This window comes from Cricetulus griseus, assembly GCF_003668045.3.
Source record: "Cricetulus griseus strain 17A/GY chromosome 1 unlocalized genomic scaffold, alternate assembly CriGri-PICRH-1.0 chr1_1, whole genome shotgun sequence".
NCBI classification, from domain to species: domain Eukaryota; kingdom Metazoa; phylum Chordata; class Mammalia; order Rodentia; family Cricetidae; genus Cricetulus; species Cricetulus griseus.
The window spans coordinates 18,082,098-18,154,186 of NW_023276807.1; the positions used below are offsets into that span (position 1 = coordinate 18,082,098).

The following is a 72,089-nucleotide window of genomic DNA, read 5'->3' on the forward strand; positions in this document are numbered from 1 at the left end:
TGCTTGGTTTCATAACAAACAGAAGAGAAATCCTGAGATTCAGAAATCCTGAGATTTCACAGCCTGAAAGTAAAGTGTTCTGTGAAGAATACCCAAAATGATGTGACACTTATTTACAGGTAAACTTGGTCTTCAAGTAACTTCTTCCTTTCCCTCAATCTAAATATGCATTGGCACTATCTTTACTAAAGGAATTGTAAAGTGATGACTGATTACTAGCCATGCTCAGGGTGTTGGGATTATGTAAACAGGATGGGACCAACCCTCCCTTCCTCTTCCATTTTTAATGAAAGTTTTCTTTAGGTTCCTCAATTGAATTATAAAGAAACAGACAGACCAACAGAAGTATTTTACCTAATGCTACCGGCAAACTTTTCAGCTCACAACCAGCATACATTATGTGAATAAGCAAACTCCAGATGATTCAAGAATGCAGCACTCATTGTGTCCCAGTGTCAATGCACTGAGAAAAATCAGAATGGAACTGCTGATTCACAAACAGAAATAAATATGATGCTCTTTTTTATGCTTTTAAGTTTCGTGTTGTTTCATTGCCAAACAAGACTAGTATATCCTCTGAAAGCATTTGATGGGACATTATCGTAATTATTGAAAGTGCTGGAATGTTTGAACTGAGTGGTGGACAGAGCAATGGTTTGTAAGAATGATTGAAATTGGAGAATGCAGAGTGGGCTATATTTTGATTGAAGAAGATAAGATTCTGCCTAGAATGTACAAGGAGAATGTGGACTTTTGATGTTATACTATAAATGTAAAAGTTCAAACCATTGATTAAAGCCTATTGCTCATGGTGACTAAATTATTTTGTCACCATTCAAGATATGCTTACTGATTTAATTTTCATTTCTGTTTTGCAAGAAGTAATGCCTGGTACATTGACAGCAGACACAGGTAAGTTTTCCTAGTCACAAAGCCATGAATTTAAGTATGCATGTAATTCAATTCTAAATTAAAACTTCAAAATCAGCAAGAATTATTAATTACCATGACCTTTTGGTTCTAGAAACCAGACAGGGTGATGTGGCTTCATAACAAAACTCTTTCATGGCATGCATGAGGCCTTGAACTGATGCCTTGCAATTTCACAATAAATTGATAGAACATAAATATAAAAGAGAGTTGGAAAACATCTTAATGGGCAAAATGAATATAGAACAAGCTTGAAGTCCTAAATTCAGATACCCAGTACCCATAGAAATACCTGGAGTCACAGCCTGTTTCTATAACGCTAGAAATGAGGAGTTAAGAGTAAGTTAGAAAGAGACACATCCCCATGTCCTATTAGCCAAACAGTGTAACAGAAACAGCAAGATACACATTTAGTGAGAGACTACATCTCTCAGCAAGTCAAGTAGGACAGATGAAGGAGAAAGGTGTCCCAAATCATTCAGCTTCTGTCCTCCATACATGCAAGAATAGGCAAGTGCACTATCACCCATTCACACAAACACCACACACACTAGTCTAGATATCAATCTACAGATAGATGATGAAGAACAAGTGGAACCTATCTCTAATAGACTTTTATTCAGTTTCATAGAAAAATAAAGCAAAGGATGACATTCACAGGAAGATAGAAAGAATTGGAAATCATTCAGTTATAGGAAATAATTCATGTTCAGGAAACAGTGCACCATTTTTTCTAATATAGATAATCTAATTTTAGACAGGATTAAAGAAAGAAACAAGATAGAGAGACAAGGTTATATGAAATGTGTGTTATATGAAATGTGTGTATTATCTAATCATATGTGAGAACCATTTTGGAGAAGAAAGAAGTAAGAGAGAGAGAGGTGGGTGAGAGCAATGGGTATGGAAAGAAAAACAAAGCATAATGGTACATGAGTATGAAAACACCATATTGAAACTTGTCATTATAATCTAATATTAATACATTAAATACCTATAAGGCTGAAGTAATCACCACTAAAGCCACTAAACATATTAGAGCAGAGATTATAGGAAGTCAATATACAGACAAAGGCCCTGTATTAAATTAAAGTGTCTATGCAGTAAATGATACGATGAAATAAAATGATAAGCTACAGGAAAGAAATACAATAGTTTTGAGGATGGCAAAGGATATAACTATTGAATGCTGGTGGTCAGAACATAATTTACTGTTTTGATTTTGTAAAATAAAATGGAGTTTCCAGAAAACATAAATCTGCAATATGTGTCCCAAATGCCACTGAGCAAGACAAATGTCAAAGAGAAATATACATTCCAATATTCTCTGTAGAAATGATCACAATATCAAACAAATTGAGTCAAGTTGTGTCCATCAAATATTAAAAGGCTAAAAAGAATATAGGACATATCCATGCACACACAATACACATATGTGTGTGTATGTATATGTTTGTGTAGAAATATATATGTTGTATATATGACATAAACAATATTATGAAAAGGAGAAATTCTATCATTTACAACAACTTGGGTGGAACTAGAGATTATTATATGAAGTGATAGTAAACCCTGTGCTAGTATTCTCAAACATTTGTACAATCAAAAAGTTGTTGATATCAAAGTGGAAGATAATAGATTGCTGTATATTAAAAGCAGGTAAATGTGGAGAAGAAAGATTTATCCAAATGAATTAACTGGCTATCAGAGGCAAGAATCTCTGAGATGATCTCATACATTAGTGTGATTATGGACAATAAGAATGTACTTTATACTTTAGGATTTTGTGCCACAATTAAATGAATGGTGTTTGAACAGAGATATATTTCTGTGTTGATTTTAAAAATAAATTAAATTTAAAACCCAACCTCCATACATTATTCCATTTTTATCAGTTACTTTTCTATGGTGAATAACACCATGAACAAGGCAATTTATGGAAGGAATGGTAATTTAGATTATGATTTCACAGAGATAAGAATGTATCCTGGTGGGAAAGCATGGTACCAAGAAGAAGGCAAGAAGGAACTAGAGCAGGAAGCTGGGGTTCACATCCTGAAATCTAACCACAAAGCAGAGGGACAAGCAATGATACAAGTCATTAAACTTCCAAGGCCCACCTCCAACAACATATGTCCTCCAGTTTAGACAACAACACCTAAATTACTACAGAGGAGTGGCACCGATTGAAGAACAAGTATTCAAGTGTCTGAAGATAAGTCGATCGTTACTTATTCAAAACACCTCATCCATCTTAAATGTACTTTCTCATAGTTTTATGTGTCACTTAATTTAAATTTCAAAATTAAATTTGAAGTGAAAGTAAACATTGCTGGAATGAGTGATAAGTGAAGTGGTAGCTTCTATTTTGAAAAAATAATATCTAATTGAAGATTGCCATAGTCCTGAATACATAATTTTATAAAGATATGTCCATGCTATAATGCCCACAGCATCAGGTAGAAATTTTCACTAGGCAACTATAAAGCCTTCTAAGGTAATTAAGAGACTGAGAAGAACAAAAGTTGAAGACTACTATCATATTGGAGTTACTTTTGTAAATTGCAAGCATGAGGGCATGATGGGAACAGGGAGACCATTTGCACACATACATGTGCTAAAATGAAAGTTGGCATAAAAAACAACAGCATCTCAGCTCACTTTCTGTTTGCAGGGCATCTGTTTAAGAAAATGGAACTATCATAGATGCTCCAAGATTCCATTCCCTGGGTCAACCTTGTTATCAGCACTCTTGTACCAGATGAACAATAAGGTGTGAGTAGATTTAAATAGAAGGTATAAGTGAGAAAATGGAATCCTTAATCTCTTATCTTTACATAAATGTCTTAATTCATATGCAATGTCTATGTCTTATTATACATAGTTATGTTTATATTTAAAGAAAAAATTAAACTATGGCACAATTTGAGTTCAAATGGATTAGCTATTTGCTAATTTTTACACTTTATTTTTACTTTTAATGTGAAAATGCTTCACTTAGTAAGGGTTTGTAAAACTGCTGTTGAACCTATGCAATATAGAGCTGATTAGGTCATTCAGGTGGGCTGGCCATCAGTAGGAGGGCTGCAAACATTTTGGAATCTGATCATGATGCTCAAATAAATAAGTTATGATGTCAAATATCACCTTAGCTATATAAAGAGGTTTCTGTTCAAAGTCCATTGTGTTTCATGGACCATATTTAAAATGATGAGCATGTCTACAGTACAATAGAATAATATAGTTTCCTACAAATAAAGGTAAAACTTTTTGCAAGTTCAGTTTTCTATATTTTTACTTTCAAGTTTTTATAGTAAATAAAATTTGAAGCCATATGTTCAAAGATGTTCATGCTTCTGAAAAATAGGTTTATGACATTTTCCCATAAAACACATTTCAAATTCCCAAGATGGAATAATTAGGGAAATGTTCCATCGTGGAGTTCGGTAAATTGTCACACCTGTGTAGTCGAGCAAAGAATGGAAAATATGCAGACTTCAACAGAATTCAAAAACTCATTAAAAGGCTTTACACTTTGCCACCAGAAAATACATAATATAAGGCAAAAATCAGTCATTTTCCCAAGCAATTTGCAAGTGATTTTTAAATCACTCAAACTTACAAGCCAGAAGTGGGAAATTATCACAATTATATAAGTAGTATTTCTGTGATGTATAGAACATCTGTCAGCATTGATGACCCATTCAACTGCCACAAATGAAGGCATCAGAGTCTCCAGTGTTGAAGGCTAAAAATAGTGACTATATTTCTTAACTTTGAAAACAAAGACAGAAGTCGTATAATTTTCAATGTAATAAAACTAAACGTAATCTGAGTAAAAATAAAATAAGGTTTTCAAAGTTCCTTGTAGTCATTTGTAGCAAGACTGTGGTTTTGGTACTTATGTATATAAGAGATGACATAATTCTTTCACTTTCCTAAATTTCCAGTAAAACACAGGGTGTTGAGATTCTTTTCTTTTGCATGTCGTATTAACAATACAGTGATTCACTAATATAACCCTGTGATGAAATATTGTACTATTGAAGTACTGCTACTTTCTTTTTTTAATTGTATGAGTCAGAATAGAATAGAAACATTTAGATTTTTTTTTAATATAGACTATTCCATTGCCTCTTTTCCACTTAGTTGTCACATATTTATTCTATTTCTTGTATAAGGTACCTACTGTACTATAAGTTTTAGTTGATGATACTTCTAGTTAGTACTTGGGAATTAGTAGGAGTAACAATAAATGGATTTTGGAGAAGACACTGAATGAGTTTATAACCTAGAAAATATAGAAAAGGAAAAGGTAGAAATTGTGAATGTTTATATCTTTGAATGATATAGTCATGAGAAATGATTGGTTAGAGAAAGTGAATAGTTTAAGAAAATATGTTGGTATGTTATAATTGTATATAGAAGACTGTTACAGAAACATAGTATTATAAAGAGAAAAGGCTTCTAGATTTGATAATACCAGCTTTATTAAAGAAACCATCATTTTAAAAAGAGATATTATACAAAAAGAGCAGAAATATAAATAACTAAAAATAGCCAAAACAACTCTTTACAATAAAAGATCCTCTGGAGGCATCACCATCCCTGACTTCTCAAGGTCTACTATAGAGCCATAGTTCTGAAAACAGCTTGGTATTGGCACAAGAATAGACAGATAGACCAATGGAATCGAATTGAAGACCCAGATATTAACCCACGCACCTACGAACACCTTATTTTTGACAAAGGTGCTAAATCCATACAATGGAAAAAAGATAGCATCTTCAACAAATGGTGCTGGCACAATTGGATTCGAACATGCAGAAAATTGCAGATAGATCCATACTTGTCACCATGCACGAAACTTAAGTGCAAATGGATCAAAGATCTCTCCATAAACCCAGCCACACTGAATCTTTTAGAAGAGAAAGTGGGAACAACCCTTGAACAAATTGGCACAGGAGAACGATTCCTGAACATCACGCCAGAAGCACAGACACTGAGGTCTGCAATTAATAAATGGGACCTCTTGAAACTGAGAAGCTTCTGTAAGGCAAAGGACACAGTCAGTAAGACAAAACGACCACCCACAGAATGGGAAAAAATCTTCACCAGCCCCACATCTGACAGAGGTCTGATTTCCAAAATATACAAGGAGCTCAAGAAGCTAGCCACCAAAACACCATACAATGAAATTAAAAAGTGGGGTGCAGAACTAAACAGAGATTTTTCAACAGAGGAATCTGAAATGGCTGAAAGACACTTAAGAAAGTGTTCAAAATCCTTGGCCATCAGAGAAATGCAACTCAAAACAACTCTGAGATACCACCTCACACCTGTCAGAATGGCTAAAATCAAAAATACCAATGACAACCTATGCTGGAGAGGTTGTGGAGAAGAAGGAACACTCCTCCATTGCTGGTGGGAGTGTGAACTTGTAAGACCACTTTGGAAATCAGTATGGCGGTTGCTCAGAAAAATGGGAATCAATCTACCTCAAGATCCAGCCATTCCTCTCTTGGGTATATACCCAAATACTGCTTGTCCATACAACAAGGACATATGTTCAACCATGTTCATAGCAGCATTGTTTGTAATAGCCAGAACCTGGAAACAACCTAGATGCCCCTCAACTGAAGAATGGAAAGAGAAAATGTGGTACATTTATACAATGGAGTACTACTCAGCAGAAAAAAGCAATGGAATCTTGAAATTCGCAGGCAAATGGATGGAACTAGAAGAAACCATCCTGAGTGAGGTAACCCAATCACAAAAAGACAAACATGGTATGTACTCACTCATATATGATTTTTAGACATAGAGCAAAGGTTTACCAGCCTATAATCCTCTACCCCAAGGAAACTAGAAATCATGAATGACTCTAAGGGATAAATGGACCCCAGGAATGGGAAATGGCATGAACTCCCGAGCTAATTGAGAGCATGAGGGTAGGGAAGTGGGTGCTGCCACAATAAGAGCACAAGATGAAGAGTAGAGGAGAAGAAATGGAGGAGCAGATATATTGAGTTGGGGGAAGAATAGAGGAGAGAGAGCAGGATGAGAGATACCGTATCAGAGGGAGCCACTATAGGTCCGAGAAGAGATCTGGAACTAGGAAGATCTCCAGAGACCTATAAGGATGACACGATCTGACAGTCTGGGCAGTGGAGGAGAAGTTGGCCTAGAAACCCTTCCCCTAGAATGAGATTGATGAATACTCTCTATGCTATTCTAGAGTCCTCATCCAGTGGCTGATGAGAGCAGAGACAGACATCCACAGAAATACACTGAGCTGAAATCTGGAACTCAGTTGAAGAGAGGGAGGAATGAAGAACGAAGGGGTCTGTACCTGGTTGGAGAAACCCACAGAAACAGTTGGCCTGAAAAAGGGAAAGCATATCGACCCCAGATGCTCTTTGGGAGGACAGTACAGGACTAATCCAGCCCCCTGATCATGGATGCCAATGGGGAGGCCCCTGCACTCCTGGGATTTTTAGACATAGAGCAAAGGTTTACCAGCCTATAATCCTCTACCCCAAGGAAACTAGAAATCATGAATGACTCCAGAGGGAGGTGGACTGGCGTTTTGCCCTGGTGGGTGGGAGGGACTTCGAGAGCCCATCCCACTTGAAGGGATTCGCTCTGTCTCTGAACACATGGGGAGGGGCCTAGGCCCAGCACAGGAAGATTTGGTGGACTTGGTGGAACCCTGGTTGGGGGCCCTACCCTGCCTGGGGAGTGGCGGGTGGATGGGGTGGGGGGTAGGTTGGAGGTGGGGAGAAGGAATGGGGGGGGGGGGAGGGAGAGGGAGAGGGAAAGTATATGTGAAAATATTAATAATTTAATAAAAAAAGAAAAAAAATAGTTTTTCACAACATATCTGCAATTATTCCTAGGACTCTACAAAGACTATTTCAATTAAAAAATTAAAGAATGAGGATAATGGAGAGATGCCTCAGAGATTATACATTTGATTCCCAACACCTACATGTTAGTTAGTAACATCCGTAACTTGATGGGATCTAACATCCTCTTTTACCCTTCTGGAAAATGTGTACATATGGTACATAGCTATACATGCAGGCAACACACACATATATATATAAAATAAAATGAAGAAATCTTTAAAAGAATGATTGACACGTTAGCACTGAACTATTTCCAAATTAGTATATTGAAATTTAGAAACTTTGAATAAAACTCAAGGGAGTTGAAAAGGTAATATGATCCTGTATTAATTGACTACTTCCAGTGACATCACTTTGGGCCTTTTTATGTTTTTCTCCTTTTTTTGAGACAGGGTTTCTTTGTAGCTTTGGAGCCTGTCCTGGAACTAGCTGTTGTAGACCAAGCTGGTCTTGAACTTACAGAGATCTGTCTTCCTCTGCCTCTCTGGTGCTGGGATTAAAGGCGTGCACTACCACTGTCTGGCATTGGGCCATTTTTATGCAGCATTTATTGCATCATTCATTTCATATACTGCTTTTTCTCTTAAATTGGTATGGAACTGATTGGAGACTACAATATTTCTCAGAAGAATAACAATATGAGTATTTTGGGATATTAAATAACTTTTGAAAAGACTTACTTGGAAAATCAAGCTGGCCATATTGTGTAAAGTTGTTTGAATCAATAAAGCATGTTTATCATAACAACTCAATTAGACTTTTCTCCAACTCCTTTGTAGGCATCAGTTCACTTACTGTAGCTGCCTCAGAGATATCTTGTGTTTTATTTTTGCATAATTAACAAGAAGACAGTCAGAGCCACTTTTGAATGATTTTTATACCTAATTGCATATACTTTATTTTAGTTTGCCAAAATTTTTATCTTTGTACTTGAGCTGTTCTATTTAGAGTCACTGACAGATTACTTTTTAAAGTGAAGGCAAAGAAAATTCTGGAAATTGAGCAAGGAGAGAAACAAAGAAATTAGGAGAGGGTGGTGGTATAGTATAAAACTACATGAGAGCACATTAAATAAACATACTATTCAAAGTTCTTGTAAAGTTAGTAATGTCTTGTGGGACTATACAGCATAGGTGAACTAAATAAAAATGATCAATAATTATTAAGAAAGAATAGGGAATGATAAGATGAGGACCAATATGAAATGAATAAATCTTCAGTGACTGGTAGAAGCCTACTATATATGAATCTACTATGTATGCAGTCAGGTACAGCAAGGGAAGCAATATTTTGGCAGCCAAATTCCTTCAACACTAATGGGTTAAAATTTCCTGATTATGATGAAAAGGCTTGTATTACAAATACAAGAAGGTTGGTTATCCATGTAAAATAAAGAAAATAATGACAGACTGAAAATATTCACAATACAAAAAATGAATATTAAATCAACAATCATAAAATATGTATCCATTGAAATAAAAATAATAAATGACTGTGAAAATCAATAAAGGCAAATATAATGTAATAAGTCAATGAATCAATCTCCATGTTGCAACAACAATAAATTAACCTGTAGAGTAGAAATAAGACAAATAATAAATAAGTGGGATTGAATCAATAGAGAAAATTAACTGTGACAACATTTGGTTAATTAAAATGTTCAATTATTCTTATTAAATACTAAAATATTACTCAGAAGAAAATGTGGTAAAATATAAATTATAAATATTGCAAATAAAATACATATTATTTCTCATGTTTTTAAGACTCAGTAGAAATTTTGAACATATTGCACCTCAAACATCAACATCCTATGGAAGGCCTCATCATCCAGGGGGGGCAGAAAGGATATGTGATAGGTAGGATTTTAGTTGTGGTGGTGGTGGTGGTAGGGGAGGATGGGTTGGAGAAGGGAACTGGGATTGTCATGTAAATCAATCCTGTTTCTAATTTAAAAAAAAGTTAAAAAAAACATCAACACCAAATACATAGTTAGAAAATTTCCTTTCAAATCACTACTCCCAAATATGGAAGGAACTGAAAATTATACTAACTATAACACATAAATGTAATTCACTTCATCAAAAACATTCCAATAAATACACTTCAGTTATTTTTAATTTAACAATGAATAAAATTAAATTATTTCACAAACAAACATTGATTAATAGTCCAGGTGAATATAAAGGAAAAGTCTGGCCCAACTTTTCTCAAATCCAGCATACTGTGACATTGTCAATTAACATGGTATATGAATCCTCAGAATCTTGTAAATATTTGTTATATCTGATAAAATGCAGTGTGTGTTGCATATACAAGTGGACTGTATTTTGGTACCTCAGTGCAGGAAAACCAGCTAATGAATTGTACCTGATACTGAGATTTTCCAGAAATTATGCACAAAGATTATCTTTATTTGAAAAATCCATGTAAAATATATGATCAGTACAATTTTGAACCAGTGACTTCTTCTAACTTAACATTAAAAAAAACCTTAATGTTCCTTTGTTATTAAATGTTATATGGACAGTTTTTTCCAGGGAAATAGATAAAATATCATAATTATGATTTAGCAAATAGCATCTAAAAAACTAAACTTCAAAGGAAGTACATAGTTCAGATTAGAGTTATCAAAGATGCTTATGATAATCTCAGCATAGGAATAAAATGTATTTAGTAATATTTTACATGTAATAGAAAATTATTAGAAAGACTTCAAAATCACAAAACATTATAAAACCTATATCATGTATAAATAATCAATAAAATATTTTTAATTTTACATCCCAGAAACTTCTATATCACTAAGAAACTTTACATCATTACGTAGATATTATGCATAATTTTAAGTAAACATAAAACAATTATACCCTATGTTTTATAAAACCTTCTTGGTGGTACTTGTCTCTTCCACACCCTGAGCTGTTCTGTCTCTCTCTCCTCAGTTAAAAAATTGTCTCTGTAGATTTTAAGCATTTTCCCCTTCATAGCTCTTGTGTCCTACTATTCCTTTTTCTAGAGCCATATCTCCATGCAGGGCATGGTCTATTTTTAATTTCTTTATAAAGGTATATGAGCTTATAATAATAATCAGGTCTCAAAATTTAAAAATTTACAACAAGGATCTCCAAATAAAAGAGAAAATGTGGCATTTGGTTTTCTCGGTATGAGTTAATTCACTATGTATAATTTTAAATTCATAGTTTAATTTCATTTACCTACACACTTAATGATGTCATTTCAGCTGCATAATACTCCACTGTGTGTTCCACATTTTTATTGCCAGTCAGTTGAAAGACATTTCAGTTGTTTCGGTTCCCCAGATTCTATGAATACAGTGGCTAAGTACATGGCTGAAGCCGGGCATGGTGGCACACGCCTTTAATCCTAGCACTGGGGAGGCAGAGGCAGGCGGAGCTCTGTGAGTTCGAGGCCAGCCTGGTCTCCAGATCGAGTGCAAGGATAGGCTCCAAAGCTACACAAAGAAACCCTGTCTGGAAAAACAAACAAACAAACAAACAAAAAAAGAAGATGGCTAAACACGTACCTGTGGAGGAAAATATTGAGTACAGTGAAATAATTATATTAAGAAATGGCCATGAGCAATTTAACATTATGGAAAAGATGCCTCTAAAATTAGGATAGAGACACCTTCCAATTTCAGAATTAATTATATTCATCTCAAAATGCTCTCAAAGGTATCTTGCTGGAGAAAGCCTGGCCCCATGGCTCTGTGAAAAAAAAAATGCTAAATATGTTACAGGCATTTTGACCTGGAGACCAGATGAAAAGTAAACTCTCCGCAACCTAAGTTAATATTATTTAAAGGATACATTTTTAGTTAAATTTATTTATTTTTCATCCTGACCAGAGTTTTCCCTCCCTCCTCCCCCCCCATTCCCTGCCTACCACCATACCACCACCCCAATTCACTCCTCCTCTGTTTCTGTTCAGAAACAGTCAGACCTCCCATGGGTATGAACCAAATATGGCATATCAATTTGCAGTAACAATAAGCACCTCCCCTTGTATTAAGCCTGGGCATGGGTACCCAATATGAGGAATAGGATCCCAAAAACCAGGCAAACTTTTAGGGACAGCTCCTGCTCCCACTATTAGGAGTCCAACAAGTAGGCCAAGCTACACAACTGTCACATATGTGTAGAGGCCCTAGTGTGGTCATATATAGGATCCATGGTTGTAGCTTGAGGCTCTGTGAGTTCCCATGAGGCCAGCTTATTATTAATCTATTCCTTCCTTTTTGTGCCCTGCCTACATGTCTCTTCTTTATCTCCTTGAAATTCATGGTTTATTTTCATTAACTTTTATTACCCATCAAAGTCCAGTCTATACCAAGTCCCAGCATGGCAAGGGGAATAGAAACACAATCACACTCCTATTAAAGGAGAAATTGGTACTTGTTGGCTACTGGGCAATGAACTGTTAGTTATTGCAAAGAGCAAGGCACTTGGAAAATCAGCAATGCTCCAGTGGCAGATCATACTTTGAAGAATATTTTGGGAAGCAGAAAGGTCCAATGTTTCAGTGATATTTCTGTTAGGATGAACCCAAGGGTTGCTGCTTACTCCATGAGGTCATCACAGAGTAGCCTGGCGACTAGTTTTCCCCCGGGGAATCTGGTTCAGTCGCAAAACAAACCACACAAAGGCCTCAGTGACTGCCATCATCCTCATGCTTCTGATACTGGAGTACATCTGAGGAAGTTGACTGGCAACAATAGGATGTCAAAAGACTCACAGTCTGACACTGGGGTTCTGGAATCATTGTTAAAGTGGTGACTTTTAAGTTCTGTTTTCTATGTAGCCAGTCAAAGGTATTGGGCTCTGTACATAAGAGATGAAAAAGCAAGTCACTTTTCATTCCACAGTATCCTGTTATAAACCAAATAATTCAAAAAATTGGACAATTCTATGCCAAGCAAACTCACAGCATGGTGCAAAATTCACTACCCCACTTTTGATGGCCAATGTGACACTGAAATTATTTCTTGTGCCTAAATACTTTGCTAAACATATTAGCCTATGTCGAACCCATTGGCAACTTCTTCCACTGAATTACACACAGATGATTCAGCCCTGCACAGATCCTCCTTCATTGGCACCTGGATCTATATACAAAGAAAAAAAATCAAAACATATATTTGATAATTCATTTTTTCTTAATTTTTTATTAGTTCAAATTAGGAACAAGCTTGCTTCACATGTCAATCCCTTCTCCCTCTCCCTCCCCTCCCCCCAAACCCCCACCTGACCCCCACCCCATTCACCCTCCACTCCATAGGCAGGGTAGGGCTCTTGACAGGGGCTCCCCAGAGTTCACCACATCATCCTGGGCCGGACCTAGGCCCTCCCCCCTGTGTCCAGGCCGAGAGTGCATCCCTTCACGAGGGAAAAATATTATTCCACTGCCAGAAACCCTCTAGAGTGTGGAGGCCTCCTAATTGACATCCATGTTCAGAGGTCAGGATCAGACCTGTGCTGGCCTCCCAGACAGCAGTCTGGGGTCCATTGCTCCCCCTTGTTCAGGTCAGCTGTTTCTGTCGGTTTCACCAGCCTGGTGCCGAACCCTTTGATCTTCATTCCTCCTCTCTGCAACTACGTTCCAGAGTTCAGTTCAGTGTCTATCTGTGGATGTTTGCCCCTGCTTCCATCAGCCGCTGGATGAGGGCTCTAGGATAGCATAAAAGTAATCATCAGTCTCATTATAGGGGAAGGGCATTTAGGCTATCCTTTCCACCATTGCCTAGATTGTCAGTACGTGTCATCCTTGTAGATGTCTGGAAATCTCCCTAGTGCCAGATCTCTCCATAGACTAAAGTCATCTATCATGGAAAAGACTAACAGGAGCAATTCTTTGCCCTTTCCTAAAATGAAGGTGTTTTCTGATGAAGGCACAACACCAGTAACAGCAGCAAACAAAACATATGCTATCAAAATTCCAACTTTGTCTAAAATTAGATGGATTAAAAGCAAAAAGATAAAAAAAGGGTAGAGTCTAACAAATACTACAAAGATATCAAAAAATGGTGTCTGCATAAAGCCTTTGCAAATCAGTATTTAGAAGGGAATTCAGAAATTGCAAATTGAGTTAGTTGTCTGGGTCTTAGAGCCTGCGATGTTATGTGGACATGAAAATATGCTCCTGACCATGCCTTCTTGTCAACTGTTTAATTGATTTTTCCATGAACAAACTAAAGTAAAGGCACCATATGCTTCCTCATGAGGAATAGCAAAAAAATCAAATAAACTGCTATAGTCCTATTTATGGCACATCATCAAGTGATAAAATATTGAAGAGATTCACTTTTTCGCAGACTCATTTTCTGTTTAAAAATATATATATACATGTAGTCATATATAATATGGTAGGGCAATATGCAGTGTGGTGAAGAACATTTGGAAGTGTTGAGCATTGTTTGACCATTCAGCTTCTAGAGAATTACAAACAGTAGAAGAAATATGGGAAGCAGAGAGAAAGCCTCACTTCCTTATCTGGCTGGAATAGGCTAATGAAAAGAGTCATTTTTCTTAGTAGTTCGATTTAAACTCTTGATTTTCAATACTCTATTGTTATAGATGTACTTTACTTGGAATGAAGATGACTACAATATTGTTGATGATTTTTGACCAGATAATCAAAATGGAAATTGAGGTGTATTAATGCAATAATGATAATAATAGTCATAGTACATTAAATCTCTTTAGCTCTTGGCTTCTGTTGATTTGTCTTGTCTAACTTTAATATGGTAGTTTTTTTACTTTGCTAAATTTCATTTTGTTATATGAAAATATTGAATGGATGAAGGAATAAATGCATGAATGAATGATATCCTAGCCACTAAGATAAATGTTAACAACTGAATTGTCACTTATAACTTCTGGGAGAGAGAAAATCAGTTTTCTCCAATAAAGTGAAACTGAGTGCCAGGAAAGGCCTCATGTTAAGGTGTCATTGACAAAAATATAATGGTTTACACAGTCTTTTGTATTATTTTATTTTGTTACAGTTTGATATTTTATTAAATTTTTCTGTTGGGGGTGGTTTTATTTTATTTTGTTGGTTTTGTTGCCATAATATGTGCTTATTTTCTTGAGTAAGAACATAAATTCAGGTTCATAGGAAGGGAGAAGAGGATCTGGAAGGTCTTAAAGGTGAAGAATATGGTCGTATATTTAAATTTTATAAGAATTTTAAAAGAATATATTTAAAATTAAAATTTGTTTGAAATAATAAAATAATACATAGACAAATCTCTTTATCCAATGCTGAGGACAGCTCTGTGATTTTTTAAGGTGAATTTGGTTAATTTTTATAAATACTTGCTAGAGTTCAGTTCCTCATTTTTTAACATCAAAGCCTTGAGTTTAATATACTCATGCATTCTTATCAGTATGTGTAACTAATATGTGTTAGTTTCACTTACAGAGAAAAGACTAGTTTAATTCCTCACATGGCAGGGGCTGAAGCTAATGCTGAATTGAGTGAGATTAATTTTCAAACCTCTTTTTTAAAATGACTCTCAAAATAGGATTAAAGTTCAATTACTGAAAGAAAAAAAAAAGATAATATCTGATTTAGCCCCTGCCAGCTTCCATTCCAGGGACAATATTCTATTCTCCATAAATTCTGCCCATGGTGGGGATTATGCAAATAGAATACTCTACTTTGTATTGGCAATTCTTCAGCCACTCTTGGATTTAAACTAGTAACTAAGTGCTACTGTTTCCACTAGTCATGATGAAGCTCTGATTTCCTGTCCAAAAGCATACTGAAAGCCACTGTACTCTGAAAAATAAGCCACTTTCTCATTGCCAAGTCAAATTTTTCTCTAAGTAACACAAGTTGGGTGTAGAGATTCTAGCATGTCAAACAAACATACCATGCTTTTAATCATGAAAGCAAATGATGAGGATGCCCTTCTGCATGCTGCTAGTATATATTTCTCTTTTTGTTGATGATCAAAGCTGTTTTGACCAATGGCAGGCAAGATTTAGCCAAGCAGGAAATCAAAACAGGGATAGAGAGAGGGGCAGTAGGTGGAGTAAGGGAGATGCCAGGTAGTTACTGAGGAAACAAGTAGTCCGGGCATCAACTGTAAACTAAGATCATGTGGAGATACCCGATTAATAGAAATGTGTTAATAATTAAGAGAGAGATAGCCAATAAGAAGCCTGAGTAATAAGCCAAACAGTTTATAATTAATATAAGCCTCTGTGTGTTTATTTGGGACTAAATGGCCATGGAACTGGGCAGGACAGAAACCTGTATACACATGAAAGGTTTGTACTTTGTAGCTTCATTATAGACCGTAAATTTTAATTTGACTGTCAAGTTCTTTTCAACCAAATCAAAACTAAATGTTAAAAATTGGCAAAATGTAACAGCATTTAACATTTTCATGAATTGCTCAAAAAATTTAAATTACTTTGTTTTAAAATTATGCTAAATTACTTTTTAGTGGACATATTAATGCCTATATCTCAGTAAGTTTATATGTGCCATGAACTTGTTGATTCAGTGGGACTTGTTTTCTTGGTGTCCTACAATACCTCTGGCTCTTTTTCTTCTTTCTTTCACCTATACTGTAGGGTTCCCTAAGCTCTATGGAGAAAGATTTGATGTATGTAATACCCTGCACTGGACTTTGGAAAGACTCTCAAGAGCTGTAGAAAAAACAAAAGACAACAGCAAAACCTGACTTTTTCTAACTCAGAAGCCAATAACTGCCAATCGCTTCTCAGCTAGTACTTATGAGCTCTTCTGCTATCCATACTGGGATTCTGGTTGGCTTGATCTTGTGGTGGTCTTGTGTACATAGTCATAGTTGTTGTGAGTTCCTGAGTACATAGGTCTTATTATATCTAGAAAATCTGTCTCACTGCAGATGTCAATGTCCTTTTTCGCTCTTATAATTTTTCTGCTCTCTCTCCTGCAGGAATCCCTGAGTCTTGGGAAACGAGGTGTAATATAAGTATCCCATTTAAAGATGAAGACTGCAATGTCACATTGAATTTAGAAAAAATATGATGCAGAAAATATGATTAGAATTTATTTTAAGATAGATTTAATTCATCTTGTGATAACAACATAATTCAAACAAAAACTATATTTAAAACTTTCAAATAATATAAGATATTTAGAAATATAATGATGTAGGTTTGTGTTAAACCCACAGCTGGAGATGGTAAGCACTTGAGTGAGCTTTTTACTTCTGCTTTCTACTAGCATATGATTGTCAGAATTATTTTTCTTCTCAAGAACAAATATTTTGATTCTTAAGATATCCGTGTGATTATGACATTCAGTAAAAAAATCCAATATTTGGTTGCCCTTTGCAAAAAATGTTTCAAGCAAAATTATACAACTTAGCAAATCAAGAACCATAAAAATATGAATTTTTAAAAAAATTATTGTATTACTTTTTAATGGAGTTACCAACATTAATATAGAAAGTTCAAAATGAATAGAAATCTGTAATATTTTAAGCTTTATCGTCATCTTGGAATAAATGTGATTGTTTTAGGTGCTCTTATATTTCATAGGCAAAATTATGTAGAAAACACAGTGATAATATATTGCAGAGGCCTACATCATCTAAGTTTCACCAATACTCAAGGGAATCAGGAATGGCTCTATTTTAAGGATTAGAAAATTATTCTGAATATTAGAGTTATTAATGGGATAAAAATGAGGATTTAAAACTTATATTTAATAAACATAAGTTTATTAAATAAAAAGATTTTCTTTTGTGATTATCATGAGCTTACGTGTGTTCCATCAAAATGTCAATTGTATATGGTGTAATAAAGAAAAGTTTTAAGAATCTATATTAATAAACTCCAAGATGTAAATCTCAAATGTCACCTTGAAGAAATTTTCAAATATTTTATTAAATGTTATGAAAGAATTCATTGAAAAATATTCACTCCAGAAAAATAAAACATGTCAATATTAGATATAAACATGACTGAATGAAGTTATTGTTTCTTTTGTATTTTTCTACTAATCAAGTATTTTCAAATATTCTCCTTTGCAATTGAGTATTACCAAATATAATTACTTAATTTATAAAATTAAATCCTCCTCAGTGATTAAAGAACTCTGCAGAGGAGTGGATAGGAAGATGATAAGGGTCATTGAAGAAGTAGAAGACCATGAAACAAGACCCCAAAATCAAGATGGAAAAAGATCAGATGAACTCACATTAAGTAAAACAGAATGCACAATGTCCATACAGTTCTGCAGCAGATACACTGTGTATATATTGCAGCTTTCATTTTATTGCTTAAATGGAATTCTTGAGGGAGCAAACTAGTATAGCTCAGATACTTGTGCGATTTATTGGTGTCTTTTCATTCTGTTGGTTTGTGTTGTCCATCTCTGAAGTGTTTTATTCTTTTATTTTGTCACATATTATTTTAAAATATATGAACATATGTATGTATATATGAATGAATGAATGAATGAATGAATGAACAAATGAATATCTCACCATTAGCTTAACAACTGAACTATAACTTATACCTACCGAGAGAGGGAAGATCAGTTTTCTACAATAGAGTGAGACTGGGTATATCAACCATTCCAGGACAAGCTTCACGTTCAAGAATAGCTGACCAACTGATAAAGGGCTTCATAATATGATGTGTGTGCTTTGAACTGAAGAACAGAAAATATGATGCAAATATAAATTGCTGCTGGAATTATCTTTATGGGAAGAGTTATAAATATAATTATTGAAGTTAATCAATTATCTAAATTAACATGCTCACAATTATGTTAAGACCAGAAACTAACTTACAAAATTGAACTTTTGAAACTATTGTGGTTGGTTGCTGACAAGCCTGATGAGAATCAGAGTTTGATTCTTCAGCGAAAGAAATACTTCTTTAAGTTATTCTATTTCTACCACAGGAGCATCATGGCACACATGCACCCACAGCATACATGCACATCATAAACATGCAGTTATGAGAATAAATGATAAAATAAATATTTTTATCATCAGAGTAACATTTATGATAAAAACAACTTTAAAGAATGACCCAATTTTTTTTATATCCATGACATTTGCAATTGAATTTCTCCACAGTGCTATTTTTGTAGTTCAGATAGAAACAGATATGCATTTGACACTAGTCAATTATTTCTGAACAATTTCTGCATATAAAAATGACAATACTAATTTCAAGTAAAATCAAAGACAATTATGTTTTATCTAAAGAGGTGACATTGGAGATCACATTTCTCTCTAATGTTTTATAGTTAATTTTACAATTTTTGATAATGTCTAAATTCAACTACCGAACAATGTTACATCATGATGTACAAGTTGAGACATGTTAATTTTTATATATGATATCAGCTATTGGAATTTCAAACCTGTACTACACTATTAATCATTGTCTGTTTTGATGACAGATTTTATTACTTTATGCATTAACATATACTGCTAACAAGACAGTATTAATCTACAGAGTGACATGTTTTGATATGTACTGTTTTGTGATCATACTTCAACAGAAAGGAGAAATGATTGCCTGAATTTTCAGTAGCTTGGTAAAACTCATCAATTCTAAACTTCTTCCCATGATATTATAATAAAATTTCCAAATCTACTTGCACATATTATTCTGATTCTTTTCTATCACATACTGTAACATACACTATTTATTTTTAAGCATTTAATCACCGTATAATAATCCTCAGTAGATGAATATGGCTGGGAAATCATGAGGAAGGTCAAGTGGACAAATATTGCAATAAAATTGTTGCATATAATTTGGTAATATGATTGTCTTTTTCATGTTATTGAGCTCTTAATTCAATTCATAAGCTGGCTGACTTTCAAATTTCTTATATCCTGACATTTCTGCTTTGTCACCATAATATTTTTCTTCATTCACCTACAAATAGCCCTCAATACAATAAAATATAATTAGTTATTCCCTAGATAATATTTAAACATGAAACTAAATTTTTAGGAGAATATTCAAAAGTTTTTAGTCTTTTCTTAAGTTTTATGGCCTATATTTATTCTTCAAAATCTGTATGTTGAAGCCCTAATCCCTGCTATCCAGTGAATTAATTTTATATTTTGGTAAAAGTATGTTTAGAAAAGTTATAGTGACCCAATTATGAAATTATGATAGATCTTCATTTCATCTGGTGAATATTCTTACACAAAGAGGGTATTTGGACACAACTATCTGTCCAGGAGCTATAAAGGCATAGGGAGAAAATAAGTAATGCTTAAACCATAGAAAGACCTCATAAAAAGATTGTCTGGCCAATACCTTGATGATTGAGTTTCAAGATTCCCGCATTGAAAATATAATTTTCTGTTGTTGAAGCTATTTACCCAATGGTAGGTTTGTATGGCAACTCTCTCAAACTGATAGAGTGAGTCTTGTCAGGTTCTATGCAAATAGCATATTATAAACATCATCTGAGATTTTCCAATATATTATTTAAATGGTATGTTATAGTATTTCTTCATAAATATAGTTTTGTGTGCATACATGTATTACACAGCAAAATGTAAGTCACAGGATAGCTTTAGGGGGATTCGGTTCTCTGCTACTTCTACTACATGTGTCCTACGAACTGAGTTAAAATATTTAGGCTTTTTGACAAATAACTTTTCTTGTTGTGTCACCTTACCAGTCTATATAGTATAGTATTCTTAACATAAAAATAAGTAATATTAAGATATTCTAACAGTGTTCATAATGTGATGACATAAATCACTTGTTGTTTGTAAGATGTGTTATTTAAAAATGTCGACAAATAAACAAATCAATGCAATGAAACTCATGATATTTATTGGGTGACATGAACTATGATGAAAGCAAACTATTACTCTGATACAAATAAGATATTTAATTGTCAAGTATTCTTTAAACCTCTTTAGATAAGACAACAATGTGTGCTTTAGAAATTCTTAATTAAAATGACCTATCACATATGAAAATCAACAAGTTGAGTGCTTTCTATCTTTTCTCTTTATCACCGTTAGTTTTAGTTATTTGAATTACCTCAGCATCACCAATGGCAGTGGAGTTAAATGAGACCATGATCTTAAGTATGGCAATATGTTGAGTGAACATTGCTAGGATTAACTTCTGTAATGACCTTGGTACTTGACAGCTTTAGAGTCTAAAATTACTCCTTGAAATTGGCTTAAGTGAATTGGAGATCCTGAATGGCTTATTGAAGACATCCGTCCATCCTTTCAAAAACTCTCAAGTAAAACAGCCCTTCAACTCTCTATTAAGCCTGGTCTAGCATAATTTGTGTTGTGTTTTAGTTTCCCTTTCCTCTAGCTTCTCCATCTAAATTACCATCTCCCTTGTTTCCCATCAGGATTATCTACACGTTGTCCTCTTGGCATACTTTCCACAAGTATCCATATCATACTGATAACCACTTGGGCACTTCTCTTGGATTACAGTCATCTTTGTCTTTCCAACTTGGTCAGGAAACTCTAGGGTTTTCCTCAAAACCTATTAGTTCATTAAGTTGCTCTCCTTGGGTATATATTCTATGTCCAAGTTATTTCTGAATACTAATTGTCCAAGTATTACAGGCAATCTTACATGACTATATGTGTTTATATTATTTTATAAGACATTAAGAGTAGAATTTGTGAACAAATGTGAAAATAGGAATTTCAAGGTAAAAGAATATATTTATACATACCTATTTTTCTAAGAAACATGTAATAGCATGCCTAAGAGGACTCTTATATATCTAAAACCCAAGTTTAGCTCATACCAGGAACAAACAAATATTTGTTAAACTTACCTGATGTGGAACAGTTTGTTAATTCAATCTGTTTATCTCTTCTAGTAAATTTATAGGAGCTTTGAGAAACTACATTACTTATAAATAGTGGGTAACAGTTACATTTGTACACTTGCCTATTCAATTTTAATTTCTTAAGCAGTTGCGATCCCAGTTCTTTTTATTTGCTTTATACAAGGAGACATCAAGTTCTTGGCAGTACTTTCCAGAAAATTAAGACTAACAATAGCAGATTTAAGTGAATTTCAAAATTTCACTGATTTACCATGCTGAAGTATAATTCCTGACAGAATTGTTATTTCACAGTCATATCCAATTGCAGTCTAGTTGACAAAGTGATGGGACACTTGCCATTTTAGTGATAAAATAATGTATCCTAGCACCTCATAACAGAAGATTAAATGGTGCTTCCCTTTCACACTTCAAGCAAAAGGAGCTCATCATCAGCTATGGGGATGTTTTTAGACAGTCAATAAGAGGTGCTTCAGAAACAGTCATTTACATCTCTGAAAACTGAAGAGAATTTTCACAAGAAACTCCAAAGTTGCTTCCTAATTTAATCTGGTAAGGGAAAATAGGGGGAACAGCATGATTACTTGCAGCATCCATTTTAGTGTTTATTCTCCAAAATACATCAATCTCCATATAATTCCATTGAATTTATCTCTGTTAGTGTCCACTTAGCCACAGACAGTGAGGGTTTGTGTGTCATTCATTTACCAATTACAAATTGTTCTTTCATTTGTGAAAAATCTCATCCTATGGGCTTGCTCAGTCTGGTGTGCTCCACTGGTGTGCTCCAACTCACTGGCCTCATCCTCAGTCACCAAGACTAACCCTTGCCTCTTAACCTATGTGCCAGGAAATCCTCACTTAATCCTGATATGCCAAATCCCCTGACCTTACCTTGCTAAAACATGGAATGTATTCTAACCTAGCATGATGAACAGCAAAGACTTTGACTTGTCCAAACCACCATTAGACCCCCAAGCATTGTTCAGGTGCTATAGTTTGCATACTGATCCAACAGACCCCACCTGTTTGCAACATTGCCAGGCTTTCTTGCTCACCAGTGATCAAGTGAGACATTAACCAAGAAGACACTGGAATTATAAACATACACCCATCCTGCTTTATATCAAGACACCAATTCAGTAAAGTAAGATATTTTAATATCCCATGATCACAAACACACAGGGAATATAGACAAATAATGAACAGAGAAGTATCACAATTAAATAGCACCATACATCAAATGGACATAATATTCACCTCAAAAACAATGCATATATATATATATATATATATATATATATATATATATATCAGAAAAACGATGTCTTGAAACTCTGTGAACTCCTGAGAATTAGATATCACATTAAGGTATGATGAATGTGTCAAAGAAATAATAAAAAAGAAATAAAATTCCCTGAATCTAAATGAAAGCAAACCACAATAAAAAGCTCTTGGAACAAATTAAAAAAGACATATAAAGGAATATCATATCTATAAGTCACTACATTAAGAAGAGAGAAAGCACAAATAAATGACTTAATTACAGAACTCAAAAATTTGGATTAAAAAACAAACTATAACAAGTTGCAATTGGAAAGTCGAAGTAATAAAGATCAGAGTAGAAGTCAATGACATAGAATCAAAGAAAGTAATTGCGGGAGTTGAAGAAACTTAGGATAGTTCTTTATAATGGTGAACAAAATGTATGGACTGTTATACAACTCACTAAAATAAGTTATTTTAAATTAAAAAATAAGAGAAGAACATTGAAACATTACTACAGACATCATAGAAAACTAGAATTCTATATAAAAATGAACTTTAAAACAATCTACACTAAATGGAAACTTTAAAAGCAACGGACAAATTCTAGATTCATCTAAACCAAAGAAGCATAGCAGATTGGAATTGCAGTCTGAGGTTTGGTGGAGCCACAATTTCCTTTCACTCTGAGGTAGAAGTAAGAGCCAGTAGCCAACTGTTTTGCTTTTCTGATATTTAGCTTGAAGCTTGAACCTCAAGATCAATTTCTGAGTTTTTTATTTTTCAGGTTACACCCAACTGCAACTGCTATATAGGCAATGTAAAACTCACACTTAAGGATGAGTGAAAAATGCAGAAGAGAGCAAAGATTTTAAGAGACTAAAGACTGACACCTATTGATATGGAAAGAGATTCTGTAGTTATGCACTAAATGAGTTATGAACCCACATGTAGGGGCCAAATAGATTGAACATGATTCAGAATGATTCAGACAGTGAAACTAAACGCTTGGATTGATCACTATATATATATATATATATATATTATATATATATATATATATATATTTGCAAATATATATATTTGCAACAGTAATTGTTTTTGCAATACAATATGAGGCTTGAGTTTCTCAGGGTCAGCAAGGCAGATAAGATTTACAGACAGAGCAATAAACTAAAACTGCTAGGAGAGACTTTTAGCATCAATTTCTTAGGGCTGTAGGTCAAAGAGAGGTTCTAAGTTTAATTTGCACAAGAAAAAAACGTGGCACTTTGCAGTGCTCTAGCCTCAGAGACAGCACAGGAAAATTTTCCTTTGTCTTTATCTCTCAGGGGAAACAGGAGGGAGCAGTAAATCTCTGAGCTAAAATCTTGAGTTAATAAAACAAGAAGTTTGAGCATATTTTAGTGCAGGGTTAGTTTACGTTATCACTTCTGTATCTGCCAGTTAGGCAAAAACCAGGGCATGCTTTTTTTTTTCTATCCATCTAGGCAGCTATGAATCAACAAATTTGGGCACGTCCTTGGATATTTCAGAATGTCTTAGATGGGATGCTTTTGCATGGGCCCTAAACACTTACCAAATGCCTGTCAAAAGGGATAATTTAAGGAAGACAGATTCATGCAATTGCAATGGAGAGGGGAACAAGGACCTGGTAGTGGGACACAGGTCTCACATCTAGCTAAGGAATGTAATCAGTAAACTAGTACCAATTAATGGAGAAGAGGTTTTACACATAGCTAAGAAGTGTAATCAGCAAACTCCAAATGCCTGGGAGAAATTTGTCCAGTAAATGATCAGAAAGTACTAAACAGTGGAAATTGAATCCTAATTTTGTTACAGAAAGGAAAAAGCTACAGGAAGAATCTACAGCAAGAAACAACCAATTCATTCACACGTTTTTAACACCAATTACAGCTTTTGAACTGACTTTGTCCATCAGAAGAATCCTTAATTCATCTGAGTTGTCTCATGATGCAATAGCAGTATAATTACTGTGTGATCTTGTGGCTTGTAGCAGCAGAGGAGAGGAAATCTAACACACCAAGAGACATTCCTGCCACTGGGTTAAAATGACTTTACTCCATTTTATAAGAGGAATTTTCTAGTGACCACATGGGAATATTTCAATATCCATTTTGTCTTTTGTGTGCTGATTGTGTGAGTGTGTGGGTGAATGTGTGTGTACACATGCGCATATATTCTTTTTTTTCTTTTGTCTTTCTGTCTGTCTTTTGTTTTTGTTAGAGTAATTGTAACACATAAACTTGACAGGTTGATCCCAGCAGTTCCTTTAGGGTCAGAGATGAAGTAATATATTTTATATCTCCATGCAATTTACACCTGCCACTGCAATTACTACAGTCCCTACTTATCCTAATGTAGAAAACTGCAGGACAGGCTCCAAGGACATAAAGGGGCTGCTACTTCTCCTCACTGATCACACCACAGCGTGGTTTCTCCCTGTTGCCTCCTAAGTATACTCTTAGTAGACAAAGGGCTGAGAAAAACTACAATTGCTACCTCTTAACTCTCCTGGTAAGAGGAGTGATCCCTGTATCTGGGCCAGAACCTGCACCCCTAGAGGTGTTTTTCTGACTAGATTCTATGAAGGGAGTGTGTTCAGGGTATAAATACTAAAATGAAAATGGGAGCCCCAGGTACCCATCTCCAGCTACAACTCAACCTTAGAATCCTAAAGACTTGGTGAGTTTGACAGGTGTTGGGGAAGTGTGCAGGAAGCAATAATAGGCAGGCAGGGTGTTGTTGCAGAAGGAGTTGGCCTGATTGCCTTCACTTCTTCACCTTGCCCTGAGCGGCCACAGCTTCTATGGTTTATGTGGGGTTTATTTCCCAGGAACTGTACAGGTTTGATCATCAAATTCATAAATAATAGGAATGCCAATTGGTGGGTTTGCCTCCAGGATGGCCTCTTCTGAGAGCCCCTCCAGATATTTGATGACTTCTTCAAGGCTGTTGCCATCACTGCAACCAGGAACCTCTTCCACTCTGATCTGTGGGAAAATTTCTTTATCAAAGCAAGGCAGCGGTCTGGCAATAGTACCCTTCATGCTCTTATAGGAGGGTAGCTGATCCTCGGTAAAGTCTGCATATGTGCACTCCTTAATGATGTTGCTGTAGAGAGGATGAGGCTTGATCAGGGGCAGTGACACATCGTAAGGTGGATTCGAGATCTTAACCTGCACCTCATGATCCCCAGCAACAGTTTTTGCTTTGTTGAGAGCAGTCAGAACATCATAATGTTGCCCTCTGAAGAGTCAGGTCCTCACCTCAGGCAACCACATCTAGTTAATGGCATCTAGGACTTTCCATAGGGTCTGGATTGCCAGTATCTTGAAACACCTGCCTGTCTCCTCGTGTCCTGTCAGGGTCAGCTCTATGTCAAATAATTTGGGGAAGTATATCATAATGTACATTACAGCTACTCTGCCTTTGAACATGCTACGTCCCATTAGATCTTGAAAACTACTTAACAAAAGGAATATGTACTTTAAGAAAACAGTCACCAATTGTTTTACATGTACAAATACTATGAAGAAACAATATTAGTATCAACGTAGCATCAGGTCTGTGTAACTAGTCCAAACTGACAGGAGATAGGAGCTTGAATTACCTCCAGACTTCTTATGTGACTCTCTGATCCCCTGATTTTGTTACATTTACATTTCTAAAGAGAAACTGACTTAAGACACTGAATTTGTGAAATTGTAAAAAATCAGAAATAGCAGGAAAAAACAAAATGATATAGGATTATACATATTAAATATACATTGTACCTATTGTGTTCTAATAGGTCTTAATAATAAAAACCCAGAGTCAGATATTGGGGTAAGAGCTGAAAGGATCATCCATTGTATTGTTTATATAGCATACCTGCTGGTTACCATAAAAATATTGTTCCATTAAAACAATGACATTTCATCACAGTACAATGCACATAATATGATAGTGCCCAGTTTTTTTTAAGTGAATATAGTAAAATAATGACCTTTCATTGACATTTAGACAGCTAAAATAAATGAAAACAAAAGACTGTATGGGAATCGTAATACATATATTTGAACCTGAAAATGAGCTTTTCCATTTCACATATCTACTCTTGGCTGTTTAAAATGTTAAGTTTTAAATATTACAGTAATGGTATACTTTCCAATGTATTTTATCATCTATAAGAGATAAAACTATCCTTCAGAGAGTAGTTGAGTTCTCATGAAACTTGAACTTTAGTGCAACTAAAGGGAGGCAGAATCTTCATGTTCATTATCTCCTCCCTGCACAGTGCCAAAGACAAACTTTCTGTCAGAATTTTTTATGCAAAATTATGATGCAGATTCCTAAATTGGAAAAATAGTTCTAGTCAATAGACATTATAAGACATTATGTTATAAGAAAATATTGTTATTGGAGAGGAAATCAGGAAAACATGTGATTCTTAGTATGTTAAAGTTACTAAATGGAAGTTAAAATTGGCTCAAATGTTCGGAAAAGTTGGAAAAACTGATAAAATATAAAATTGGGTGAAAAATTATTTCATGAATGATAATGAAGATATTGAAGCACACAGGAAAAAAAAGAACAAAACACAAAACCACATAGGGAACAAATGTGAGTTACAATGGCATAATACAAAATAAGACTCCATTTATTCAAATAACAAAAATTTAATATGCAATGTTGTTAGACACCTTCAAAGTTACTAATATTTTTGAATTACAATAAAAATAAATATTCTTTGAAATCATCAGTTTCAAGAGGTAATTATGAAGTATTAAAACCCCATTTTCAATGAACCCACAGAGACTATGGAAGTTGCATAGGAACTGAACAGGCTCAAGACAGAGCAGTTCCCAGTGCTGTGACACAGGCTCCTAGTCCTAAGGACACAGGCTCCTAGTCCTAAGGAAGAAGTCACAGTTTCCATCTCAAATCAGAGTTAGATACTTCTTCCTTAGGAAAAGTAGTTTCCTTTTTAAGTCAGATTCAAAGTTTTCTACAATGGATTTATTAGCCATGCTTACCTCTATGCTCCATTTCCAGCACAAAACAATCTCAATGGTGTTTCTACGGACCTTTTGTCTCATATTGCTTTGTTTGGATTTTTGTTCCTTAGTGATTTTTTGGTTGTATATTACGGTTTTCAAATTTATGTTTACAAAGTTTTCTTGGGCATGTGTGTCTGTGTGTTTCTTGTTTTATTTCTTATTTTTAATAATATTGGATTTATTCTTGTTTGACTGTTATTGAGAGAGAGAGAGAGAGAGAGAGAGAGAGAGAGAGAGAGAGAGAGAGAGAGAGAGAGACTTGGTGATGGCTGAATAGAGAGATGGAGAGGTGGGGAGAATCTGAGAGTCTTTGGGGAAACTGTGATCAGAAGACATTGTATGTAAACACTTTTTTCAATAAATAAAATTATAAAATGAGTCCTTACTAATGCCTCACAAATTCTGAGAAATATGTTCATCTCCGTGTTTTGCTCTAAGAAATGGCTTCCATGTTGTCACGTTGTAATCCGAACGACTTATAGTCACTTGTTTTTGAACACGTTTAGGTACACTGCATTTCTTATGTTCTCATGACTTATACCATGAAATTATTTCAATGCTACTTCATAATTGTAATTTGATTACTGTTTTGAATCAAAATGTAAGTATCTGATATGCAACCCCTGGAGAACCACTGATTTATAGGCTCATCTACAAAACATTCAAGTTCTTTTTAAGCATTAAAAGTTAGAAATAAGAAGAGTATATGTAATGATATGGAATCTTATAAACCTGAATATTTCTCTTACCATAAAATTGATTAATTTGTATCACTCATCAAAATAGAGTTGGATATCTAAATGTATTATTCACAACATATCTATATGGAGGTGATTGATGAAATGGCATTAAAATTGTCATGTTTATTAACTTTGGAAGAGTTTGAGATTTTCAGGGAATACAGAATGCTCTTGCATAGAGCACATAACTCTTTATTATATTAGTAGGATGCATGGATAACAGAGTGAACCAATAGTGTTTTAACCACTTGGTTTTATTTGACTCATTGCTTAATATGTTGTTTATATTGTATCACATATCTTTATTTTTTTCCAGGATTGTGTCTAGCTTCCAGAGTAATATGATAACCATATATCCTTAGATTCATATCAACTATATTTCATTGACTTACATGGTTTTGATGACATTGATATTTTTACAAAGACCAAATTTTGAACTGGATATAATGCTCAATAATTGTGAATTGACAGACATTTTTTTTCTCATGATTAGACCAAACTAACCCTGTTTTGGGGGAGGGGATGAAAACCCACAACTGAAAATAATTTTCATTAAAGATAAAAAAATAAGTTGCTACTCCATCTGATGGCTTTGATGATAACCAAAATTTTTTGCCATACCTGTAATGACTAGGTTTGAGTGTTAGGATATTTACTCTAAAATGGTCCTTCTCATTCTGTTTCTGCATTTTATTCTTTGGAAATTTTTAACATTTTATTATAAGAAGCCAGACTTTGTCTTAATGTATCTACATAGTATCTACATAGATACTATGTACTTTTTAATGGAGTTATGGATTTCATGATTGAATTTTAATATTTTTGTATTTGGGTAAAAAATTTGATTAAGGATAATAAGCATGGAAATAACACTGAGGATTTCAATTTACAGATATAACAGATCTCCTTATTTATATTAATTTGTAATTTATATATTTTCATATTTGGTTTTATATATCTTTTCAAAAATCTATACCTAGTTATGCTACAATACTGTTAATTGCTATTATAAATAGTGTTATCTTACTATTTCAGCATTAACTATTTATTGCTTGAGTACAGGAAATGAATTGTGCATAAATTTATTTTCTGGAATTATGCATCATTAATACATTCAGGACATAGATAGAATTGTTATTTCACTATTGGTCTACTATTTTAATTTGATATTCTTACACAGCGGCTATATCTAGGATTTGAAGTGTGTGTTTAAAAAATGGTAGAAGAAACTATTGAATTAAAATAGTGGTTGTGTATAATGGAAATTCAGCATTGCCTGTGCAAATGAACTACTTTCATGATTTATATACTTTCCATTAGGTAGTGGTTGAAGATGTTGGTACTGTGCTGTAATTTTGTGTCCATGTTTATAGAGGATATCATATGTAGATCTTTTATAATCTTGGACTAATTTAGAAGATGAACAGTAACAGTTGCAGGAAAGGACTTAGGAGATGGTTCTTCTGCTTCTCTTTTCTTAGAAATCTTCTGAATTATCAATTACCAAATGAATACTTTAGTATAGGTAAGGAGTCTGTCTGTCTGTGTGAGGTAATGAAAGTGAATTAAAATTAAATTCTTTGATAGGTATAAAAATTTCATATTAACTTATCTTGTATAAGTTTAATAGTTTCTGCCTTTCAATAAACAATCTATTTGATTTATTTTTCAAATATTGCGATATCAATTAATTTGTCTCATGTTAATAGCATTATTTTTCCTATGAAAAGTCTTTATCTATTATATTGATCTCTTAAAAATTATAATCATATTGGTCTTCTTTATTCATTGTCAGGTTTTGAGTTTTGTTTTGCAGGTGATAGGCCTGAACATAGGTTTTGAACATAATAAACATACTCTGTCACTAAGCTATAATCTTAGGCCCCATCTACTTCTTATGAATAATTTTATTTAGTAATCAATTATTTCCTTTCCTTTTTTTATTTACACCAAATTTACCATTCTTTAGTTTCTTAAATCAGAGGCCTATATTATTGTTTATACCTTTGCCTTTTTTCTAATATAAATACAAATGCTATATTGTTTGTTATCTTCTTTGGTCCCCTTTAGAGACGTTATTTTTTGAAGCTCTGCTATGGACACATACTTAATCCATATGTTATCTCAAATGTCCTAGACCTTCCTTTCACTTTCACTGTTTTCACTTTGCCCTACAATTCAAAAGTATTTACCTTTTCTCAGACACAAGTATTTCCTAATCAGAGCTTTATCTTAGTAAAGTATACTCTCTAGTGGAATCTATATTTTGATACTTAAAATTTAATTTTAATCATATCTTTTATTTACAATTTTAACTCAGCACACGGTGATGAGTAGAACCCAAATTTCCTATCACTCTCCCTTCCATTCCAGATTAAATGAATAATGTATTGTCATTCTTCTTCCCACTCCTTTATGTGAATTTATTTTTGCTTCTTTATTTCCCACAAGTTTGGTCTAGTTTTAAAATATTTAAGAATATTATTTGCTACTCTTTGCTGGATGGGTATGCTTGGTGAATATGTTCCCAATGTAAAACCTCGCATCGTTCTATTGCAATATAGTATTACCCAGAGAAAACATTTCATTTAATGGCTTCGTATTCCATTGAAAATCAGGGAGCAATGTTTGATGCCACGCATGATATGCTGCATCTGCCTCTTGCTCTCTTTGAGGCTGAACTTCATAAGATTTCTTTGATGTTCTTAAGCCACTTTAAAAGTAGTGTTTTTATTTGTGGATAAAAGATGTTTTCTTACCAATTCCTTAAGGATGCTTTTAACTTCTTACCTACAGAGAGTACAAATCAATTCCAGCAGTAATGCATCTAAAATTGACAAACCGTGACTAGGCTATTCTTTCATTTTCATTTTTTGCAGCAAGAATATATTATGTATTGCATTACTTAAAAGCACTGGAAGAAAATAAGCACAGCTTATTTTCTAAGCACAGCTGCTTAGAAAGTTCATCATTATTTGTGATATTTTATCTACTCTCAATAAAGTTTTTCATGAAAATGTGTAAAATAATTCAGTTATGATGCAGTAATAATTAAGTAAAATAACAATGTAAATGCTTGATACCTACATGTATATTTGTGATAGACAGATGAATCACAACCTATATCAAGATTATGCTTATAGTAAAACAACAGAGCCTGAAGATGCAGATCAGTTTAGAGAACTCATCTCCCACATTCAAGACTCTAGCTTCAATCTCTAAGACCACAAAAGAAAGATGAAGACTACAGATCCTGTAGAGCATAAATCAGACTTAAACTTGAACCCCATTCACCTGAGAACCTAACATATTCTTTTCTCTCTGGCTATGTTTACTATTTCTAAGATTCTCATTTCTTTAAGACTCATCTTTGATGGGGAAGTACTTCTGTGTATATTTATCTTATTGATTGTTAAATAAAATACTGTTTGGCCAATGAGACAGCAAGTAGATGGGACTAGGAGTCAAAGAGGATTCTGGGAAATGTAGTAGAGAAGTGCTGATCCAGGCAGGAAGTGACATAGCAAGGAGACTCATATTTAAGCGAAGGAGACACAGAAAGCGCCCCCTTATTTCCCCTCCTGCTCCAGCGGCAAGATATGATCCCAGCAAGGAGGGATGCCAATAAGGTGTCCGATAAGATAAGTCTTATAAAATATATAGGTTTATGATAGTTAAGACTGAGTTAACAGGTGAGAAGTCCTAGTCATTGGCCAAGCAGCTTTGTACCTAATACAAGTTTCTGTGTATTCATTTGGGCCTAACTTGGGCAGGCGGCTGGTGTTAAGGTTACACGTGGCGATGGGTCTCAGCGGCTTTTGGCAGAAAGATTTATCGTAACACATCTTAGTTATTAGTTATTTTCGTAATCCAAGGAGTCTTCTAGAAACCCATGGCCTAAACTTGATTAGGTAAATTACTTTCCACTGGCATTTTGAAATAAAAGATAAGAATTTTGCTTTCTATTTTAAAATTTAAAAATGAGGTCATAGTAAAGAAGAATTAGCTTATAGTATATAGTATATGCTATAGTATACAGCTTATCAGTGTATTGCAGAAGTTTTAAAACCTAGTGTTCCATTGTGAGGATCTCATTCCTTTTGAGATCTTATTTCTGTAGTACTCTTTGATATAGTCACCAAATTTATGATATTGTTTCTGTGAAAATTGCTTTAGTTCAGCCAATACCTTTTGATATTATTATTTATAATTAGTCATTCTGTCTCTAAAATAAATTTGATCTAATAATTTTATTGTAATTTTATAACTCTATTTTTATAAGTGTATGTTTATATTCCCTACGACATAAGTTAGAAAATATTTATAGAATAATGAAGAAGGAATGACAGAACACTAAATTAGTAAAGCAAATATGGAATAGTAAAGAAGGGAAGGAAGAAAGGTAGATTTAAAGTAGATAGGTATTAGAATCATTAAATTTAATGAGGCATCTTAAAATTCCTTAGATCCTTATGGCATAAGACAAATTCTCATTAAAGTCTTATATGATGTGTGTGACCTATTGATTGGAAAGCCTAATTGTGAAAATGAGAATATTTTTTATTTATAGATTGACTTCTAAGACATGAAAACATTTCTCAGGCAAATGCTGCTACTTCCAAGGAATAAAGCAAGTTTTTAAAGAAAGGTCACTGTTGATCCTTGGAGCTACTAAAGCACTTTCTTGTGTGACAGCATTAATGTATACACAGATTTGACCGAAACAGTGAGAAGAAGAATTATGACACAACAAGCAAATTTTAGTAGTCTATTATAAGGTATGAAATGATAAAGCATTCTAGAAGCATCAGTGACAAGGCATATTTATGTGGAAAATATAGAAAAAACAGTAAAACAGATATTTTACTGCAAAGGGTAGATAATTTTATAGGGTAAGAGAACATGACTTTGTGTTTTATTGAGAAGCAAATCTGAAACAGCTCCTATACTGAGAGATTTCTATATATGTCATTTTTCATCTTCAGTGTTTTAAATACTGAAACATTTCAATGTAGTGGGCTATTACTTCTGTCACCAAAAGAAGTTCATGCTGAACATATATCTTGAAAGTTCAAACTGTCTTATGTGTTCATGATTTCTTATAATAGTAACAGCAGACATCTTTTATATCAATTAGCATGGCTAATATGAAAATTTGTTCTTGCCATCTACTGCATGAATTAGGTTCTGAACAATCTGAAAATTATCCTGAAATTTAATTTAATTATTTAAAATATGAAATAGTAAAATTTTATCTTATAACACAAAAATTATAGATTATGCTTAAGTGAATGTTTTATAAAGATTTGCTGTGCTTTCCTTGAGAAATTTTTCATTATGAACATAAGAAAAATTTTATATACCACATGTTTAATTGCTCATTTCTATTTTCAAAGACATATTGTAACAAATAAAATAGAGAACAATAATGTTATATCCAAATTTGTGGGTGTCTCTGGCTCAAAATAAAGAAGCAGTGTTTTTTCAAGTTCTATACCCAAAATGTATTATTTTGCAGTTAACCAAATTCTATTCTCAATGATCTTAATGATGAGTTATAGGTCTACCTTACAGTAATAAATTTATAACATAAATAATATATAACACAACATAGAATTTTGAGAAAATGTAGGGCTGTTTCTATTTCCACACCAGGTTAATAAATCCAGAGTCATTAAATGAAATCTAAAAATGGATGCCAGACACTTAAGAAAGTGTTCAACATCCTTAGCCATCAGGGAATTGCATCTCAGAACAACTCTGAGACACCAGAAGTTCTAAAATCAAAAACACCAATGACAGTCTATTCTGGCGATGATGTGGAAAAAGAGGAATGCTTCTCCATTGCTGGTGGGAGTGCCAACTTGCAAAGCCACTTTGGAAATCAGTATGGTGGGCTCTCAAGAAAATGGGAATCAGTCACCTCAAGATCCAGAAATTCCTCTCTTGGACATATTCCGAAAGAATGCACATTCATACAACAAGGACATCTGTTCAACTACGTTCATAGTAGCTTTGTTTTTATTAGCCAGAAACTGGAAGCAACCTAGATGCCCCTTAAATAAAGAATGGATGGTACATTTATGCAATGCAGTACTACTACTCAGCACAAAAAAATAATGTAATCTTGAAATTCTCAGGCAAATGGATGGAACTTGGAGAAACAATCCTATGTGAGGTAACTCACTGACCAAAAGACAAAAATTGTATGTACTTACTCATATATGGATTTTAGAAATAGAGCAAAGGATTACAAGCCTACAATCTAAAATACCAGAGGAGATAGGAAACAAGGAGGACACCAAGAGAAGATTGCATGATCCCTCACAGAAGGTGAGGGGGCCAAGTATCCCTGAACAAATTGGGAGCATGGGGGAGGGGTGGGTGAGAGGAAAGAGATGGAATGGGAGAGAGGGAGAAGGGGAGGGGGAAAGAGAACAAGATGACTGAGACAGGGGAGGAATACAGGAGGGCAAGAAAAGAGATGCCTTGATAGAGGGAGAGTACAGATTTGGAGAGAGTTCAGGCACAGGGGAAATGTTAGGTGATCCACAGGGATGACCCCAACTCATAATCTAGGCAGTGGACAAGAGGATGCCTTTGATGCCCTTCCCCTATAATAAGATTGATAACTATTTGGTTACCATTCCTAGAGTCTTCATCCAGTAGCTAACTGAAGCAGAAACAGGTACCCACAACTAAACACTAAGCCATACTCCTAGAATCCAGTTTGGGAGAGGCAGGAGGGATGAGCAAAGGAGCCAAGACTATGCTGGAGAAACCTGTAGAAATAATTGATCCGACCCAGTGAGAATTCAGGAGACCCTAGTAGTAATGCTGGGGAACCAGCATTGAACAGAACCAAGCCCTTGAAATGTGGGTGCCAAGGCAGCATATGGGACCTCTAACTGTGGTGCCAGTGTTTATCCCTAGAGCATAAATGGATTTTGGCAGCCCATTCCTTATGGAGGGATACTATTGCAGTCCAGATACAGGAAGGAGGGCATTGGCCCTCCCCCAAATGATGTGATGGATTTTGATGGTTCCCCCGTGGGGAGGGTGTGAGGGGTGGGTTGGGGAGTTGGTGGGGAGCATGGGAGGATGGCAGGTAGAGGGACTGGGGGATGAATATGTAAATAAGAGTGTTTCTTAAATAAATAAAAAGGAAAAAACTTAAAAAACAAAACTAACTACGTAATAGTCTAAATGGATTTTATGTGTATGCTCACTTAAAATATGGTATGAAATTACAATTTAAGTTTTGAGTTAAGTGAAGATGAGTGTGGATATATGTAAATCACCAAACAGGTCAAGAAAAGGTGACAGGAATGATGGTATTAATCTGTAGTCCAAGTATTCAGGAATTTAGATTAAAGCAGGAGAAGTGTGTGTGTGTGTGTGTGTGTGTGTGTGTGTGTGTGTGTGTGTGTGTAAAGTCTGAGATAATGGCGTATAGTTTCTTGCCTATATCCTGGTATGAGAAGATAAGGCAATGGTATTGTGAATTACAGGCCTCTCTGGTCTATATATGAAAAAGTCAGACATTTTCAGTAAAACAAGGGCAGAAGAAAAAAAAATGTGGAAAGGAAAGATAGAAGGAAATATATTAGATAAAGAGGGAAAGAATGAAAGGAAGGAAAGAAGGAAGAAAGGAAAGAAGAGGAAAGGAGAGAAGGAGAAAGATGTAGAAGAAGGGTAGGGGGAAAATGATAGAATTATAAAGATGAAAGCAAGAAAACAAGTTTAGCTTTAGAGAATTCATGTTCTAGACATTAGAACCCAGTTGATCAGCTGTTTGAGGACTTAGAGGAGGCACGTCATTTTTGGAAGAGATTTGAGACTGGGATTTGGTTTGAGGTTTCACAGGCCCATATGAAGCCTCGTCATTCCCTAAGTTGCCATCTACTGCTCTCGCACCATGCCTGTCTTCTTCCTGCCATGGTGATCACTGACTAATCTGTTTATTAGAGTTGCCTTTGTCATGGCAGTTCTTCATAGCAACAGAACAGTAACTAAGACACACATTTTTAACTTATGTTGCATATCAACCACAGTTTTCTCCTCCCTCCTCTGCTCCCATTTTCTTCCCTAACTCCATCTACCTTCCTCCTCCTCCTTCAATCTCCATGCAGAAAGGGCCAGGCCTCCTATGGACTTCAACATAACATAGCACATCAAGTTTAGCTAGGCCTAGCTCCTGCACAGCATATAGGTTGAGCTTTGTTTCCCAGCATAGGAAACCGGATCCCAAAAAAGCTAAGCACCAGGGGTAGGTCTTGATCTCACTGCTTTTAAAAGGTCAAGTTATACAACTGTAACATACATGCATAGGGTCTAGATTGATTCCATGCAGACTCCCTGTTGGTTCAGAGGCCATGTGATCCCACTAGCTCAGGTTAGCTGTTTCTGTGGCTTCCTCTGTCATGATCTCCATCCCTGACTTCAATCTCTGCTATAGATTTAAAGAAAAACAACAACAAAAAACAAACAAACAAAAACTGGCTCGGTACTGTCGTGAATACAGACCTGTGGAACAATGAAATCAAATTGAAGACCTTGACATAAATCCACACACCCATGACCACCTGATTTTTGACAAAGAAGCCAAAATTTAAAAATGGAGAAAACAAAGCATCTTCAGCAAATGATACTGGCATAATTGTATGTAGAAGAACCCAAATATATCCATATCTATCACTCTCCAAAAACAAAAGTCCAAGTGGATCAAAGGCCTCAACTTACATCTAGGTACACTGAACAAACCTGATAGAAGAGAAATTGGAAAGTGGCCATGAATGCATGGCACAGAATACGACTTCCTGAATGTAACACCACTAGCATAGATGTTGAGATTGACAATTAATGAATGGGAGCTCCTAAAACTGAGGATCTTCTCTAAGGCAAAGGACACTGTCAATAAAACAATATGGCACCCTACAGAATGGGAAAACATCTTCCCCAATTTTACATCTGACAGAGGAATGATCTCAAAATATACAAAGAACTCAAATCACTAGACACCAAAATAGCAAATAATCCAATCAATAAATGGGGTATAGATCAAAACAGAGAATTCTCAATAAAAGAAACTCAAATGGCTGAAATACCTTTAAGGAACTGCTCAACATCCTTATTCATCAGGGAAATACAAATCAGAATGACTAAGAGATACCATCTTATACCTGTCAATAAGACTGAGGATAGCTTATGTTGGAGATCATGTGGAGTCAGGGTGACACTCCTTCATTGCTGGTGGGAGTGCAAACTATTATGGCTGCCTTGGAAATGAATATGGTGGTTTCTCTGAAAAAAGGAATCTATCTAACTCAAGGGCCAGGTATACCAATCTTGAGCAAATACACAAAGGTTGCCCAATCATACAACAAGGACATCTGCTCAACTATATTCATAGCAAAATTATTCCTTATAGCCATAACCTGGAAACAGCCTAGATGCTCCTCAACCAAGAATGGATATAGACAATGTGATACATTTACACAATGGAATATTATTAAGCTATAAAAAGAAACTCATGAAGTTTGCAGGCAAATGGATAGGACTAGAAAAAAAAACCATTCTGATTGAGGTAACCCAGACCCAGAAAGAAAAGCATGGCTTATATTCACTCATAAGTGGATATTAGCAGTAAAGTACAGGGTACCCAACCTAAAATTCACAGCCACATACCAGCTAAATAACAGAGATGGCCCAAAGAGGTATGCATGGATTTCCCTGCAAAATCCATGCTGAGTTGGGATGGATGGGTGTTGGGAATTTGAAGGAGTGGATTGTGTGGGGGGGGCAAAGGAGGCAGTTTGGCAGCAGGAATGAGGGGGTAGAGTAAGGAAAGAATCGTCTTGATGAGGGGCCATTTCTGAGTTAGGGAGAAACCTGGTGCCAGGGAAAGCCCCAGGAATACACAAGGATGAACCCAGCTAAGAGTCCTAGCAATAGAGGGTGCCTGAACAGGCCTTCTCCTATAATTAGGTTGGTGACTAACCTAATTGTCATCAGAGAGCCTTTATCCAGTAACTGATGGAAGAATATCCTTCCCACATAAGAGAGATGAAATGACAATATAAAAGGATGTTACAGTCAGGGCAGATAATGACATCAGTATCAAATTATCCCACACATGCTGCTAGGTACAGGGTTCAGGGACCCAGGATGTAAGAATTACAGAGATCTCTCTGTGATTTGTTTTTGCTGATCTATGTTGATGAAATTAATGGCATCAGTTTCTACCTGAAAAGTGAAAGTAATAATAATTTCTAACCCATTAAAATATTAATAAAGATAGATAATATTGAAATATTGAAAACTCATGCTATGTAAAGAAAAAGTGTGTTTATTGTTGTATCAAATTAAAGTTATATGATGTCCAATAAAAAATTATCCATAAAATTGTGTCATTCTATTCAAATTTATAAGGACAATTACATCTGAAAGTTTACATAAATATCTAACTTTAGGAAAACTAATAAATTAATAATTCTTGTGGGATTCTCTTTACTTTTGTAGGAACTAATTTGTTTGATTGGCTAAATTAATACTATCAACTCCTTCAACCATCCTATATAATACTCATTATTATGTCAATTATGTTTAGTTTTAAATTTTACTTCTATTGTATCTTAAGAATTCTCAAACTGACTAATTTTTTTGTTTGACTTAGAAACAAGATTGTTTTACATGTCAATACCAGTTCCCACTCCCCCCTCCTCCCTTACCACCCCTCCGCCAACTAATACCTTACCTATTACATATCCTTTCTGCTCCCCAGGGAGGGTGAAGCCAACCATAGGGAATCATCAGAGACTATTATATGCTTTGGGATAGGATATAGGCCCACTCCCATTGTCTTGGCTCAGGGAGTATCCCTCTATGTGGAATAGGCTCCCAAAGTCCACACCTATGCTAGGGATAAGTACTGACTATTACAGGAGGTCCTGTAGATTTCCAAGTGTCCTCACTGAAACCCAGGCTGGATTAGTCCCATGCTGGTATCTCAGCTATCAATCTGGGGACCAAGAGCTTCAGGTTGTTCAGGTCATCTGTTTCACCAGCTTGGTCTGGCCCACTTTGCCTTTCACTCTTCCTTCTCTGCAACTGAATTCCAGTTCAGTTCAGTGATTAGTTGTGAGTGTCTGCTTCTACTTCCACCAGCTGCTGGATGAAGGCTATAGGATGGCATATAAGACAGTCATCAGTCTCAATATCAGGGGAGGGCATTTAAGGTAGCCTCTCCACTATTGCTCTGATTGTTCTGACTAAATTTTAATATTTATATCTACTTCATTCATTTACATCAGTGTTTTGTTGGCATTTTGGTATATGTAATAAATTTATTCCTATCCCATATTAAACAAATTAATTTATTAAATTTCTGTGATTTTTATTTATTAATGGATTGCTCACAGATTGAAGAAAATCTACTTTAACCTTTTCAGACATTTTCATCATATGTCATAGCTACAACATTCATAATAATTCTAACATAATTTAGGCCTGTTTTTCTCAATTTAGAAATTTATTTCTTATAACACTTACTTTCCATGAATAAGTAAATATGAATCTAACATTTTATATTAAATTATATTATGTTAGAATAAGTTATTCAAATTTTGCAGGAAACTCTTCTGATAAAGTTAAAGTTGCAAAAATCTATATATTGAAGATTCTGCAACTAATTATATATGATATTATAATTTTACTATTTATAACTAAGCATTAAGAATGAAATAGTGATAGATTTGGGGAGATTATTCTTAAATTTTAAAATATGAGTGCATATTCATGTACCAAAGACCATATATCTTCATGCATTTTTCAGAATTTCTCTTTGTATCCAAAAGACAACTTTATTTTTATTATATACTTTGCATACCCTACATTATATGCAATCTTTTCTGAAAACTACTGAATATGTATTTCATTTAATTTTCAATTTCCCTGTGTTCCCACATATTTTTAGAAACTTTGTGTACAGGTGTGCTGTAAAATCTAATGCATTTTGAATTTTTTCTTCATTTTATTGGTATTTCTGTCATTTGCCATTTCCCTATAGTATTAACTTGTAGAAAGTAATGTGGCATTTAAGAATAATGTACCAGAAAACAAAAAAAAAATTAAAGTGAAACTAAATTAAGAATTACATATTGTAACAATCTAATGATTTCACAATGTGGCTTTATTGCTTATTATATTCTTGGTGTTAATAGTTGCCTAAATTGTGATTTTTTTCATAACAAATATTTTAACCAAAGGATATATATAGTATATAATGTGTATCCAACAACAGAACTCTCATAGAAGATTTAAAATGCTTGCATAAGGCTGTATAATAAGTTGGTAGAAGATGGATAACTCAGAAAGAGTACTTTTTGAATGACTGTTTCTAAATTACTACATTGAACAGTAAGTGCAAATCTGTGCATTGTTGAACTTACAAGTGGCTTATAATTTTATGTGTGTGTGTGGTATGTGTGGGAGAGATAGAGGCAGACAGACAGACAGACAGAAAGACAGACAGACAGACAATGGATGGACAGACTGACAAAGTATTTGGGGAAATAGGAATGTAGAAGCCAGACCCCTATCTTCCCTGTCCTATATTCCCTATCAATCCTTATGGTCTCTTACTGAGTCCTGGGAATTGTCAAGTAGACTAGACAGACTGGCCAACCAGCTCTAGAGATCCACGGACTTTACTCCCTATGGATTGGGCTTACAAGAAGCAAATGCCACCATGGCTGCTTATGACTGAATCTTCAGAGCTTCTAATTCTAACATGATAGAAAAATACTGAATTATGTTTTCCTTTTGCTACACTTTGATATTTCTAGTAATATAGGGACAATAGTTTGCTCAACTCAAGTAGGAAACTTTCTGTGTTCTCAAGAAGACTATGAAATTGTGGTCACCAAGTCTGGTTAATGAGAATGTGCAAGATACATTCCTTGAAGGTGTGCAAGGAATTCCAGGGATTGCAGCATTCATCATCACCACTCATTTTACATTGGTCATTTGGATTATGAAGTAATTTTTTTTGTTGTTCAACAGGATAGAAAATTTCTCTGCTTTGTCATGAGTACATGACCTGTAAAATACATTTTATTTAAGTTCTTTTTAGACCAAATGAAACAAAGATTTTCTGCTTGAGATAAAATATTTCAGTAAACTAAGCTGCCAATAATAAACTCAATGAGAAAATCTGTTCAAATTAGGCTATAGAAAACTCCCCATTTATAAAACTCCTCCCCTCTCTCTCAGTTTCTGTGTGTTCTTTATTTAATTGCTTCTTTTATCTGGTTACAGCTATAAAACCCCAGATCTTGACAGGAAATGACGTTTTTACAACAGAAGAGCCAAAATTCTCTAACAAGTGCATCCCAAAGAATTTCAGTCAGATTCACAGACTAAAATTTAAAATGATGGTTGTGATCAATACTTGCAGCAAAGAGCAGTATAACAAAGGAATCAAAACCCTCCAACAATTTCCAGTCAGCTCTCAGTTCTCTCTACCTTGGTCATATAAATAATTCATTACCTAGTAACAGCTTAACCAGACTGATTTGAATTTTATTCACTATATCTGGAGACAAAACTCAGTATATAATCCTTGGTGATGCAGTACTCATTCTGCAAACCAACTCAAGCTTGAACTTGAGCTTAAGATATTCCTCTTGCCTCTGCTGCCATAGTGTTGGAATTACAGGTATGTAACACCACACGGTGCTGTGAAAGTGTGTTTTATTGACTCAACACACGCTTAGTTTATGGGCAGTAAAATCTGTTCCCTTAATAAAAAGACCAAAACATTGGCTATGATATTTCCTCTATGCTGTCAGCAAATGAATCTCTGCTGTCCTCAGTCTGACCTTTAGCCCATCAAGGTATTTTTATTATTATTTTTGATGTATCTTGGTAATTATTTGATTGTAGTGCTGAGATTTGATAAAGACCCATATCATTAAGTCTGTTCTATGTTCCACCAGGCAATATTTTAAACAAATTATAACCAGTCATTTTGTTTGATACTGATTCAACATTTATAGATAAATTTTCAATGCCCAACTTCAAATTCAAATATGAGACTTAACTTGAAACCAAGAGTCAGAAAACCAATGTTAAAAGTTTATTCACATTTTTAAAATTTTAGAACACACTCATGAAATTCATTTCTATATCATTTGTGGCATGGCTTGAACTTTTGCTTCAGTATTGTAGCAAAGTATTGCCAATCTCAGGACCCTCACAAAATATATGATTTATAAGGTCCTTCCCAAAGCCAATGTTAGCCTTACGAAGTCTTGGCTGAGAAAAGAGTCTTTAGGAGAGCCTAAAATACTCAGAATTAGCAAGAAATTTTGTTTAAATGATAGAAAACTATTTCTTTTTATAACATGAAAGAAAGTCAAAGGAATTTATTGATCTGGGCTAGCTGGGAATAATTACCAGCACTCTGTGTTAAGATATTTTACTTACTGCAATAAAAAGAACAAACTAGAAACCTTCTACTTTAAAATGTTTGATGCAATAATTTGAGAAAATTTAAAATTATCCCTCTATATATGTACTATATATGTATTATATAGTACACAAATTAACAAAAATTTATACCACTAATGTACATCTGCTGTCCTCAGCCTAAAGAGTAAAACAAATTTATTTTTGGTATTTATTGCAACCCATATTAGTCATGAGTTTACACTCATGTGAAGAACAATTAGCAAAGTCTGGTTGCAATCTTCACAAGCAAACAAACAGAAACCCAGATGTTTGCATATATAGAATTTCTAGGTTGTCTTGTGACCTCAGTCATCTACATGGGAAATATTTCCTTGAGTAATTTTGAGTTTCTAGGAAGCATTGAAAAAATATTTAGCAGTTATAGCCTGGAGAAAACTAAAAATGCTAGAGACCAGAATTCAAGTCAGTGGTAGTAAAATCAGCAGCATCACATGTTAGGTAGTTGTCTTGGCAACAGCATAGTAAAATGGCATCACTCCTCTTCTTGATTTGTGGTCTAGCACTGATGTTCTTTTTTTTTTTTTCATTCATGTTCTGCTAAGAATAGTACATGCATTTGCTCTTGCACATCCTGGGACAGCATTGGCTATAAATAATAGCCCATTTGGGATAACCTTCATTCAATATTCAAATTTCACTTCATGAATTTGCATTAAATTATGGTATCCACCTTATGTTGAGAAACTGATCAGTGACTTGCTTCACAATCAGGTGACTCATATCAAGTCTAAGCAAAACAACCCCACATTGAAGCATTGTTGCTGAGCACAGATACATTGTTCCTGAGGTACCAAGCTTCCAATGTTACACTTAGGACAGCACATGGAATTGGCCAGATCAATGGAATCAGACTTACATTGGAAATTTTCAGCAAAAAATGGCCAGAGCATTATGAAAAACCACAGAAATATCAGTTCTTATCCAAGAATGAAAGGTTGATGCTTCTCAGTGCTGAACCTGTGGGGCTGGATGAAGGCTATAGGATGGCATATAATACAGTCATCAATCTCATTATCAGGGCAGGGCATTTAAGGTAGCCTCTCCTCTGTTGCTTAGATTGTTAGTTGGTGTCATCCTTGTAGATCTCCAGACCTTTCTCTAGTGCCTGAATTCTCTGTAAACCTAAAATGTCTCCCTCTATTATGGTAAGTCCTTTCTTGTTTTCTTGTATTCGTCACCTGACTCAAAGTTCCTGCTCCTTCATGTCCTCCTCACCCCTCCTCTTCTCACCTTCTCATTCTCCTAGCTCCCTCCTCCCTCTTCCCATGCTCCCAATTTGCTCAGGAGATCTTGACCATTTCCCCTTCTCCAGGGGACCCATGTATGTTTCTCTGAGGGTCCTCATTGTTTACTAGCTTCTCTGGCAGTGCAGATAATAAGCTGGTATTCTATGTTTAAAATCCACATATGAGTGAGTACTTACGTTAGTCTTTTTGTGATTGGGTTACCTGCTCATAATGGTTTCTTCTAGTTATTTCCTGCAAATTTCAAGATTCCATTGTTTTTTTATGCTGAGTAGTACTCAATTGTGTAAATTTACCACATTTTCTCTATCCATTCTTCACTTGAGGATCATCTAGGTTGCTTCCAGGTTCTGGCTATTACAAATAGTGCTGCTATGAACACCATTGAACAGATGTCCTTCTTGTATGAATGTGCTTCTTTTGGGTATATGCCTAAGAGTGGAATTGCTGGATCTGTGGTAGACTGATTCCCAATTTCCTGAGGAGTCACCATACTGATTTGCAAAGTGGTTGTACAAGTTGGCACTCCCACCAGCAGTGGAGGAGTGTTCTCCTTCCTCCACATCCTCTCAAGCATAATCTATCATTGGTGTTTTTGATTTTAGCCATTTTAACAGGATTAAGACGGTATTTCAGAGTTGTTTTGATTTGCATTTCCCTGATGGCTCAGTGTCTGTGCTATTGGTTTAATGTTCAAGAAGTGGTCCCCGGCACCAATTAATTCAAGGTTATTTCCCGATTTGTCTTCTAATAGGTTCAGTGTGGCTGGATTGATGTTCAGGTCTTTGATCCATTTGGACTTAAGTTTTGTCCATGGTGATAGACATGGATCTATATGCAGTCTTCTAAATTCCAGCATCCAGTTATGCTAGCACCATTTGTTGAAGATGCTTCCTTTATTCCATCATATAAATTTAGCTTCTTTGTCAAAAATCAAGTGTTCGTAAGTGTGTGGGCTGATATCAGGATTTTCAACTCTATTCCATTTGTCTACCTGTCTATTTTTGTGCCAATACCAAGCTGTTTCCAGCACTATTGCTCTGTAATACAACTTTATGTCAGGGATGGTGATGCATCCAGAAGTTCCTTTATTGTACTGGGTTGTTTTGTTGTGAATTTTATATTGTATGTTTGAGAATTTTTGGAAGATTCCAGGCTCAGGAGTAGTTGGCCAACACAAAATGGCAGTGTGGCTGTTCTTATCAACTCAAGAGCTACCCAGGTCATTAAACTTGTTAATGAAACCTAAGTGTAACTCCTTCTGGAGAAGCTCAGCCTCATTCTTAGTTGTATCATTCTTTCCCTGATTTCTTTCATTCCATTTACTCCTATTTTTAAGATCTAACTTTAAAAATATTTTAATAAAAGTTCTTTGTCTGTGTGTTTCATCCTGAAATTACTTACTGTCACAAAGCTCAGACTTTCTTTATTATTACTGAAATGAGGTTCATAAGGCAAAAGGCATCCTTTAACTCTCATGATGGGGATGAATTTTTTCTGTGCCACTGTGATTCTTCTGAGCAGGCAACTCTGAGAGAGTAAAGTATGATGCTAACCTGGTTCTGTTTGGCAGTTTAATAGATTAAGACTGATCTAACCCACATTCATTATTTCTTAAAGGAAAGCAATATGTTGGAGGAGTATGGATACTGCCACAATGATGATTTTTGAATATTATTATTAAAAATTAATTGTCCAGAAGAATGAAATGAGGCACACTCTGCTACTGATGCTTGATTTCTTCCTTAGTCACAATGCAAACCCATTGTCTTGCTATTTTGTACTCTTAGCTGGCTACTGAATTGAAAAAGTAAAAAGATCATCTAGGAGCACAATAGACACTGCCAGTGAATTTTAAAGAAAATCATTCATGCATTATTCTTATAAAAGGACAAACATTGCAGGACCATGTATTCTGTATCTGTTAATTTCTTATGAGCATAAAACATACTATGCAATACTGAGCAATGTACATTTTCCAATTTATTTATTTCTACAAATGCTTTTTCCTTTAATCCCTTAAGTATAAAATATGATCACCAATCTGTTTTCTTTTTCCTTCTATAAGAGTGTAATTCTGGCTTGTTTTATCCCCTTAATACTAGAGACATATGCAAGTGATCTATGTTTTATAAGACATATTGGAAAACTGACAACCTTACTCAAATTTAATCATTCAATCACTTATATGCCTTTTGGCTGAGATCAAATGTACATTTAATTATTCTGTCCTTTCCAATGTGAAGGTTCATTATAGCTTTTGGTTTTTGAGAAATGATCAAAGAATACCAAACAAGGTCAGGAGAGATAAAGTTATTGAAATAAAAGTTCTCCAGAAAAAATAGGAAATATTAAAGGACTGCATATGTGTTGTCATACTGCAATAGCCATATAATCATATCTATACAGATAATTCTTTGAGAACATGGACTTCAGTGACTAGAAAGTATTTCTGTACCTCACAAACAATAAAATGAGGATACAATATATTTCTTCATTATATTATACATGCTTTTTTGTTATTGGCAAACAAAGTTAACATGTAACAGATCTGGGGATTGAAATCAACAAGTCTGAGGCCTCTGATTGAGACAGGAAGAAAAGCTAAAATAAGTCACAGCTCTCTAATTAAGACAGGCTATTAGAAGCCATTTGATGTAGTAACATTTTGCTTCATCAATAACATTTACAATGCCTTGGTTTCCATAACTTTAATTAACTTATTTTAGTAGATCTTCTTTGACAATGTAAATTTTCTAAACCTAACAGGTTAATTTTATTGAAGTTGCTGTGTGTTGTTAAAATGAATTAGCTATATCACAGCACCTTGGGCTATGCTAGGCATTTGTTATATACTCTATATAGGCAAGTTATTACTCTTTAAAAATATTTCTGGTGTTAGAGAACTAGCTTATTGATTAAGAGTGCCTGTTCTACTTGCAGAGGACCTGGAATCTCATATCAGCATCCATACCAAAAGACTTACAACTTCCTGTAGTGCCAGTTCTAACAGATTTGATGTCTTATTCTGGCTTCTTTGTGAACAAGGCATGCAAACAATGAACATACATAAATGCAGAGATTTAGAAAAATACATGAAATCAATATGAAAATACCTTAAAATTATCACTATTGGCACATTCATAATAAAATATTATATATATATATATATTATATATATATATATATGACTTAAGAGACTAGTTATGAATAAAAATGAACTCAACTTGTCATCAAATTATTTATAATAAAATGCCCAAGGAAAAAGTGATAACTTTCTCAAAGTAATTTAATGTACAATTTCTGAGGTAAGATTTAATAGTTTTAATAGTTTAACTCAAGACATAACAGAGATTATGTATGTTCTCATATAGTGTAAGGTCTTCATATTCTGTAAAGTCTGTATGATTGAAAGTAGTTGTAATACTTTTTTATCCTAAATGATTTGATGCTGGTATTTGATGCTGTTACAGGACTTCCTTTGTTCTGCCATGGTCTGGTGAATTAATTGTGTCTAATTCTTCTTGTTCTGACTTAGCCTTTCTTCAAGATTAGATCAAAACATGAAGTATTACAGCCACAGTCTCTGGTGCATTAGTTCAAAAAGTGATGTAGTATCACATTTGTCATTTGTTTTTATCAACTTGTACAGGCAAAGGACTTCACAGATAAATGCAGAAAGGAAAATAATTCTAGGTAAGCACTGAAGTTTGCATATTTACAGACAGGAACACAGTATCATAGGTAACCAAATCAAGATTTGGAATGATTCCAGCATAACCCTAGAGCAGTGGTTTTCATAGTGTGGGTCATCGGCAAACTACTATATTGAAACATACTTATATTATAGCTCATAACACCAGCATAGCTACAGTTATGAAGTAGCAGTGAAACTAATTTTATGGTTAAGGGTTACAACAACATGAGGAATTGTATTAAGAAGTCACAGTATTAGGAAGGTAAAGAACAACCGCCCTGGAGGTGTATATTCTAAGACATTTTAGGAATGCTATAGCTTCCAATATAAAAAATGCATATCAAAAATTACCAAAACAAAAGTCTCCTGTTTATTACTATTTTAATTTTTTGTTCCAGTTTTAGGGAGAGGGTTGAAGAGGAGAGGAAAAGTAAAAGAGAACATGAAGATATGTATGACAAAGGCTGAAGAATATGGAAAGTTGGGTGAAAGGAAAGAATATGATAAAATACAATGAAAAAAATTATAATAAAAATGCATGTTAGTTATTGCTATATAAAAGTCACTCTTTTCCAACATATATATATATATATATATATATATATATTATATATATATATTTCCAATTTTGAAAGAGTTTGTTCTAGAATGTTCAAATTGTGTTTATTCATCTTAGGCTACAACAGCCTGAAAATTTAAATACAATATGCACTGTGTTTTAACTAATCATACATTTACAAGTTGAGAAAATTAGCAGTTTCTTTCAAGATAGTGTAGCTTTGTTTATTGAACTAGCTTTGAGCATTAGTCAGGCTCAAAAATCTTTTAAAAAGGGACAGAAAATTTTTAAGAACTAAGGGTTGTGCATTTCTTTAACATTTTCCAGACACAGTAGGACATACGCTCATGAAAAGTTCAAACTCTAAATGTCTGTGACAAAATGTACAAGCCTGTATATTCTCCAGCCAGACAATATCTAAGCAGTGAGGGGTGGCAAGGTACATAGGCAGTCACACCACAAACAGAGTAGAGATTATTCATTTCATGAATGCTTGGAACAGAAAGTCACTTCTTTTCTTGTTCTTGATTTGTTTTGTAATATGATCCTTGCTAGGCAGACCACACAGCAGAACATGTTCCAATTTTAAGACTAGCCAGGCAACAGAAACAGTTCACTGGAAATAAAGGAAAAACAGAAATAATCTCAAACTTGAGTCTGAAAGATTAAAAAGATTGAGGAGGGTTAAAGAAGGGCCACGAGGGTTAGTATATTCAACATACATTATGACATTTTTAAATGCTCAACATATTATTTAATTTATAAAGGGCAACCGTTTTAAAAATTGAAAACAGTTGTGTTGTCATTTTTTATTTTTTCTGCCCAATATGCCATATTACTAAGAGAAAACAGTTGTAAGGAAGAAAAATAAGACAATGGACATGGTGTGGTTTTTATGGAAACAAAAGTAAGTGGACTATCATTTTCTTTGACAACTCACATGACAAAATGCAAATTTCACTGTTTGCTACCTATAAAGTATCGGTGGCCCATCAAGAGCAACAGGAGATTACTTGCAGTACTGATAAGTATTTCAGCACAGACAGGAGTAGCTGCAAAAGACCCAAATTGTTCTAAAAGTACCTGGTACTTTAAAACCACTAAGATGGCTGCAGGAAGGATAACAGCCAACCTGTTGGGAAGAACTGTACTCCTATTTACTTTCCAACGTTTACTCACTACTTTAGTATTCCTACGACTACTTGTACAGAAATATATTTTTATGAAAGTATAAGGAGATCAAACATGACAAATTCTATTAATCTGCTCCACAGATTTCTGTTTCTGCACTGGCATCTTAGTAATAAACCACTTAATATATCCACAGTGTTTCTTATTATAGGTGAAACACAAGACTTATTTCTCACTCAAAATTCTGTTGTAAAGACGAACACAGATGTTTTAAGCATAACACTGTGAGTTCCACTTGAAGAGTATAGCATGATCCTGTTGCCTATTGAGTAACACTAAGAGTTTTCACCTTCCTCAATGTACCACACACTGTGATTGTGGGTTGTAAAATTTAAGTTCAATGTGCTCATCTGGGACCCATTCATCCTCTGAGCTCCAGAGGGTTAGAGCCATCCAATTCTGCCATCTATGGCATACATGGATTTATTGTAGACAGAGGCAAACATTGTTTTATGGCCTTGGTGGTTATTCCACAATCCTTTTTTTTCTGTTTTTTAATTTTCTCTACATTATGAGGACTCCACTGCAAATTGGCTGCATCTTCACCCAACTTCTCTAGTCCTTTTGCCTCAGATTCTCTCCAGGACTTCTTCACACCATAAAACAAGCATTATTTGGAAATCCTTCTTAAATATTAGCAAGTTCTGTAGCTAGCATGTGGTATATGTAGTCTTAGCACCTTTAGATTACAGCTCTGTAGTTTGACCCTGAGAAAATACTTCCATAACGTTGCACCTCAAGGATGCTAGTCTATTGCAAATCATGGCTGATTATTCATTCCAACTGACAAAACACCAAGATCCTTTTTTATTTTCTTTTATTATATTCTACTTTAAAATTTTACATATTCTTTAAGAATTTCATATAGTACATTTTCATCATTTCTTCCCTACCCCAGTAACCTTCTACCTTCCTTCCTCCCTGACTCCTAGCCAAGAAGCTATGTGCAGATTCTCAATACAGAACATCAAATCAATGACTCTAGTAGAGTTTTTACTTCTCTCTGAAATGTCACAAACAAGGAAGAACTCCATCATCTTACACTACTCTCAGCAATGTCTTGAAGGTTCTCAGAACTTATTAAACTCTGAACACTTAATATATTTTCCAACCCAAACTTCTAAAGTCCTCCTATAATCTTTTCCAACACATGATCATATCTGCTACAGCCACAATCTACTTTTGTTATCAATTTGTGTACTGGTTAGTTTTTTATTTCTGTGACAAAAAATTTGACCAAAATCATCTTTGGGAGGAAAAGGTTTATCTGTCTTAAAATTTATACTGCATCATGGAGTTGGGCTAGTGACTCAAGACAGCAATTTAGAAGCAAGAACTAAGGCAGAGATCATGGAGAAATTTAAACTTCCCTGTTCTCCTTATCTTGCTAAATTTGCTTTGTTATACATCCCAGGACCACCTGCCTGTGGGTGACACCACTCTCAATGGGATAGAGCCTTCCACATAAATCATTAATCAAGGCTGTGTCCAGTAAGCTTGCCTAAAGACCAATTTAATGTGGGCATTGTTTCAATTGGGGCTACCTCTCCTCAGATAACTCTATCTGGTATCAACCTGAATAATACCTATCCAAAGCTGTATCTATCAAGTGACACGTGCATAATGAAAATGAACCACATTTACACATTAAGATATTATCTAGCTATTAAAAATAAATTTATAAGGAAATGGATGGAACTGGTGGTGATAATATTCAGATTTAGGACACTTAGACCCAGTAAAAGAAACTACATATGTTTTCTCATTGTTAAATGTTATTCTTGAAACTGAAAAGAGTTCTTTTGGGGGCACGTTTTTATTAATTTATTTTTTACATTCCAATCCCAGTTACCCCTCCCTCCTCCCATCTGCTTCTCAGAGAGGGTAAGTCTCCCCCAAGGAAGTCTATTAAGTCTATCCCATCATCTCATTGAGGCAGGACCAAGGCATCTCTCAACCCCCTTATCTCTCCATATAGAATAGGCTCCACTAAGGCAGTCTGTGGATGAGAGTTAGATCTTGGACCCACTGCCAGCAGCCTCATGTATTGTCCCAGGCACACCATTGTCACCTATATTAAGAGAGTCTAGTTCAGTCTTATGTAGGTTTCTCATTTGTTAGACCTGAGTTAGTGATATCTCACTAGCTCGGGTTAGCTGATTCTGTGGGTTTTGTCATCATGGTCTTGATTCCTTTGTTGATATTATGACTTCCCCTTTGTGGCGTCCACCCTTGACCAGCAAGAAAGACGCCACACCGAGGAATCTTCTTCAAACACAGTTTAATCGGGAACCTCTTTGCTTTTGTACAATGTAAAATGGAGGCGGCGGCCCCAGGCCGAGGGAGATGGGGCCTGATATAGTCTACATCTACCAATCACCTAACCCTACGTGGCGCGCCAGGATAGGTTGTCTCCAAGCAGAATTAAGAGGATACATGACCTTTGCCTTATTTGGAGTTGTTTACCACAGAGAGCGCTCGCCGTCGGGCTGGCGGAAGGCGGAAACCGGCGCCATCTTTTGGGTGCGGTTTTCTGCAGCTCCCTACAGTTCCCCCTTTTTGTTTTAATATTATAGGAGTAGCAGTATCTATCTGTTGTCAGATTTCAGTCATCTCTGTCTTAGGTTCAACCCCAGTGTCCCTATCTTACCCGTCAAAGAGTCACTGTGTCGCCCTCACAGGCTCATGTCTTAGGTTGAAGGGAACACATGTATGCTTATTCGCTCAGCATGAGGGTAGGTGCCCGTCATTGAGCATGACTGATTCAGATACGCATCACTCACTCAGCAAGGGCGAGACAGACATCTATTTGTCTGTCAGCATGGATAACCATGCTTGAGGGGACTGTCCTGCTTCCACAGCAGCAAAGGCCTGTACCAACATAGCAGCTTGGGATTTTTGCGACTTCCTGATCCTGCATAGGCACCACAAGCAAACAAAAATGGCTAACAGCATCATGGAAAACATAACCCCTATTCCAGCCCATTCCTTAACTAAACTAAAGGCTTGTGCAATCATGGTATTACTTCTCTGCTGTGTGGCCCTGCAGATACACCATAACGCTATGAAGCTAACTAGGATAAGCATTCCTCCCAGGGCACCCATTCCTGCCCACTCTTTCAGATGATTCATGGCTTGAGTGATCCACGCAGACAGTCCTTCCGCAACCGAGATGTCGACCCTGGTGGAATTCACATGCACTATGGAGAGTCTCAGCTCCTGCATCAGCTTGTCAAAATCCCCAGACCAGTTGCCTAGAAGATACTATGAAGGTTGTTTAGAACACAAACCAGGCATTCTCCATTCACATCCCAACTGTGCCAGTTACCATAAAGTATCCAATTGTTCCTGCAATAGATCAATGTGTTGATTCAAAACCATAATGCCACCTTTCAATTGAGCATTAAGGGTAGATTGGATATCCAATGCAATCTCCATATGCTAAGTGCAGCAATTTCAACTCCTTACTAGTTAAGAGAATGTCATCCATATAGTGAACACATCTCACAGCAGGGTATTTCTCTCTAATAGGAGCAATAGCATGACACACAAAAAGCTGACACATAGTGGGGCTATTGGCCATACCCTGGGGTAAAACCACCCACTCATATAATGGTATGGAGAATAGAAGGTAAAGTAAAAGCAAACCTAACACTATCCTGCACACATCACAAATCAGGTTCTTCATGATTGGGTAGGGCTGACAGCAATGGTAAACCACGCTGCACAGGTCCCATGACTTGCATCTATCTATTTCCTTCAGCTGTTCTAACGTCTCCTGCCCCTTTTCTACAGCCTTGCGGCATCTTTGATCCTCTAGACAGCTGCGAACCATTTTCCAAATAGGCCTCGTCCCTGGCTTCAGCATTCCCTGTGCCCAGGCAAAATCTAGATCTTTTCCAAGCTTATCCCAACTATCCACAGTGAGATTGCCCGAAGACCACGTTGTACAGGGCCCATAATTTGCATCTGCTGATTAATAACTCTAAGATCGTGAAGCAATCTCCATTTACCAGATTTTTTCTTAATGACAAAAATAGGAGTATTCCATGGAGATACAGAGGCTTTTATATGCCCCAGATCCAGCTGCTCCTGCACTAGAGTCTTAGCAGCTTCCAGTTTTTCAGAGGAAAGTGGCCACTGAGGAACCCATACCGGCTCCTCTGTTTTCCAGGTAATAGGAATACCTCCCTCAGTGGCCCCTAGGAAAAACCCAGACCTAGATTCTTTGGTCTTGGTTGTGGGATAATAGGACTGGCACGACCCTACAGATGTTTCCCGAGGCCTCGGCCTGGGACGTATCCCATTCGTTTCATGATACCTTGAGATGTTTCTGAGTATTCATTTGTGAGTTTAAAACCCATATCCTTTAACAAATCTCTTCCCCATAATGAAATTGGTAAGTCTAACACATAAGGTTGCATGGTCCCTGAATGCCCTTCCTGATCTTTCCAAGGCAATTGTCTAGCACTCATATCAGGAGCCTTAGCATAGCCTAAACCTTGTAAACTTTGAGAAGAAACCTGTATAGGCCAGCCAGAGGGCCAATCTTTAGTGGCTATGATGCTCTTATCAGCTCCAGAATCTAGTAAGCCTAAGATTTTCTTACCATTCACTATTAACTCAAGGGTTGGACGTTGATCAAGATCTAAAGCTAGGAAAGTTAAGTTTGATCCAGTGGAACCAAAGTTTCCCTCTCCTCTCTCTCTGGCTTGTGCTGGAAACTTGTCATGCAAACTTGGCAAAAGCAGTAGCTGTGCTATCCTGTCTCCAGGAGAAATGGCTGTAATCCCTCTAGGAGATTCTACCATGATCTTTACTACACCCATGTAATCAGGATCTGTAACTCCAGGATGTACTCATAAACCTTTCAATGCTGCAGATGATCTTCCTATAAGCAAACCTACACTGCCAGGCTCAAGGGGTCCCTTAAAATCGGTGTCAACAAGCTGGACCCCCATTCTGGGAGTTAATACGAGTCTGGTGGTGGAGCGTAAGTCCAGCCCCGCGGAGCCTGTAGTGGCTCTCCTCGGTCCCTCGGATGACGAAGAGAGGGCCAGGTTTCGGGACTCTGCTCCTGGTTCTGATCCTCCATGGCCCCATATATTTGTGGGCCCTGGGGTCGTGGGCCCTGTCGTCCGTTTTTTGGACGGGCTCCTCCATACCCCTGAACAAGAGGCTGACCACTGATGTCTTTTACTGATCTACAATCCTTAGCCCAATGATTTCCTTTTTCTACATCTAGGACATAAGCCAGGTTGCTTAGGGCGCGGAGCAAAGTTATTGACTTTAGTGTTTCCTCCCTCGGGGCATTGCTTTTTCAAATGCCCTTGCTTGCCGCATTTAAAGCAAGCTCCTGAACCTCCACCTTTCTTAGTTAATTGCATCACAGCAGCTGCTAGGCCAGCATTAGTCAGCGGACCCCCTAACTCCCTACAGACTTTCATCCAGACTTCAAGGCCTTTACCCTTATATGGAGTTATTGCAGCTCTGCACTCTTCTGTACACTGTTCATAAATCAGCTGTTTGATCAAAGGCATAGCAGTATCTGGATCCCCAAACACTCTTCCTGCAGCTTCTACCATTCTTGCCACAAAGTCTGAAAAGGGTTCCATAGGACCCTGTAATATCTTTGTAAGATTTCCACTGACCTCACCTTTGTTAGGCAGAGACCTCCAAGCCCTAATGGCTATTTGATTAATCTGATCATACACTTGAGGAGGATATCCTGTTTGTTGCTGTGCAAAACGTCCTTGACCAAGAAGCATGTCCACATCCCAATATTGATCACCAGCTGCACGATTAATCGCACCTTGATCATTGGCAAACTCAATTTGAAAAGCTCTCCAATCCAAATATTGTCCTGGTGATAAGCAAGCTCTTACCAAATTTGTCCAATCACTGGGTGTCATACAGTAGCGACCGAGCGCCTCTACCTGAGCAATTGTAAAAGCTGCCGTCACCCCATAGGTGCGTACCGATTCTGCCAGAGCTTTGACTATTTTAAAGTCAATTGGTTCATGATATCTCTGTTGGTTACCGTCTGTAAAAACTGGATAAGCCAGTGGTCGAGTAACCCGAAACTCAGTGCGAACCGTACGCCACACTTCCGGACAGAAGGTGGAGCAACCAGGACCTCCTACTTCCTCTTTCGAGCAGTAGGGGGGAGGAGCGATAGGGCGGTGCCCTTGCTTTACAGTCGCCATTTTAGGACGCTGTTTTTCTGATACTTTTAATGAATGTTTTTCCATGAGCTCAATAATCTCTTCCTCCTCTTCCTCCATGATGTCCTCATCCTCACATATATCCTGCTCTGATTCTGAATCCTCTCCTGGTTCTTTTAACTCCTTTCTCAACCTTCCTAGAGAAGGATAAACTCGCTTCTTATCCCTTTTCTGTTTCTCCTTTGTTTTCTCACTGCAAGTCGGATAACACCACCAGAAAATAAAAGCCCACACTGCAATGTTAAAAGGCAGCCAAATCACCACTATAATAGCGGGGTCCATTAACTTACTCTCACTCTGCAAATTAAAGCAGAAGTGAGGTTTTTTACTTTCGGTTCGCTTTTGTCGCGAACAGTGTTGCTCCTTTCCGGAGACTTTATCGCCTCTTTCCTGAGGGCTTTGGTGCTCCTTTACCGGAGACTTTATCGCCTCTTTCCCGAGGACCTTGGTGCTCCTTTACTGGAGACTTCATCGCCTCTTTCCCGAGGACCTTGGTGCTCCTTTACCGGAGACCTATCTCCGCATTCACCACGGACTTTACAGTTCCACTTACCTTGGGAACTTACCCCCGACTGTGAGAAGTTCTGATTCCCCGTACGTACGGGCCACCACTCGCGGCGGTGGCGGCGTCCCCGTACGGGCCACCACTTGCGGCGTCCACCCTTGACCAGCAAGAAAGACGCCACACCGAGGAATCTTCTTCAAACACAGTTTAATCGGGAACCTCTTTGCTTTTGTACAATGTAAAATGGAGGCGGCGGCCCCAGGCCGAGGGAGATGGGGCCTGATATAGTCTACATCTACCAATCACCTAACCCTACGTGGCGCGCCAGGATAGGTTGTCTCCAAGCAGAATTAAGAGGATACATGACCTTTGCCTTATTTGGAGTTGTTTACCACAGAGAGCGCTCGCCGTCGGGCTGGCGGAAGGCGGAAACCGGCGCCATCTTTTGGGTGCGGTTTTCTGCAGCTCCCTACACCCCTTCACTTCAATTGTACTCCAGGAGTTTAGCCCAATGGTTAGTTGTGGATTTCTGAATCTGCTTCCATATGTTTCTGGAAGAGGGTTCTAGCTTGTCTGAGGTTGTGGATTATAGGCAGGGCATCTTTTGTTTTATGTCTGGTATCCACTTATGAGTAAAACAATATGCCTGTCAGTAAAGTATTTCATGCATGAAAAAAAAGTTATTCTTGAATATTTAGATATGAATATTTCATTTATAATACCCCTACATGTCTAGAAATTAGAAAGAATCATGTTGGGGCAGGGAATCTTGCACATTTATTGTGATAGGAAGGTGTGTTATAAAATATTAGGAGGATAAATAGTATAGAAAAGGTTAAACTCAGCTAGGGAATGGGAGGACATTTTAGTTGAGGAAATAAGGAAAGAAATGAACAACTAGAAAAGCCCTAAAAAAATTCTTGGAGTGTACTACTGAAGAAGGTTCCTAATACACACACACACACACACACACACACACACACACACATACACACACACACGTACATATAATAAAAATATAGTTTCCTATAATGGGACAATAATGAGTCTACTAGACATCACAGGCTACCAAAAAAAATGCTCAGTGATAGCTGAGCATTGGTGGTATACACCTTTAATTGCAGCACTCGGGAGGCAGAGGCAGACAGATCTCTGTGAGTTCAAGGCCAGTCTGGTCTCCAGAGCGAGTGCCAGGATAGGCTCCAAAGCTACACAGAGAAACCATGTCTCTAAAAATCAAAAAAAAAAATGCTCAGTAATAGCAAGGAGTTTATTCTTTTCAGGTTGTTACCCAGTGAGACTCCATAGACCCTCTAGTCACTACAGCCTATTGCCAATGTTATTTACTACTCTCTAGAACTTGAAGATATGAAATATTCTGATGCTACCATAATTCATACTTAAGTCACAGAACATGGAATCTGTAACCTGATGCTTACCTGGAAGCTTCATCCCTACCAGAGCTTTCATGGTGCTGGAAGATGATTTGTTCAGTGACAGAGGTAAAAAGTCATTATCCAGAGATACAGGATAGAACCAAACCTGACTGAAGAAAAATTTAATGATGCCTAAAGATATTCTGCTATACTCATAGAATGATTGGTTCTTAGCCCAATTGTTATCAGAGAGGCTTCATCCAGCAAGTGATGGAAACAATATAGACCTACAACCAAACATTAGGGAAATTATGCAGAAGAGAAGGATAAAGGACTGTAGGAACAAGGAGACTGATGGAATGTTGGGGGATATCCTTCCATATGCTGTGAATATATTGTTCTCTTACTGGTTGATGAATAAAACTGTTTTGGCCAGTGGACTTGCAGGATGTAGCCAGACAGGAAGTATAGTGAGGGCTACCAGACTAGGTGAATTCTGGGAGAATACGCAGATAATGAATTCAGAAAGGAGATGCCATGTAGCTGCCAAGGAAGGAAGAGGTCCAGATATTTTCCAGTAATCTAAGGCCATGTGGGGATAAATAGATTAATAGAAATGTCTGAATAATTAAGAGATAGCTAACCAATATAAGCCTGAACCATCAGCCAAACTGTTTATAATTCATAAAAGCCTCTGTGTGTTCATTTGTGACTAAATGGCTGCTGGACCAGGTGGGACAGAAACTTCTATCAACAAAGGACATCACAAGAAAACTGGACTCATATGATTTCACAGAGACTGAAATGACCACCAGGAAACCTACATGGAACCAACCTAGTCCCTCTGTATATATGTTAAAGTTGTGTGTCTTGGTCTTTTTGTGGGACTAACAGTGGGAGCAGGGGCTGTTTCTGATTCTTATGCTGGCTTTTGGGACCCTACACCTATACTGGGTCACCTTGCCCAGGCTTAAAATATGGGAAGGTGCTTAGTTTTACTGAAATTTGATGTACCATGTTTTGTTGATATCCATGGGACACCAGATGTTTCCTGAATAGAAATGGAGGAAGAGTGCACTTTGGGGGTGGGGAAAGAGTGAGATAGGCAGGATGGACTTCTAGGAGAGGAGGGGGGATTGTTAACAGGATGTTGAAAAGAAATGTGTAACAGCAGCAATGATGATAGCAGTTAAATGGGTATATGTGAATGAGCATTGTGTAACTGATTTTCAAGAATCTACCAATATTTCTGTCTGATTATACTGCTTTCTATTGGGGAACACACAACAAACTAGAAGAATAGTGCCCAATAGAAACATGAGTAAGATGGAGGTGGTGTGGAAAGAATTTGGTCTTCACTTGCCATGAGGTACACATATGAATGTGTTTACTCTTGGATAAGAAAGTGAACATTCATTTGAAAGAAAAAAATCACCAGTTTAAAAATAATGGGCGTTCTGTGCTAATAAATATGTTAGAATAAAACTTAGAAGATTGCTATTGGGAAAGCTATTTAGATATGCTAAGGATAAGAACATGCTTGAATATTCATGGGAAGAGCCACTGGAGCCAGAGAGCTAAGGAAACAGAGAATGAATAATGTAGGAATCAAGGGCCATGGAAATTTCAGGTGAGTTGGACTTTGATGGCAGCAGGAACTCTGCTGAAGATGACAATGCTCATAGATTTTCACCTATGAATTTAGAAGTGAATGATAATTGGGTGAGGCTCCTACATTCTTAGTTTGAATCAAGAATGTTGTTCTTGCTAGCTGCATAAAATTGAAAAATTCAAATATTCATTTCAGTGTACCAATGGCCTCATTTATTTAGTGGTAATAAAAAATAAAAACCAATTAAAAGAGTTATTAAAATTGAGTAACAAAATGTACTTCAACAAATTGTAGCAAAGTAATTATTTAAGGGTTTTCAATTATAAGAATACCCTTTCCCCTAAGAAGTTTATTGTAGCTTTTAATAGAAGGAAAAGGCAAACATTTTAAAAAGACAACAAAAAGGGACTAGAGATAAGAATAATAGAAGCATGATTTGTTTGTTGGATAGTTCCAAGACTCTAGTAGAATTTGGCAACTATAAATGTATATGGAAAATTAAATAGATAGAAATATTCTATATTTATATAAACCAAAAAGACAATTTACTATTATCTACTACATATTTGTGTTTAACATTCATCTTTTCTGGAGTCAATGTTTTGATGTGTTTTACAATCATTTTCCCATTTATTCTTCAAAACAAAGTGATATACAGAGAACAAATCAATCCAGACTCACAAATATGTTTGTAGGCCCTGGAAACCTCATGAAAGCCTGTATCTAAGGAATGGATTCCCTGACATCTACTTATCAGCACCCAAAGAAATTTGTTCAGAGGAGCTAAGTCATTGTTTTGTTGCAAACCCCTCCATGACCTTTTCTCACATTCAAAATCACACACCTTAATAAGTTTCACAAGAACCTACAAGATCTGGCATCTTTCTAAATCTCTGACCTCACACTGTTCTTTCTTCATTCACAGTGTTCCAGTCATACTAGTCTTGATATTGCAGGTACATGTACACACCCCAGGATAGAGATATAAGGCTTCATTTCAGATTCTGTTAAAATTGGTGCCATGTAAAGAATAAGTAAAGTAAATGGAAATTAAAGAAAAGAATCAGAAAACTTCTTGGAATGGTATGCATATTTTAAGATAATTATTATCATTGTATTTCGTTATTTTATTAGTTTCTTCTACTGTAAAATATATACTCCACTGACAAGAGCACTATGGGTCATGCTGCTCCCGTTTCTGTAAATGGGAACTTTATTACTTTTGCTTCTCCATTCTTGCAGCTGGAGCACAAAAATATGATGGCAGGTGCATTCCTGATGAGAGTCAACATTTTCCAAAATTATTTGACCTCAAACCACATGCTTTGGGAACAGAGTCTCTTAGAAATATTTTGGGGAATGTAGCATGGCATGCATTTATTCCATTTTTGCTCTTTATTCTGATTCAGAATTATGGAATACCAGAAGCTAAGAATACAATCCAATTATTCAAATTCCTTAAGAAATGGTAATAGAGGAGGAGTCCATTAGCTTAGCAATTTCAAAGTCATACTGCATCAGTTGAGGGTTTTATTATTGAGTGCTTTTGAAATAAAGAAATTTGTCTATCAATGACATTTAGTTATGCTTTCATTCGGAAGATTTAATTATATTCAGCATTGTTTGTAACTTCAAAGAAGTACTGTGACATTGAGGATACAGGTGTTAAGTTATTAATAGTAAGTGGTTGAGGAGGGGTCTGTGCTGGTGAGGAGCAAGCCTCATTTAGGGCATTTGTTTTTACAACTGAATTCTTCCTCTAGCCCGGTAGATAATGATTAAGGAACCTCAGTAAACAAAACCACTGCTAAGCATGCATTCCACTCTGAAGAACCACTGGAAGCTTGCAAAATAAAACACTAAATAATTTTAGTCAGTGGTATCAGCAAATCCCTGGGCTTAAACACATAGGTAGATATATGGTCATTAAAACAGCAATTCTGTGCATCAAGCATATGTTTTATCAGTAGTTACCAAAGCAACATGAGACTAATGTTTTCAAAACATAGCCACACTAAGAGACATATTTTCTTTACAAATAAGTATTCTAAGAGTTTGCTGTAAAACATAATGTAATTATATCCACTGGTAAAAGATTGACATGAACAAAAATGTGAATCCTGAAAGATTAACAATATTCATGAACCATCTATTGATCCAATTCTCTCTGAAGTACAGCCCTTCAAACATCTTCTGTCAGGCATTTGATGTGTAAGCACAGAATAATGAAAACCAAAAGCAGAAAGCAAAACAGCATTGCAACTAACATGTAATTCAGAAGCCTTCAAACCTCATTTAATACTGTTATGACAGAGAGTGTTTATCTTTGCATGAGGACGTTCATATTCGTTTATTTCCATAACTCTCCACACAGAAAGTATTTTCATTCACAATGAATGGGAGTCTTGGATGTAATCAGCAATACTTACTGAATTATAGATTAATAAGAGACATAAGACATAGGGCTTCTTTAGCCTCAATTCTGTGCTTTCTTCATTAGTTCATAATTCTTATAATGATGTCAAGTCTGCTATATTTTGATGATTGGGACGGAGTTTCTAATGTGTCCACCTCATGTTGGTGGCTTAATCAAACTAGCTAATAAAGAAACTGAGTGATGGATGATGAGCAAGGAAACACCAAACTTGAGAATTCTTTTTATCTCCTCACCCAGGCCATATTCGTTAGATGAAAGATGATCTTAAAATAACAAATACTCAAGAAGTTACGTTTTTGATCAATAATTCTAAAGTCCTTGTTCCAAGTGAAGCATTATTTGAAGTGACTTCATTTTTTTAAACTGTGTTGGTTATACAATTAGCTTTTAGGATGCAAGTAAGTGTCTGTGGCAAACCAAATTAATGTGATCATAGGTTTTAAAGACTTTAGTTCATTTTTTAACTAAATTTATTTTTATTTTTTTAATTTTTTTTCATTATTATTATTATTATTATTATTATTATAAATTCAAGTTAGGGAACAGGCTTGTTTCACATGTACTTCCCCTCTCCCTCTCCCTCCCCTCACCCCCATTCTTTCTCCCCCACCTCCAACCTACCCCCCACCCCATCCACCCACCACTCCCCAGGCAGGGTAGGGCCCCCAACCAGGGATCCACCAAATCCACCAAATCTTCCTGTGCTGGGCCTAGGCCCCTCCCCATGTGTTCAGAGACAGAGCGAATCCCTTCAAATGGGATGGGCTCTTGAAGTCCCACACACACACCAGGGCAAAACGCCAGTCCACCTCCAGAGGCTCCCAGGAGTGCAGGGGCCTCCCCGATGGCATCCTTGATCAGGGGGCTGGATTAGTCCCGTACTGGCCTCCCAAAGAGCATCTGGGGTCGACATGCTTTCCCTTTTTCAGGCCAACTGTTTCTGTGGGTTTCTCCAACCTGGTACAGACCCTTTCGTTCTTCATTCCTCCCTCTCTTCAACTAGGTTCCAGAATTCAGCTCAGTGTATTTCTGTGGATGTCTGTCTCTGCTTCCATCAGCCACTGGATGAAGACTCTAGGATAGCATAGAGAGTAGTCATCAATCTCATTCTAGGGGAAGGGTTTCTAGGCCATCCTCTCCTCCACTGCCCGGACTGTCAGATCGTGTCATCCTTGTAGGTCTCTGGAGATCTTCCTAGTTCCAGATCTCTTCTCGGACCATTTTACATTCCAACCAAAGTTCTCTGTTCCACTGCTCCTCCCTCCTCCCCCAGCATCCCCCATCCATTCCTCCTAACAGGTAAGGGGTATTGACAAAGTCTGGCAAGTTATGTTGGGGCAGGAACAAGTCCCTCGGCACTGAGTTAGCGTTGAGCATGTTATGCCCTCACAGGGAATGGGCTTCAACAAGCTAGCTAATGCACCAAGGATAGATGCTGGTCCTACTGCCAGGAGGCCCTCAGATAGCTCAAACTTTTATTTTTTCCTTTACAAAAGAATTTATTTTATATTTAATTTTGAAACAATCTTGTTTACATATCAATTCCAGTTCCCTCTCCCTCCCATCTTCCTATGCCCTGCACTGACCATCCCCCAATCCTATCACTATCCACTCCCCAGAAACGGCGTGGCCTTCCATGGGGGACCATCAAAGTCTGCCACATAATTTAGGGGAGGTCCTAGGCCCTCCCGCTTGCATCTAGGTACGTCTTTCCAAATTTAATTTAAATTCATGTATTATGAATTTTTAGATCATGCATAGACAATATGTTGTATTTTCTTGCCTTACCACGCAAATTTTTTTGACTTACTTCTCCCTTAAGGAAGGTCTTCTATGATAGTCTGCTCCCTGTGTATTCCTTTTTCTCATTCCTGAATGGTATACTCATGGTTGATTCTTCCTACATAGACTTTCATAAAATTCTGTTATGAGGACAATCATGCAACACCACTGGTGATGTGAACTGAAGCCTAGGGAAGGCAGGCTTAGGTGTTTGCTGTCAGGGTAGTGAGATTCTGCTCATGGAAACCATGTTACTGTGGTCCTTCTTGGTATTTGTTCTACAGAGGTGCCTCAGCACCATATCCATCATTTTGCATTAGTGTTTCTTGGCTGAAGTTGTTTGTTATATTCACTGTCCAAAAGTGCAGCTATGACTTACATAAATCTTCTTGATCAAGAGGTCACCTCAGGGCAAATCTAATCCACCTTTCAGATTTACTTTTCCTCAATTTCATGGCAGGTCAGCTTGTTACACTCTTCTTTATATATTTAAGACACTGCCTCTTTATATCTTTCTGGCTAGTATAGAACTCACTGAGTAGATCTGGCTAGAACTCACTCTGTAAACTATGATGGCTTCAAAAATCACAGAAATCAGCCCATTTCTGCCTGTCAAATGTTGAGACTAAATGTTTGCACCAAAAACAAAACTGTTGCCTTCCACTACTTTTGCCTTCCAACTTCATGTGAGTGTTCTCTCTATTTATCTGTCTTTCTTTCTCATTGGGTTTTTTTAATGTTGACTCCATATATGCGGATCTGGAGTATGGGTGTCCTCTTTCAGGGCCTGGATTCCTCAAAAAATTAACTTTTCCTATACAGTGGCTATCAAATGCCAAAACTTCCTCAGATTGAAGTGGGACTTTATGAGGCTTTCCTCCACAAGAAACCCGTTTTTAGAAACTGAAGACTGAACCTGGAAGTTTACAGTAACAGTAAATATTTCTATTAGTTTTGATTACTTTAAGCGAAGACTTCACTCAAATTAACCAGGCTTGAGCAGCACTTGACCTCCACTCTTATCTAAACTTGCATGGTATAAGTATATAAGCAGATTGATTTTTCATTCTTAACTTTCTTTGTCCCGATTTACTAAGTAGTTCTGACAAGGATCATTAGAAAAATATAAAACTCAAGTTATATCCTGCCCATGCTAGGAGCTGACAGCTATCATTTTTTGCTTAAAGCTTCATCTGGAACATTATATTATAAGAGAAATTTAGTGATGGGAAACAATTTAGACATGTCAGTACTCACAATAAAGTGCAGGAGATATATGATATATGACATATATGCATACACAAATGCATACCTGTGTGTGTGTGTGTGTGTGTGTGTGTGTGTCATAACATGGGATAGGGAATTTGTCAAATTTTAGTTCTATGACAAATAAACTTAAAAATTGTATAGAAAAATTAGAAAAATGGAATTAAAGTGATGCAGGGAGCTTTCTCCAGAATCAAAAACATGAATGTGTAGTCATCAATTTTGTCAAAACTGAACTGAGAATTTAGTGATTTGGAAATGGTATTGAATTAATGGGGATACTTCTGTGACAAATGATTTACATACAGGCTTTTATAAATGCCCACATATATAAAAATGTTTGTCAATTTCAAAACACCCTTCTGTTATGGGATGGAAGTTTGTATGTCTACTAACATCTCTCTTGTGAAATGTTCACCACTAATGTCCTCATGGAAGCAGACGGCAGCTTTGGGAGGTAATTAAGACATAAGAATTCTGCCCCTTTTAATATCTTCTCAAACAGAACCTAAAGCTTCCTGAGTCTCTCCCTGAAATGGAAAATGCAGTGGTTATCTATAACTTGAATGGTTATCTATAAAAGAATGGTTATCTATAACTTGAAAATGACTCAACAAAGCAGATGGTGAGGTTCCCTGGATCAGTGACTCCCTGCATCCAGATCTGTGGGAAACACAGTTAAAGTTCTTTTTAAAGATTTACCTGGACTTAGAAGCTTCTGTTTTCACTTAGAGATTTTCAGAGTATTTAGGGCTCACAGATCACATTGCAATACCTACTTAGCCATGATTTCAAACATTTTGCAACCATTCTTTCACACAAGCAGTTGAAGCTTAAGTTTAAAATCAACTCTCTCTCTCTCTCTCTCTCTCTCTCTCTCTCTCTCTCTCTCTCTCCCTCCTCTCTCTCTCTCTCTCTCTCTCTCTCTTCTCTCTCTCTCTCTCTTGTGTGTGGTGTGTGTGTGTGTGTGTGTGTGTGTGTGTGTGTGTGTGTGTATGTGTGTGTGTGTGTGTTTTAAGGAATGCACATGGAAACCAGAGGACAATGAATTTTGGGGATTTGTTCCTCTTCCGGTCCCCACGATCAAGCTCGAATTGTCAGAATAGTACAGCGTTTCCTTTTGTCCACTGGGCCATCTTTCCTCTACTGGAAACGATGGATTCTAATGTGACATGTCTGTATATTAACATTTCTTATGTCAAATAAATTGGAGTAATACCACTATCCACAAGCAGACAACTCAGGACAACCAAGTATCAGAAAGAAAAGAAAACACATTAGTACAAAGACTGGGCAAGCTGGCTGCCAAGGTAACTCAGTAGAAAGCAACAGCAATTTAGAAAGGCTAAGCCAGTCTGCAGCTGTGGGGCAGATCTTCCTTTTATATCTTCCATAGCTTGCTTATCCTTCAAGCTCACAATTAACAAGTGGACCTCGAGTGTACCCTTCATTGTTTCTCTGGAGGTCCATGTTGAACACATGATCTTATAAGCAAGCCCCTGCCAGGATCTCCATCCACTTGATTTCATTTGTTAATTTTGCTTCACCTTTAAGTTTTGTTACTGCTTTTGTTGTTGTGGAGGTAGCATGTCACAGACCTCAGGATGGTCTCCAACTCACTCTGTATCCAATGATGATTTTTAAATATCTGGTTCTTCTCCTTTCACCTTTACAATGCTAGGATTACAAATGTGCATGGCCACACCCAGTTCCTTAAGTGCTCAAGATAGAACCCAGGGCTCTGTGCATGCAGTGTAACTCCAGCCACACATTTCTGCTTTATCATCTGAAAAAGTACTCCTGTTTATCATAAAGATCCCCAGTCAGACATTTTTGTTTACGTAAAATGCATTACCACATAGTGCCCCTACTAGAACCATCAGAAGCTGTGATAATTTACTCTATTGGTCTACAAATCTATATTCCTTATTAATCACGCTGTCCATTTTACTCTCTGTACAATTAACTATTGAATTGGGTCTCATGATTCAGAATCTGGCATCTTGGTGATACTCAAATTTTATTGGATATTCAAGTGAAGCATTAGCTAAAATTGTTCTCAGCAGGGTTCTAGCAGAAAGGTTATTAAGTGAATGACAGTTCTTTTTTTCCTGATTCAAAAAATGGTATAAAGCCTAAATGCAAAAAGCAATGTCTGGCCAGAAATTATAAATGAAATTAAAGTTGTTTTTATGGTTCACTATAATTATATTGGAAATATTCTACTTCTCACTGGTGTCAATATTGGTATCAAAAGATACCTCATGCTATGACCCTTTCATTTGCACATGTACATATTAATATTCCCTTTCAATATCTTTGCTTATAAGTGCACTTACTCTTCTTTCTAACTATAAACGAGAAATGGCAATCAAATTACATCTGTTGTAATCATAATGAAAAGGCCGATGCAAACAGATCACCACACAAGATTTTCTTTAGACTATAGAATTTGATAGTTATAGTCAGTATCAAGTCAAGGAGTAATAAAGATGATTTCTGGTTGAATAATAAAATTTATGTTTTCATTATCTTTCTGGTATACCTAAAATGACCATGAAATAAACTAATTCATTATACTTTATGGAATAAACTGAATTTATTTCACACAATATCACTAGCAATCGTGCTTTAATAGATTTATAAATTGCCAAATAACATTCCTGAAGGTGGACCCAGAAATAAATTCACCATGTAAAGTTTTATCTCTTCTCTTGCATTTTCCTGCACATATGATTGCATTCTCTTTGCCTTACAAATTACAGAATGTTCACAGAAAATATTCATTCATATTAAATACCAATATACTTTTCACCATCATAAATGAATTAAAATAAATATTTTTGCTATTATTTTTTATTTTAGAAACAATCATTTTACATATGAATCCCCCCATTCCCTAGCTCTCCCAACCTCCCATGCTTCCCCATGGACCACCCCTAACCTATGCCCCACCCACTCTCAAAGGATAGTGAGGTGCTACACAGGAGACCATCAAAGTCTCACATCTTTTGGGTGATGGCTTAGGCCCTGTTTCGTGTATCTGGGCTTCGATAGTACGGGCTCCTTCTATTAGGGTTACAATAAATATTTTATGTGCTTCAATTATATTAACTGAAAACTATCTTTCAACTATTTTATTAAAAGCACTTATGGTGTAATTTGAAACAATTTTATCAATTTAATGATTTCCCACTGAGGTTATTTCAAACGTTGCCCATTTGTTGCCAACTAACCATTTCAGTGCATTATAATTATCATGTTTACATTTTATTACTAAGCTGTTGAAGACAATAATAAACCAGCAAGTATGAGAAATGACTTTTGGTTTCCTCAGATTCACATCTCTTACATTTGTGAAGACAAAATTATTAATGATGAAATAAAGTAAAATGTATCTATATGACCAGTATATTCTCTCTTCTCATCATTTTCTTGCTGGATAAAGTGGTTATAAGTCTGTTTAGTGACCCTCATGTATAATATTATCCAACAATTACTTTAAATCTTCACATGTATGTGATTTTTCCAAATAAGTACTTCTTTAAATTGTCATTTCTATTTCATTGGTACCAATGTATATTGTATTCTTAATTTCCACACTTTTGTAAGAGTAGCAGAGCTTCTAACTCACTCTCTACCCCTCTGTTCATGTGTTCATATGTGAATGTGTGAGTGTGTGTGCTAGAGACATGATTTTGAAAGTTACATGGTTGTCAGACCGCTTATTGGCAGTGTTATTTGGGATTTATAACTGTATTCCAACTGGGGAAATGGAGTGCACACATTTAATTAATTATTTATTTACTTCAATTAATTAATTTAGTTTTTGTCTCATAATGTTTTGTCCAGGCATTTCTTTTTAACATTACAGGTCTTTTGCTCATATATTAGGGTTTCCAGTTTTGTGTTTCTATGGAATCACTATGCTGTGAGTATGTATATCTCTGTGTCTATATGCGTTTTTATGGGATCACTGTGCTGTTGATCTGTGTTTCTCTATGTCTCTATGTGTTTTGTGTGCCCCACACCATTTTAGGATTCTTCTTCTTTTCTTTTCTTTTGACTTGTGTTCCTTTGGTCATATTCTGGTTTGTTTATTTTATTTTATTAACCTTTTAGGTGCCTATTTGTGTTCTAGTAAGAGAGAGCAAGAAAGAGTAGATTTGGAAAGGTGGGGATATGGGGACAATCTGGAAGTAGTTTGGGGAAAGGAAACTATAACCAGAATACGTTGTATGAAAAAAATTTCAATTAAAAATAATTTGAAGATTTATTAACTTGTCCATGATATGTTTACTTATTAAACATTTACTTGAATATCTTTATAACACAATTATTATATACTATTAATTTATAAAGAAAAAGCCATATTATTCCTTGGCATGTAAAATTGTTAAAATTCATAACATGTCCTTTGTTACATCTGTGTACTATTCTCAACTATATATTTTTAAGTTTTTAAAAATTATTTGAAGCTACTGTGGTATCATTTCTTTAAAATAGAGTGAAGAATACCTCAGTATCTACTAAATAAATAGTGCAGTAAAATAATTACTTATAACATATGTATTTATTTAATGGAGTCTTATGTTAGTTTGAAAAATGAAAACATGAAAGAAATATTAGTTGTGCTATTGTAAAACTAAACAGGAGAAATATATACTTACCCAAATTGAGTTTCAGGGTTATAAAAGTTGCTTTGGAGTCAATTGAAAGCAATTTCATCTCATGAGTGTGTAGCTTTCTGTGTCATTGTGTGCCATGACATATGGTAATGTATGAAGTTAGCAATAAGAATAAGTCTGACTGAAGATTTATTTCAATGAAAGATGTAAAGAGAAATCACCTTTCTCTTTTTTTTTCTTGATGCAAAGTACACGAGGCTTTATTATAGCTGTTTAACTAACTAACCCCATGTTAGCTCAGGTCTTTCGTCTACCCGCCATGGTGGATGGCAAGAAAAGACAGCTTGAACCGTCTGCATAGAGATCTTATAGTGCAGCGTAAGGGGAATGTCTAGGGGTACACACAGGCTCAGGATTGGTGTGCCTCCAGGATTGGAGGGTTGCAACTGTGTTGACTGGTCAACTGGTTTTCATGGCCCATTGGCCCTCACAGGGTGGTTGCTATGCTCTGCACTTCATTGCTGTGTGTTCCTTGCCACGAGGCATGCGTCTGACCTCTTAGTGACTAAGATCAACCTTGTCTCAGTCACTAAGATCAGATGCTGCCCCTTTCGGCAGCCATAACAGCCGAACACATCCTTGTCTGACCTTGTCTTAATCACTAAGAGGAGAAATCACCTTTCTACTTGAGCAATAGATATACAGCCTACTATATACTGAAGAGAAACTGAGCTGGATTTATCCTGTGGGTGTGAAGGCCAGGGCAGGCATTAGCTGCTCTGTAGATTTCCTACACTGTAATAAGAGAGAAGCAGAAACTTGGCCATTTTAAAGAGTCTTACACTTTTCAACATGTCACAACATTTTAAGGAAAATTGTGACAATGTATTACACCAAAGTCAGGAAATAAACAATAAATAATGTATAATTTTTAATTAAAACCAAATATCAGTTACTGAAGGTTGTTTTGTTTTCTTTTGTGGTCATGTACATTGGCTTTACCATTGAACATTCAAATACTTCTCTGATTTACAGAAATGATAGGAAGGTTTACCTAAGGAAGGTTTTACTTTTCATGATCACATGTGGAGTTTCTCATGTATGTAGTTTAAGATCTCAGACCCAAACTGCAAAACCTGCATCTGCATTGTCTTTAAATATTAACAAAATAAATTAGACTCTCAATTTTAGTAGGTTTTATATAATCAGGTAAGGTGTAAATTTGAACACTTTTGTGTAATCACATTTACGTACCCTGTTTAGTTGCTATCTAAGTTCTTTTTATCTCAAGTTAAGTGTATGAAACAATGTAATTTTGACATTTTTTCTGCAAATGTCTTCTAATTTTTGGATGATTGTACCAAAAGGCACTTGAATACATTTTGATATACATATTTTGATTTGTATATTTTGAACTATAAAAATATTAATATAAATTTTGTAATCATTTTAATTTCAAGTAGTCTATTGGTGTCTTTTTGATTAATACTCCAGTAGATTTCAGCTTTATAGTTACATTTAATTTCATTATTTATAGTGTCCATGCCCTAAATTATATCAAACTTATATAAGTATTTCCTAAAATATTGACAGATATATCATACAGTATAATGTCACTAATTTTACAATATTAATCTCTGGTACGGTAGTATAAAATCTATAATTATATAAATTTTATGGCCTAGAAATATTCTATTCTTTATTGTACTCAGGTTTCTTTTTAATTAGTCTTGATAGTATATATGTGAAAATGTTCAGTGAATGTGTGTTACTTTAAGCACAAGTGTTTTACCCCATGTTTATCTCTCTTTTTCATTCCTTTCCATTTTTCTTAAGAATCTGAAAACATTAAACTTTTTAGTCAAGAGTAATACAATTTACATATATACACATAAGTTGTTTGCAGATCTGGGCACTATAAGACCTCTCAATTAGAAGGGTGCCTACAGGTAAGCATTTTCAAAGCTTTCATGTGATTCTAAGACATACTCAGGATATGTATTGAACAACATCTTTAGACACAGCCTTTAGAAGATATTCTAGCAGCCTTACTGATTTTATTTTCTATGTCCTAACTGGATGATTGTTGTATGGGATGACTCACACATGTCTGAGGTCAGAGTATGTTTTGCTAGGATTCACTCATTATCTTGATAATAGGACTCATTTCAAAAACATTCAGAACAATAATGTTTTCTTTGTGGATATCTGACAATTTTTGCCATCAAGTGACATCAATCTTTTAGAGATAGGTTGAAGCAATTGATAATTTAGAAGGGCTCACAGG

At 35.9% G+C, this 72,089-nt stretch overlaps 1 pseudogene; it reads right to left on the minus strand.

Annotated features, from left to right (window-relative positions):
- Positions 1 to 25,739: 25,739 nt before the first annotated feature.
- Positions 25,740 to 26,407, minus strand: LOC100758688 (annotated as a pseudogene).
- Between the last annotated feature and the right edge of the window lie 45,682 nt (positions 26,408 to 72,089).